The 72,089-nt window shown below is 34.6% G+C and overlaps 2 protein-coding genes across 2 annotated transcripts; one reads left to right on the plus strand and one right to left on the minus strand.

The window, feature by feature from the left end:
* The first annotated feature begins 9,908 nt into the window (after positions 1-9,908).
* LOC127836096 (epithelial-stromal interaction protein 1-like) lies at positions 9,909-25,122 on the plus strand. The gene is made up of 8 exons (XM_052362552.1): positions 9,909-10,183; positions 13,651-13,709; positions 19,265-19,345; positions 20,781-20,854; positions 22,260-22,343; positions 23,519-23,592; positions 24,084-24,139; positions 24,508-25,122. The coding sequence occupies exons 1-8, from the start codon at positions 9,969-9,971 to the stop codon at positions 24,786-24,788; spliced, it is 924 nt and encodes a 307-aa protein (XP_052218512.1). The 5' UTR covers positions 9,909-9,968; the 3' UTR covers positions 24,789-25,122.
* Positions 25,123-43,039: 17,917 nt separating this feature from the next.
* LOC127835953 (uncharacterized) lies at positions 43,040-43,570 on the minus strand. Its single transcript, XM_052362373.1, has one exon. The coding sequence runs from the start codon at positions 43,568-43,570 to the stop codon at positions 43,040-43,042; it is 531 nt and encodes a 176-aa protein (XP_052218333.1).
* Between the last annotated feature and the right edge of the window lie 28,519 nt (positions 43,571-72,089).

A 72,089-nucleotide genomic window follows, 5' to 3' on the forward strand; every position in this document is an offset into this window, starting at 1 on the left:
CGTTTAAACAATTGATATCACCTTTATGTGTATGAGTTTCATTATTATGATTCGTTCAAGTGAGCAAAAAGGTTCTGAATACAGTACACTATCTCTTAAACAGTGGCTTCAGTGGTTTTATATATCCGAGTCACTCTATACAATCTGAAATGACCAAACCAAGAGCAATGAGAAAATTACTACGGGGTCCTTCACGTAGCCTGTGTACATATGCATTGTTAAAACGCTATTATAAACTTGAGTAATACTGCATCATGTGAAACAACTTAAGCGTCAGTGTTATTGTAGGTGACATTATTTTTGTTGGTAAAGCATTTTATTTACGGATTATTATATACGCATTAAATGAATTTGTCATTGTTTTCCATTTGTTGACATCAAATCCATGCATGTTTAATGCTAGATATAACCTTTAAAAAAAATACATGTTCTCTTAATTTATAAACAGTGCACGCTTAGCTTATTTTGTGTACAAATGTACATATGTATTTTTTATTATTATTGTCTTACTACAGGTATGTACATAGTGTGCGCTATAATAGTTGATCAGTTAAAATATGCTATTATAACGTGACAAGAAACAAGAAAATACAATATATCGTAATTAATCATTGCCAATAAGAAGTTATTTTACAATTACGTAGTTCCCATTCAAATTGTATAACATGGTAACAGTTCATCATGGATTGAAGCTTATTTTATGTTTTGCATGTAAATATAGTTTCAGCAAATGGTATTTGTAATTGTAAAATAAACCATGCTGCTATACTAGCCGAAAGTTTATCTGACGTGGCTGTTTATATTTAGTAAATATCAGCTGGTGTTTTTATTGTACATAACTCATTTAGTTTTAATATTGTATGTGTAAATAATATTTCGATTTTTATGACAATTACGTTATTAATTGCTTAATACCCGATGTCGATGTATTTAATGTGCAATTGACTTAGAAAAGTCAGCGGACGAGTTTGCTTTATTTGTAGTAAGCTTATGCTACATTGATAGATATTAACCATGCGAATCGTTTCGTATTTAAGAATTCAAATACATGTGCATGGGTTTTTGTGAGTATTATACCCCTTTTGTATAAATTAGTAATCTTAATATGTACTATCTTTTTTCAAGTATGTGCGTGTATATATCATTAACCCATATATAACTGAAACTTTTACATTGTGAAATAAAATCTGTATTCAAATGTCTAAGTGTACAATAATACATTCGTTTGCTGTCGTATGTTACCGTTAAAATACTAATCTGTATTTAACTTTTCAATATCGTTAGTGTAGTGTATTGCTGGAAGCTAGGTTGCATGTACATACAAGAATATTCTTATGCACGAGATTGTTCTGACTATTAATAAATGCATAAACATTTCACGTTCTTTTGATCAGATGAAAGTGTGGTCAATAATAAAAGTTATCAATTCGCAAAAATCAAAAGATAAATTACAAATATATATTTTAGTAATTTAAATTTGTTGTTAAACCACATCATAGCGTATATTGTATGTAAGTGTGTTGACTAGGGAAAGAAAGACAGGAACAGATGTGGTCTACAAAGATAACATGCATCTAATAGTAGTGTATTTCTCCGTCTTCAGTAAGTTTAGGTTTATGAGGGTTATTTATAGAACACACAGTGAATTCAAAAGGTGTACACATACGTTTCTCCACATACAAACCTGTATATCCAAATGTTAGTTTAGCCCCTGACGGATGTTCGTGTTGAAATCTCGTTTATATTTTAACATACCCTTGTATGTGCGCTATGTTAAACTGTTTCAGTATTGTATTGTTATGATGTGTTACTATGTAATGTTCGTCATTTGTGCTATGTATATATATATTATTTGTTTGCGTACCATGTGTATCGTTAGAATTTTATAACATCGCGATTTTACAGTCAATGTGCCTACAAAGTAATACCATATTATTAAAGCGCTGTTTAATAGAAGTATTTACTACCTTAAAAGGCAAATGCTATGTAGTAATGTAGAAATATCTACCAACTATGTCTTGCGTACACAATATTTATGTGCATATGAATGAAATTTGTGAATGCATGTTCCAGATAAAAAGAATGATGATTTATACTTTGAAATATCTGAGAGTCCTGCCGAATTGGTTAGTATATTTTCTAAAACTAAGATTTAAGGTGCAGAACACCATACCACAAATGCCTCAGTCACAAATAATCCGGTCGCCGGCCGATGTGTCCGATCTCCAGGCATCGGGAAGACTGGACACGTCGGAGCCGTCCGCCGTCCGATGAGTGACAAAGTTTAAAACCTCAGTCACAAATAGACACCGATCACCGTCCGATCAGCGGCCGACGTTTTTTTCCGCTCATCGGGCTGGCCCCGGCAGATGATCGCACGCACATCGGGTCATTTTGTAGCATCGGGCGGCGTCCGGATTATTTTTTTATATCACAGTTTGTTTTACCCGACATGGAGCCCAGGAAGGAATCAAGTTGAGATCGAAAAAAGATCGGACGATCAACGAACGGTTATCTCCCGGCATGCGCCCGGCATTGGATTCATTGTACGTGTATCATAACGAGCATCGTCCGGCGTCCGTCGGGAATCGTGCGGAGGCCCTCTGGCAATCAGACGGTCGCCGGCCGATGTATATGCCTCTGGGAAATACCTTTACTTTTCCCGATACACATTCAATGAATCCGATGTCGGGCGATACCCGTGCGTTGATCGTCCGATCTTGTTTCGATCTCAACTCGATTCCTTCCCGTCCCGACGTCGGGTAGAATTTTAAGTAAGACTTAAAATTAATCCGGACGCCGCCCGATGCTACAAATTGGCCCGGTTGCCGTGCGATCATCGGCCGGTCGCCAGCCCGATAAGCGGAAAAATACGTCGGCCGCTTATCGGACGGTGATCGGAGTCTATTTGTGACTGAGGTATTAAGATTTATGCGTAGCAAGAAAGACATGTTCAAAATGTCGTATTAACGTTTTAATACCATAACACACACACACATACATTTGTAGAATTGGTTCAATATTAAGTACATACTGTCTTGGTTTATCCTTGTTTTAATTTTATATTTACGTTTTAAAATACTTTGTGTAGTTGTTAAGTTGTGTACTGTTTTATTTTCATTTAACTTTCTTTGAACAAAACAGTCTAATTGCCATATGCATCTGTTCATCATTATTTGTTAGAAAACAAAAGAACACTTTATAGTTATTTTAATCCATCATTATTGCTGTTGTTTATCAGTTTTATTTTAGGCTTGTATTAGTTTATTTATGACTCAATGCTTTGTCAGGGTAATGCCGTAAATTGAATCTTTGACATGCGCTCATGATGTTTTGCATGGTAAAGTTGAAATTTTATATGATGTTTTACTATGGAATACTTATCAAGGAATACAATAATTCTATAAACGAAATATAAATGTGTCATTTGTCAGTCGACCATGTTCTTATCCTTCAGGTCAAAACATTGTCGTAAATCCTCCAACAGAATTGTTAGGGCGCATTTCCTAATCGTTTTATACAACGATGTTAACAATTCATATATTGCTAGCCTTTTTTGTTCCACTGAAAAGGACCGGTTCAACTATAGACAAATTTATAATGTTCTCATGTATTTATTGCTATGATAGTGATAACATTAATCCATAGAATAGTATATGACCAAAATAAACTACAAGTTTCCCAATAATATGTTTTTATCTCGAGAAACATATACTCAAATATAACAATTCAAAAGTTCCTGTTTCGAGATACTACCTAATACATTCGACGGGCCGCACAGGAAGTTTATATAACCACATACGCAGCGTTTAAGACGCGTTCAAGTTTCTATCAAGACGTGTTTAGTGGTCAATATAAAATTTAATGTATCAGTTTTTATATTGGGATGTTGATTTATTCAGTGGTAATAATCCGTTAAAAGTTTCCCTTGATATAAATACAGTTATTAGCATGAATTTATTTGTTTCTTTCACCAAACACTTTTTGGTTTAATCGAGTTGCCATGTCTCGTATAACAGAAAAATACAAATGGACTGTGCTCTGTGGAAAGGGGGTTTAATTCATGTGCGTAAAGTGTCGTCCGAGATTAGCCAGTGCAGTCCGCACAGGCTTATCATGGACGACACTTTAAGCCTAAACTAGATTTTTGCTAAGAACGAAAAATATCATAAAAGCGGAATGTGTCGTCCCTGATTAGCCTGTGCGGACTTCACAGGCCAATCTGGGACGACACTTTACGCACATTCATTAAACCCCTTTTTTCACAGAGCGCGGTCCAAATAAATAAGAGTAAATACGTGTTTATCACAAGATACTTAGTAGTTAAGATAAGGAATACGGTCCCTAGTATTCGATTCACATCGCTTCAATAAAGTGAATACGCATATATCACATGATGCTCAGTGGTAAATACGAGCAAATTAATACCGTTTATGGCTCGTATTATCAGAATTAAACAATTTGAGATGCTATATATTATTTTTCTGTTGATTACCGCACTGCAATAATAATTGGCGCTAATTGAGCACGCGTCCGCACGCCTAAATTACGTACTTGAAGTATGCGCAAATACAATTGTACGAATCATTTACGCACAATTTTCGATCTAACCATGATTTTTAGTTTAGTTTATTTAAGTCTCATCAGCATAATATACAATCACAACATACAATAAAACATAAGCATAGCAAGATAAGTATTGATGCAAAGCATCAAAGGGCGTCGGGAATTTCAGTGTAAAAGGCACTCAATGTAGTTACATGGAACGATTTTTTTTCTACTGTAAATATTAATATATTGGCCGATTATTTTAAACAAAATGGAAAAAGATACTTGTATTACCATTATCTATGATTTTGTGTCATAACCCCTAAATAACCATTATCTATGATTTGTGTTGTAACCCCCGAATATTACATAGTTCATTTTATTTACATTGGTTTCCTTTTTTTACTGGCATCCGTGTGCAGTTTTCATTAATGGAACAGAACTGTGTAGGTTTTAAAAAATCTGCTTCATCTTGTAAGCGTAATTTCATATTTTTCTCAACTTCAAGGGGAGATAATTCTGAACTTATTCTTACGTTGCTCATTTACGATAGGGGTTGAGTACTCATTGATATGAAAACACTGTAAAAGTTTTAATGTGTTTACGAACCTCCCCACCCTCTTACACATATATTTCATGGGCATAATAAAAACAAAAAATGGTTACAATAAAACAGCATATTTATTTAAACTAAAATGTCTACATCAAAACAAAAAGTTAACATACAACACAAATAAAATAATTTTATTCTACTGGGGCTCGAACCTAGGGCCTCTTACATGTGAAGCGAGCGTGTAACCACTACACTACGGAACCGCTTGAAAAAAACACCTTATAACTAAGATATTAATAAGTGACTGTAGTGTAACGGTTATCAATAAAGCAATTAACCGCGTAATCAATGTCGTCTTGTAAAATTGAAAAAAAATACGCGTTAACCAAAACTCGAACAGCAAAAGTCTGCGCTATTGTTAGAAAAACCACAAAATAAATATATTTTGATTATGTTTTGTTTTTATACAAAAACCAGATGGTTTCACCGGTTCGCGTATTTGCCCAGTCCCTGTGATCTTTTATTATTGCCCAGTCCCTGTGATCAGTTATTAATTAAAATAATAAGCTTTGCATTATTAGCAATACATGTTGTAGTAAATGTAACAGGCACAAATGCGGTACTTATTTACACTAATTTACAAAAAAAAATCACCACAATGCAAGATATTCTGACAACAAAAATGTATACATTGATCTGTAAAATAACTTCTCCTCAATAAGCGAAAAAAAGACGTATTACATACGAGTCGCCGCACTTCAGTGCGACGCCAATAATAAAATGCTGCCATTCGAAGGTATCGAGTTATAAGATACTAGAATATTATATCAACATAAGAATCATCATACACTTATAGTGAAATGAAAGGGAGCTAACCCATGAATTCAAATTACAGAAACTGTAACAAGAGCTACAAAGTTACCTCTCTTCCAAATACCATAAAGTTATATAATCTCCAATAAAGTCTGGAAATCAGTTAAACAGCTTTGTACAATCCTATAGTTATGAGACTAAGTCACATACAAGCACAGACAATACAGTTAAAGACTCTATTACATAATAAAAGTTTGATTGACCACTCTGACCTCTCCTAAAACGTGCCATAAGAAATAAACCATAAAATACTGAAAGCGAAAATAAAGTACTATTGAGCATAGTAAAAAAAGTCTTACAAAATCATATATCGCCTATGGTCAGACCATCTACGAACTGGTCAGTGGTGACACTCAAACACAGGGATAAAACAATAATTATCAAATTAAAAAGGTAATGTTAAGTCATTTATACAATAAAATTCTTAAGTATTAAAACAGTTTTAATTCTAGGTCGCAAATGACAAACACACCATTTTATTAATACTATTTGAATGATGGTTCAGTACATATGTATAAAAGATAGCATAACAAAAAAATCTAAACAGGGAATTGGTGGATAGAAACAAGACTTAAAATTAAAGAGTGATTGAGTCAACTTGAAAGGTGTGTACTCATCTTCCACCTAGAACATTAATGTACATTAAAGCACACTAAAAGAAATACTAAGGTATGCAGGTGCCATTTATACAGAATATTATAGCGAAGTTGAAGAATAATTTTAACAGGTTTTTGCTGTAAGTTTAACAGTATTATTGTTGGAGAGAATATATATAAGCTTATCCTCATCACATAGATTCACAAATTCTGACATAAGACTACTACCATGTTAAATTAGATTCTTCAACAATCGAAACATCTTTCAAAGTCTCGTCTGCATTAATTATAACATAAAAGCAATCTTTCATCCAAAAGTGCCCCTTTAAAAACGAAAAATACCAGCTCGATGTTTTATTACTTGTTATTTCCTTAGGTATGCAAAGATAAGATCACATGGACGTTTATTCAAGCAAATATTGGCAAATTGCAACACATTTGAAATCAACCAATGTGCATTAATTTTAGATCATGCTAATTTTGTCCTCACGACTTTACCTCAAAACTTCTTAATCTTAATCTACATGGCCGCTCCGTAGATTGAGTAGAGCACAGCTGAAAAAATCACAATATTCCATCGGTCATTCACCAACATAGAACACGTTTCAGAACATATACGGTTCTAATGCTATACATGTTGGAATTGTTTACCCTTAGCAAGTTTACACATGTAAATGCCTGCACGTGTACTTACTTTAAGAAATTAGAAGTTTGACTTTTAAGTGTGTCCGGTTAGCGCAGTGGTCGGTACATGGGCGTTTCGCCCAGGCGACCCGGGTTCAAACCCCGCTTCCGCCTGTTCGTCACTTTACCGGGCAGATGGGATTTCTCCCGAGTACTTTGCCTTCCCACACAGCACAAGTACAAACCAAAGTTGGAAGCCTGGAAATTGCAGCAATAATTCAAACCTTTCCAGACTTTCGTAAATCTGGTTAGATAATCAGGTGGGAATGCTGGAACACACTGCGGATCATCTCATAATGCATCATTAGGCCCGTAAGGACCGAATAAACAAAACATACCAGGCCCGTACCCAAGCCCTGGGCCCCGAGACATCCCCAAGCTGGCTGTGGAGTTAAGAATTTAAATAATAGGCCTACTGTAAATTGTTCTCTCATGAAATGGCCCACAGTACACTTTCCAAATATACAAAAGAGCAGATGTGCTTAATGAACAAGATTAACAAGAGGATCAACGCTCGCCAGTGGAGATAAGCCCTTAGGCAAGGTTTTCATATCACATTGAACACGCATCCCCGATCAGTCAATTTCCCCTGGTGATCCTATATGCTTCATCTATCGATCATTGGTTAAAGGGGCCTTTTCACAGATTTTGGCATTTTTTTAACTTATTCATTAAATGCTTTATATTGATATATGTAAACATTGGATCGTAAAAGCTCCAGTAAAAAATCAAGAATAAAATTTAAAAAAGGAAAAGAACATTGCCCGGAGCTGGTTTCGAACCAGTGACCCCTGGAGTCCTGCCAGAATCCTGAAGTAAAAACGATTTAGTCTACTGAGCTATTCCGCCGAGTACACGTACTTGACGTATTTTATACCTTATATAATTAATCTTCGTAGTTGCACACAATTTAACGACAAAAACAGAACTCTCCAAATTATTCAATCGTTTCGCGTTGCAACGCTTTATAATTTTTAGGTTTTAAAATCGTCAAAAGATGCATATAATGGCTATATTAGAGCATGGTAAATGTTCAGTATTACTGTTTCCTCACTTATATCATAACTAAAACGAAAATTTGCGAATCTGAAACAACTTTTTTCAATTTTGTCAATTTACCAAAGCGTGAAAAGATCCCTTTAATGTAACACATCTTCTGATTGGCAAAGAAAAAATAAGCTGCGAATGGAAGTAACTGATACAGGAGGTGGAAGGTCTGAACATTGCTGACGTTAATAATTTGTGAAAAACAAATAATGTTGGAAGCAATTAGAGAGGTTAAATTGATAATCGGCATTAATTTAGCCGTTAAGTTTCTTTGTCTAAGTCATGCAAAGGCCAGTAACTTCGCCAAACATCAAAGGACCGGAACGACACGCATACTTCATCTGTATGTCATGTAGGTTCCCTTACACGACAAATATCATATCAATATCTTCAAGCGTCATCAAAATAAGTTGGAAACATTAAACTGCTATATGCCACTCTACCGGGGGCATCAAAATAAGCCCACTATCTGCAAGAGCTGCGTAAAAAAACTCATATGGGTAGACTCGTATACCAAAAAAAATCAGCTCAAGGTGTTAAAGTGCTGCGTAAAAATCCTTCCAGAAAACGGTTATTATAGAGAACATTTCTAAGTCCTATCTAATTCGGAGTTGTAGACGATTGTGATGGTTTATTTGTGTTGATAATGGTGAAAGTACAAATTTGTAGTAGATGAGGAACATTTTAGTAGAAATTTAAATTAACACTGTTGAGGAGGTTTGAATTCAAATCTGATTTACGTGTAAAATCCCATACATTTATATCACAAAATACGCTTTTGAAGCATAAAAATTCACGATGAAAAGTGCCGAATTCGACAAATTTAACATTTGAGAGGCAGGACCTCTCCCACGCCCTCTCCGGCTGCTCCCTCCCCCTCCAGGTCCAAAATTTCTGCATATGGCCCTTTTTTGTTAAAATAAAAAGGTTTATTGAATAAATAGTGGGATAAATAGAATAATAGATTAGTGTTGATAATAGATCAGGTTAATCATGCTCGGTAAGGCTTGCGCTTATGTTTTCTAAGCCTCGCATGATAAACCTTATCTATAATCAACACTAACCTATTATTCTCTATGAAGAATATTGCAACTATGTGGTGGTGTAGTGTAGGTCGCGGTGGTGTAGTGGATGAGGTGTCCGCCTAGCGAACGGGATTTCGTGGGTACGATCCCTACTCGGGGAGCGTTCTCATTATCTCCTCCACAGACACCAAGTAGTGGTTCTTCCCAGGAAACGGACTCGACAGTGTCCATTTCTGCCTATAATAGGCCTTCCTGTAATAGTCAGCAATTTACTGTAGGAAGAACGAAGTAGAACTAGGATCTCTGCACACATTCCATATATTTAAGAACAAATATACACACGAAACCAACCTAAATACTGGCAGGGATGTATTCTATTATGCATCCCTGATACTGGCAATATTTTATATAACTTTTAATGTAAATTGTACGAAATTGTAAAATACTGAAACATAGTATATAATTAACAAACAATATTGCTTTTGCAAGCTCAGATAAAATGTTACGTGTTTTTCGAATAGATCCTTGGAATACACCTTCCAGCTAAATTACCGGCTTTTACACAAACTTTGTTTACTAGAAACGAAAGTGAAAGTGGAGCAAAGTTTCGATTAGATAAGATGAAACGTAAATAATAATAAGATGAGTAAAACATTCACATCGCGACCTGCTGTTAGCCGCGGACGAGGCAGAGGTAACCAATTGAACGCACAGCCCGTGAATCGACCTTTGGGTCGAGCCAGACCCCCCGGGACATTGGAGGGAATGGAGAATTCACAAGTGGGTGGGGCAACTGGAAATTCCAACGATTTGCCACCTGGAGTTCAGGCAACCCCTGCTGAACGCAGATTAACATAGTAATAGTTTTTTCTACACACCGTATTTTAAAGGGGCCTTTTCACAGATTTTGGCATGTTTTGAAGTTTGTCATGAAAGTCTTTATATTGATAAATGTAAACATTGGATCTTAAATTCTCCAGTAAAAATCTAGTTATATTTATAAGACGCGCAAAGAATTTAGAGATACTTTTTATATGGGCTAAATTCTTTGCTCCAAATATTACCAATATAAAAAGAAGCTTAATATTTTAGAGCGTCAAAATTTGGACTAGTAAAAAATCAAGAATAAAATTTAAAAAAGCAAAAAAAGGAAACCCTCCGCAGGGCTCGAACCACAGACCCCTGGAGTCCTGGAGTAAAAAGTCTCCCAATTAAACCTCTCGACCATCGTTCCTTATACAATGTCGGATGCATTCTTCGTATTCTTTTATAATAATGGCTATGTTCAATACTGATACATTATGGCATTTTATACTTTATATAACCAATCCTCGTATAGTTTCACAGAATATAACGACAACAACAGAACTCTCCAAATTATAAATTCGTTTCGCGTTGCAACGCTTTATAATTTTCAGGTTTTTAAGTCGTTAAAAGATGCATATAATGGCTATTTTTGAGCATGGTAAATGTTCAGTATTACTGTTTCCTCACAAATATCATAACTAAAACGAAAATTTGCGAATCTGAAACAACTTTTTTCAATTTTTGTCAATTTACCCAAACGTGAAAAGGCCCCATTAATGACCGATATTGTAGTATTATCCAATGTGCATTTAGTGCGGCAATAGCACAAGAAAATATTATCTTCGGATATTGGTACTGCATTGGGAAAGTAGGCATATGTATAATAATCAAACCCAGTTAACTCACGGGTTGGGTTGACTCGCGGTATTTCATTAGCGCCCTCTGGATTTTGTTTTTAAACAAACCTTCGTGACTTGCTTGTCAAATCTCACAGAAGTCATCTCTGACTACAGGTTCGAATAGATTTTTGATAATTAAATGTTGTAAACCTCAGATTTGAACAATATTTGATTTTTTATAGTTCAGTTAATTGTCGTATCGAAAAAATATGATAGTGCTTTAAAATAACTGTGCTATATATTTTATTTGATGTCTAATACTCCATAAATTTAATTTTTTTCATAAATTATTGATCGCTACTTTGAAAGATATGTCAGAGCTTTGGTTATTCATGTTTAATTTAATATTGGTGCTGTTTAACCTATTTACCGCGAATTTGCCGGCCGAAAAAATAAACAACAATGGCGGACAGTGGTTTTGGATTTGTTTCTACGGCAGTTAATATTGAAGGATTTTCATCATAAAAAGGCAATTGTCCAATAAAGCTAAGTAAAATATGATTGTCCTTTAAATGATTTATCTGATATATGAAGATGGTTTCTTGACGCAAGTAAATATTCCTCAAGTACCGAGAGTCAGTATAAGTGCATAAAAGTTAAATGTCAACTCTATGTCATAACCTTTGTAAAAGTTGATGAAATCGAAAGAAGACGTATAAAACATGATGTTGATATGTTTAAATTATTAAGTATTGTCTTTAAATAGAAATTAGTGTCCAAATAATGAGATGAAAGTGAAGATAATAGTGTCAAAAAAAATTAAAAGCAAGAAGAAAACCACATGAAGATTACACAAATCAATATTAAAGGGACTGTCCAACAGATATTGGCATGTATTAAAGCTTGTCATTAACTGCTTTAAATGCTTTATATTGATGAATTTAAACATTTGAACTAAACATCTCCAGTAAAAAATAAGAATACAATTTTAAAAAAGAAGAAAAAACGTTAATCTCCACAGGGATCGAACCACTGACCCCTAGAGTCATGGAGTTTTGGAGTAAAATGTCTCCCGACTTTACCACTCGACCATCCACGCTCACGTCAAGTCCGGAGGTATTTTTAGCTATATAAGCAATTCTCGTAGTTAGCCAAAATATCGATTCGCGGCGAATGACGCTTTTGACTGTTGGACAGTCCCTATTAAGTACTAGTTACCAATGTAGGCATCATTTATTGGTGTTAATTATCCTGGTTAAAGTTGGATGTATGTTCTAAGATACTGTATTTGATTTAATAAAGTGTGAATAGGAAATCAGATGCACTTAAAAATTTCAAACCAAATCAAACATTCTGAAAAGTATTTGTTTACATATGTCTTTTTGTAAACTCTGTGTTGTTGTTGATGATACTGGTAAAACCAGTCCAAATAATAAGAGACTTAACTTACAGATGTTTATAGACCTCTTACATTTAGGAGTATTGATAATAGCAACTGTTAATGGTTCATAAACCAAAAAGAGAAATTTTGTTTACTGCTTATATTAAGTAAAATGCCATATGTTATTCAATGAATTGAAGCTTATAGAAAATACTGATGCTATGGCATAATTTTCACTTACAAAGTTTAAACATATTTATTTTAGGTTGGTGGCATCGAAAAGCTTAACTGTTGTTTTATTTATGAATGCAGGGCTCATGGCAATCGCCAATGGATTTTTTCCCCAAATAGTACTTAAAAATTCCCGATTGAAGATTTCCCAAATAGTATTTTTTGTAGATCTCAACATTTAGTTTCCCATCTCCCATCCAGCTCTATATGATCTCAACATTTAGTTTCCCATGTCCCATCCAGCTCTATAAGTTGAACCTTAGTTAATACAATATTAAAACTATTTTATTCCCAATCTTGAAACATTTGGTAATAAATCATTAACAACACTAATTTCCCAAACATAGTAAAAATGCCACATTTGTTTGCAATCTAAAGGGACACCCCCCCATTCCCAAAATGGTGAGAAAAAAAAGCTGTCTTGTTGAAATGCTCTTTAGTCTGAGACCTGGATAGAACCGGTACTTGAAGCTTTTTGGGTTTAATCTATAGAACGCTCCAACTGTGGGGATCAAATCCAGCCCTCCCGGTTGATAAGGCAGACCACTTTACTGTTTTTTATTTTAATCTGAATAAGATAGTTATTAACTGTATCCAAATTTTATTCTAAGATAAAACAGAACATTATTTTTTTACTGTCTGCCACTTTTTTACTGTTGAAGGTTCCAATACAGTGTAGAGTTAATTACAACTCTCTCATACAGTAACTGCTTTCAAATGTAAAACATATTACATGTTGCATTCATAGCTAATATCAACATCAAGTGAACTGAGGAAAAAACTTGGTGGTCGATAAAACATATTTTGCAAAATAATGATTGGCAATTATTTGAAATTTTAAAATAATTAAGTTAACATGGATTTTAAGTTTCTATTACAATAAATACTAATGTTCGACTGATTTTGTTTTTGAATTATGGCAGCAATCAAAAGTATTCCGTTAGTTAATAGATATTTTTATATCAAGGGAGAGTACTCCCAAGCACTGTTTTTAATGATATCAAAGCTGTTTATGTCCCTTTGACTTGATCTTGTATAGTTAATTTATATTTTTTTACTTTTCCAGTCAAGGTGGTTATTCGGTGATACCACCAAATGAAAAGAAGAGACAGCAGATTATACAGAGTAAGTTGTCACTTATAGTTAACCTTTACCACTTAGATACATATTTTTACACGCATTTGTAATCCAATAGAAAGTTTAATTTAGTACAATACCTTTATTATTAAATTCAAGTTTTAAAGGCTTCATTTCCAACCCTTAGATACTGATGAGCAGCAAACAGCATAAAGCCTGAACAGACTGCGAGTTACTCGCAGGCTGTTCTGGTTTGATGCTGGTTGCAAAAGCCATTTTTACGTTGCTTCTATTGGGTGGGGGGGAAGGGTTAAACACATTTGTTGATAATAAATACATAACTTCTAATGCATATAATAACTTGTGTAACTGATATTTTGTGATTTGTTTAGTAAACTTTTCCGAAATACATTAAGAGCACTCACGTTATATTTTGCATTCAAAATCTTTCAGTGTTGAAATCAACTGTTAACTGCTCCTTTCTTAATTGTTTTTATTGTTTTAAACTTGGTGTTTTATGTTGTTTTTCAACTTGTATTATATTACTAAGCAGAACATTTGAATACTGGAAAACCAATTTATTGTTGAAATAAAACAGTGTTATGCTTCTCCTGAAAATTAAAAAAAATGTCGGTGACACTCTGTTTTACATTCAGAAGACAACATGTGTTCACTCATATTTGGAAAGTTTTGTAGAAACAAAAGGTCATCCTAATATTTAAATAGTTGATATAAGTTTCCTAAAAAAAACATAATGGAAAACAAACAAATGTATACAAATGTCAGTTACATGACTTTTCATATTCAGTAGACGATAAGTCTTAAAGAAAATATATAAGCAGTGCGCGGGGAAAATGGGGTTTAATGCATGCGGGTAAAGTGTGCAGTATCCACAGGTTAATCAGGGACGACACTTTCTGCCTCGATTGTTGTTTATAAGAGACTTCTTTTTAACAAATAAATGAAATAAAAGTGGATATCTATCTTGGAAAACACTTGACACTTATGCATTAAGCCCCATTTTCCCAGATCACAGCTAATGATCAGTTTGCATCTTTGATGGTGTGTTAAATGTATTTTGTTAAGATTATGTAGTTTCTTTTGAGGAATACATACTAACCTAGCCTGACAGTAACAAAGGAGAATTAATGTACATGTTTAAATATTTAAATTCCTCTAATTTTTAGTGGCATAATAGTCCAAATTGTTAAAACTTTTAACTTGTCACTGATAATTACACTTAGTTTACACACTGGGTTCTCATTTTATGTAGCTACATGTAGCTTGGGTCAGACAAGAGTGATTTGAACTTCTAAATACAACAACATAGTCAGTTACAGAATTGGTAAGCTTAAAAAGTACGGTTGAAAATGACAATGTATTAGAAAACCTTTTTAACTGAAATTGACTGCGGTGGAAATAGACCAGGACTATATCAAGTGGAAACCTATGAGCCCATAGTTCTTCACATTTATACTGCGACCTTAGATTTAAAGAGTACTGTACAACTTCTGTGCCTACTTAGTACTACGACTTGCAGAAATAAAATATGTGCAAAACATTGCTTAAAATGTTAGTTAAAAAAATATATGTTTAAAAGCAAAGGTTAAATGACACCAGTGTTCTCCGAAAGCACCAGCAGCTTGCTATTTTACCGGTTGCATTCATTGTAGATGCCGGTTACTTTTCACAAAAGTATCAAATAAAATGGTGCAAAGACACCTGTTTTATTGCTTAGTCGCCGGCTACTTTGAAAATATAAATGGCCACTCAGATTTTCCTGATTAACACTGATGACAACCCTATGATTTGCTTGGACAAACTGCCCTAGACAAATGAACAAATGCAGCATCTATTAGCATGATCATGTTAGCATAATTTGATAGATCTTCTTTTATTATATATGTTTTGATTTCATAGTGTTCTTTAATACATACTGTTATATAACTTTGGCTACACTACCCTGTTTTGGTGGGTAATATCTGTACTCAACCTTTTTCCATACAATAGTTGCCTGCTTCTTAAATTCAAGTGCTCCTTCTATAGGGACAATATCTCAATTTGTTAAGTCAGAATTTAAATTTTAATTTTTTGCATTATGGTGCACGTGATAACTTTAACAGCTAATTTGTTCCACAGTTTTCATTTAACAATTATATTTTTACACTGACATTGGTTGCACATTACTGGATGTTGTGTACATGTATGTACATTAAACATATTCACAGTGATTCAAAATGACCATTTCATCATGAATACTGAGTTGTGAATATGCTTATTATCAGGGATCATATTTGCAGAATAATTGGGATTTATTGTAATCATATTTCAAATTTAAATAAAACAAGTGTTTTAACGGTCATAAATAGAAAGTAATTTTTAATTGTGAAATATATTTCTGAAATACATCAATGATATCATCTACAGCACAACAAGTCTAAATAAGGCTCAGGGCCATATGTTTATCATCATTATATAGTACATGATATTGTCAACATGGGACAGGCATTCAATTTTTATGCCCCACATCGAAGAAGAGGGGGTATATTGCTTTGCACATGTCGGTCGTTTGGTCGGTCGGTCGGTCGGTCTGTTGGTCGGTCCACCAGGTGGTTTCCGGATGATAACTCAAGAACGCTTGGGCCTAGGATCATGAAACTTCATATGTACATGTACATTGACCATGACTCGCAGATGACCCTTATTTATTTTGAGGTCACTAGGTCAAAGGTCAAGGTCACGGTGACCCAAAATAGTAAAATGGTTTCCGGATGATAACTCAAGAACGCATATGCCTAGGATCATGAAACTTCATAGGTAGATTGATTATGACTCGCAGATGACCCCTATTGATTTTGAGGTCACTAGGTCAAAGGTCAAGGTCACGGTGACCCGAAATAGTAAAATGGTTTTCAAATGATATTTCAAGAACGCATACGCCTAGGATCATGAAACTTCATCGTTAGATAGATCATGACTCGCAGATGACCCCTATTGATTTTGAGGTCACTAGGTCAAAGGTCAAGGTGACCCGAAATAGTAACCAAGAACGCATATGCCTAGCCGATCATGAAATTTCATAGGTAGATTGATCATGACTCGCAGATGACCCCTATTGATTTTGAGGTCACTAGGTCAAAGGTCAAGGTCACGGTGACCCGAAATAGTAAAATGGTTTCCAAATGATATCTCAAAAACGCATACGCCTAGGATCATGAAACTTCATCGTTAGATAGATCATGACTCGCAGATGACCCCTATTGATTTTGAGGTCGTTAGGTCAAAGGTCAAGGTCACGGTGACCCGAAATAGTAACCAAGAACGCATATTCCTAGGATCATGAAACTTCATAGGTAGATTGATCATGCCTCGCAGATGACCCCTATTGATTTTGAGGTCACAAGGTCTAAGGTCAAGGTCATGGTGACCCAAAATAGTAAAATGATTTTCGGATGATAAATAGAGAACGCATACTCCTAGGATTATGAAACTTCATATGTAGATTGATCATGACTCGTAGATGACCCCTATTGATTTTGTGGTCACTAGGTCAAAGGTCAAGGTTACGGTGACCCGAAATAGTAAAATGGTTTTCGGATGATAACTCAAGAACGCATATGCCTAGGATCATGAAACTTCATGGGTAGACTGATCATGACTCGCAGATGACCCCTATTGATTTTGAGGTCACTAGGTCAAAGGTTAAGGTCACTGTGACCCGAAATAGTAAAATGGTTTTCGAATGATAACTCAAGAACGCATATGCCTAGGATCATGAAACTTCATGGGTAGATTGATCATGACTCTCAAATGACCCCTATTGATGTTGAGGTCACAAGGTCAAAGGTCAAGGTCACAGCGGGTGACCCGAGATAGTTAAATGGTTTCCGGATGATAACTCAAGAACGCTTATGCCTAGGATCATGAAACTTCATACGCACATTGATCATGACTCATTATTTTGTTAAATTTTAACAGAATACTTAACATTTGCAGATTATGCCTCTTTATACTGGTGACTGTGAAATTAAAATTCTAAAAACATGAACAAGCAGTCATATGGCACATGAAACTGCATCTTAATTTCAAGACAACCAAACATGCAGCTTATATTATCAATGTTTGAATAATTCATTATTTGCAAAAATACACTCAGTCAGAAAATATCCACGCTCTCTGCTTTAGTAATTCATTTTAACTGCAATGGGGAAAATCTGCTTTTTTTGTGAAAGATGTCTGTTTGAAGACGATACAGGATTACTAATTTCCATATTGAACAGTGCATTAATTTCTTTCAAGGCATTTACAAAAATCAGCTCTTTTGATGAATGTTTGTTTTTGACGTAATACTTTTTGCATGTCCATTTTGATGCATTCAATATGAAAATAGTTTAATAAGTGTTTTCAAATAAAATATTGTGTATAACCATACACTGTTAGGGCATTTAAGTAAACTTCTTGTGAACTATGTCTTATTTTAGGAAAATTATTGCATTTAATACAATATATGAGCAATCCTCTGTGTAAAGGGGGCTTAATGCATTTGCGCCAAGTGTCGTCCCAGATTAGCCTGTGCTAATGATATTTTTCATTAACAGAGAGTCTCTTCTTAGCAAAAATCCAGGTAAGGCCAAAAGTGGCATCCCTGATAAGCCTGTGCACACATGCATTAAAACCCCCTTTTCACAGAGCACGGCTCATATGCACTATTTGGCAAACACAATTTACATGCATATGAAATGGTTAATACACTTAAAAATGTATTAGCCATAAGGCCACGAAGCTTATATATATATGAAATATTATTACATGTGTAGGATATTAATTAAATTAATTTCCTAGAAAAATAACATAAAACGCCCATATGGCGTACCTTTTCATTTATATGCAGTGTAAAAACTATCAGTTGTATATATTTCTCATATTAATAAAGTTGAAATAAGATTGAAAACAAAGAAAATGTAAGTCCAATTTTGTGTCAGCTTTACTTCTAGGTTGAAGTTTTTTAGTAATCTATTTCCTCTTGGATAGTTCAAGGGATTTCATTTTAACTTAAAATATTTTCCCAATATCAAAATTAATTCATGGGGTCATTTATGGTTAATCAGCTTCTTTGACCATACAGCAGTTTGGTTTATAAATAATGTCAAGGAACTCGGACAAAAGCAATAATGTCAAGGAACTCGGACAAAAGCAATTTAAGTCAAGTTTGCTGTTGTCCAACAGCTCTCTAGAACGCAAAGTGGTTGAGGTGACATTTTGTGGTAAGTCTATATCTGATGTGTGTCTTGTGTCATCAGCTATTAGCTTTTAAAATTCTTTTAACCACATTTTTACTCAACTGGATCCAACTTGGTAGTCTTTATATGTTAATAATATATACTGGTCCAGTTAATGCATATGCGTTCAATGTAACACTTTCTGTTTTTATGATAATTTTTGTTTACAGAAAGTCTCTTCTTAGCAAAAAATCAAGTTTATGCGGAAAGTGTCGGACTGCACAGGCTTATCTGGGACGATACTTTACGCACATGCATTAAACCCCCTTTTAACAGAGTGGTGCTCATGTTGGACATTTTCAAATCTTGTGTTGGACATTTCAGATGCTCAAAAGGAGGAGAAAGCTCTCCAGGAACACAGACAAAGGAACACCCAGACTTCATTTAACTATGTGGGAACTGTTGGTAAGTAATTGCTATGTAGTCATTTTCAAATTTTGTATATTAGCATCCCAATACAGAGCATTTCTACCTTTCTTGTACCAAAAGGTGTCCCTTTTTTACATTGTTTAGTCTTACATTAACTACAGCCTTTAAGAAAAAGAAATATGAACTGCAATTTGATAAACTTTTTATGAAAATCGAAGTTGACATAAAGATTCATATTCAATTCCACTAATGTTATGGTATTTACATCATAAAGCAAATGTGTGGGGCTAATCAGTTGTTACCTTCAAGCAAAATAATAAATTGCTTTGAACTCATTGACCTACCATGTGTAATCGTAAAAACTCACCTGATACTTGACATGACCTTTTAGAAGAATCATTGGGACTTAATGTTTTGTGCTGAAATAAATTTAATTCTCATGTTTCTCATAAGAGATCTGAGATAAACATGAGGTTTTTGTGAACATGTTAGATTACTGAACTTTTAACAGTAATAGTGGGCAATCATTAACACATATATGTGGGCACTTTTTTCTTTCTTGGAACAGTCAATGGCACCATAAGGTCATTTTATGTGGTAACAATCGCCAGCTTTTAATAAAGTATTGCAATGAAACTGTTCATATGTTCATTGACTGCGTTTTACAATAGAAGGTGTCGCAAAAACCTCATTCAAAGAATCTTACTGAAATATTTTAACATTATTATATTGAGTAATTATGTAGTAGCTAGTGGAAATGGGTCCTTTAGTCATATTTTTGTGACTTAATACATTCCTATTAAAATGTGCAGTATTTTTAAGATGACTCATTGACAGTTAAATGATAATAAATTACAAAATGTAATATTCATAAAGGGAACAGATTGGTTTAAAATAGAGTAGACAAATTGATTATATGAATTATTTCATTATACATATGCCCTATTCCAGTATTAAACAATTATAATTCGCTGTAAAGACGTTGTTGATAAAAGCCAACTCCAACATATTTTTTATGACTGCATGTTGCCCATAGTGTAACTGTTCGTTGCATTTGCATCATGTAATAAACACACAACATTTGATTATGCTCCACTGGATTTTGAAATAAATGTAAAAATATGATATAAAATGCTTAAATGTGGATTTTGGTAATTAATACAGGTTTGTCATTGGAGGGCTCACATGAGCCTTGCTGTGGGTAAAAGGGACTTTATGCATGTGCGTTGAATATAGTACCATATTAGCCTGTGCAGTCTGCACAGGCTTATCAGGGACGTCAATTTTACTTTCATCATTGTATGTTATTTGAAGGAGGTCTCTTCATAGCAAAAACAACAGTCAATGATGAAAGCTTTGTCATAGATAAGCCTGTGTGGGCTGCACATGCTTATCTGGGACGACTCTTAACACACATGCATCATGTCCAGTTTCCACAGAGTCAGGCTTATATGTTTTGGTTGTTTTGCAGGTGGAGGCCAAGTGAGTCAGCAAGAGTCTCGCAGTCATCTTGTGCAGAGCTCACCAAATAAAGTACAGCGCCAGGTATAGTACCATATTTTGTTGGTTTATTTTCTCCGGTCATCACGTGCAGAGCTCGCAATAAAAGTACAGGGCCAGGTATTGTAACGTATTTGGTTGGTTTATTTTCTCTGCTCATCTCTTGCCATATTTTGTGGGTTCATTTCTTACATTTAAGTCTCGCCGTGGGAAAAAATAATTGATGTAAAACGTTGTTCCAGATAAGCCTGTGCAGTCCACACAGGCTGAAAGGAGACGTCACTTGTTTGCCTGAACTAGATTTTTGGTTAGACAATGCTTCCTTTAAAGGCTCTATAAAGGTCACAAATCCAATTATTATGCATATCAACTGGTCCAATTTTTACCGGATTTCAGTTACTCTTTCATAAAAACTGCTAATAACACAGCTTAGGTACAACGTTGTCAAGAATTATGTTAGATAAACCCGTTTCATAATTGGAAGAAATGTTTACATTTTTGCAACTAACGTGATGTGTAGCCTCAGAGCGTTGATATATGCTAAAAATAGCCGAAAGAAAATTCTATTTTAATTCTATTTTAACAACTTTTTACCAGCAGAAAGTAACTTATTAGATCACTACAGACGTTTTAACCATTTTGAAGAGACCTACTTTGTGAGCAACACCGGAAAACATAAAAAGTCATCGTTATATTTTTGGTGACCTGAGTCACTTTCACTTTCTCTTTCGTGAGTAAACAGCGATGTAAATAAACTGATTGTTTGTTAACACAATTGACATGGAGGACACTTTATTTTGAGCTCAAAACAAGTTGTATTGCTCATTGTTTTATTATTATGACCAATAGCATATATATATATATATATATATATATATATATATATATATATATATATATATATATATATATATATATATATATATATATATATATTGTTTTTTTGATAACCTTTATAAATAAAATATGAAAAAAATATTTAAAAATCTGTGAATAATTACGTATCTTCACCTTTATAGAGTCTTTAAAGGACAAGTACCCTAAAATCAGAAAGTGTCTTCCCTGGTTCCCATTTTTGGAATGAACAGACATATTTGGGACAAAACTTTACGCACATGCAATAAGCCCCGTTTTCCCAGAGACTGGTTTGATTCATCATTTCATTGATAAAGGCTCACAAATAAGTTTTTAAAAATGCTATTTCATTAATGTTAACTCAAGTAATTTTCCAATCTCTTAAAAGTTATGTTGTCTATGCTGTAATAAGTAATGTTATTAGTTAGGTAAGCAGTATTTTGTTAAGTGGTGCCTTGTCTTTTACTTTAAGCTTCATCTTATATAATTATATTCTTGTTTTCTTTCAAAATAAATTTGAGGCATTATATTTATGTAATTCTTTAAAGAGAGTGCCTTACAAAATGTATCATATATTGTTGTATATTGCTTGTAGCTACAACAGCAGCAACGAAAATCCTTTGTAAAGCAAAAAGAAGAAGAAGACATTGTAAAACATAAAGCCAAACAGAGAGCTGTGGTATGTTTGCTTATCAGGGATGTATTTTGCAGTTGTTTGAAAATGTGTCTTTTCTAAAATTGTTCATGTCTTGATAATTTATTGCTATATATCAGTTAATGAAGCCTTCCTTTTCCTTCAAATTCTTGGCAACTCAAATCAGATTGACTTAAATTTAGTAAGTTGTGTTTTTTTAAAACAAAAGTGAAGCAGTGTTGTGCAAAAACTATGCAGTAAAATTATGATTTATGTAAGGTTATTCAGTATTTTAAAAGATACTGAATACAAACATTTGTTAATTTTATGTACAAAAAATAATGCATTAGTACATTAACACAGACATACATATGTGTATGTATTGCATTTGCTGCTTTTATTACTTAGTTTTCCCTCAGACTGTTTGTCTTTTAATCTATCTCTCAACAACTGAATCCATCAGTAAATTAGTAAGTGAACATATCTGGATTAAAATTGCTTTAAACATTAACTTTAAGTCATGGAAATGTAACCCCTTTGCGCTTAAGGTAAAGATAGTTACAGTCACTGTAAAACCTTAATATCTTTTACATACCTTAATATGATCATGAAAATATGTACACATTTGAGCTGCAAGATCTTCCCATTGATGCCCATCAATCCATCTCATTATGGCCCATTCTTATGTCCATATGTAGATACTGAAATCACGCGAAGACACCATAATATTGGCCACGCCATGCAAAAATGGGGTTTATTCCATATACAACCAGCATAGCTCTAGACTAGCCTGCAAGGTCTGATTTTGATCTATTCTGTCCATTGTAAAGTCACGCTCTGTTTGGAAATCACATAAGGGGACAAGGTATCGGATACGCAGGCTTGGCTGGAGCTACGCTGGCTGCATATAGCATAAGATCCATTTTAGCACTTTGCTTGGTATACATGTCAGGAGATGAAAGGAGTGTGCAGGGCTTTATTTTTCTAGAGATCAAAGGTTAGGTGACTGTTACCAGTACTTAAACTGGAATAACACTAATTACTGCAATTACTCTGACATTAGAACATTAGCTATACAAATTACAAACTTAGTTTAAACATGAAGGACAATTTTATTATGTTTTACCAAACCTATCATGACTGTCATTTAAATTCCTCTATGACTTATTATTACCAGTCACACTTGTAAACAGAGATCTTTTAAAACATGACTTTTGCAGGCGGAGACAAATGAGAGGCGAAAACAAGAGGAAGCAGCATCGCAACAACAACGATGGGATGAACAGAAACGAAGGTATGTCTTGTGAGGGAAGGTATGTCTTGTGAGGGATGCTGGGCATCCAGTTCAGTTTAAAATTATTTGATGTTCAGTAAATTGACAGTGTGCAATACATCCAATGTTTTAAAGGAATTTTTCTTTCAAAGGATTATTAATTCCGTTAATGGTAATTCACATCGACTTTTCTTGTTAAAAGTTTTTGTTACATTCTCAATTTTAATAAATTTTCCTTTATACTTTCAACCTTCAAGGCTAAGTCTGAGATATGGCGTCTGTATTATATTAATAGTATAAAATGCGATTAAGTGCTAACTTCTCCAAGGCACCGTCCCAAGTTTTATTCATTAGTGTTCGCGTATGTTGTGTGCTGTTGTTGAATTTTGGGGCAGTAGGTCCATTCCACCAATAACGGACATTGTGGTTCATATACAATAATCTCTTGCTGATGCAACTGTTTATTTTACTTTGTTTATATTAAGATCTAGACATGTTTCTTTCCTTTTAAGGACTAATGATGCATTCTTGCGTCGACTGGAAAATAAAGGAAAGAAGCAAGGTGCAGGTAGGTATACCACGACGAAAATGTCAGCACCTTTTTTATCATAGCCCCAAGAGTTCGACAATGTATTAAATGTTTGCGTTTATAATAACTATAAACATTGGCTACGTTTTCCATTATCATTGGTTACGTTTTGTCAAATATTTTAAAATACATTTTTGGAACACAAGCTACAAATATTATCACGAAAGTTAACAAATACTTACATAATAACAATTGTTTATTACAAAAATGAAATAATAATTTTGAAAAATTATATAAAATTACTTAATTTGCCTAAGTTCAATAACACTTGTGGACAGCGTTAGTATTTTTAAAGCTCAAAACTTGTAGTCATCTTTAGTTCCATTAAAGTATTAAATGATTCTTAGTGAACAGTCAAGGGCCGCCACAAACAGTTCAGACATGGGAGACACAGGAGAATGAGGAAAGAGAGGAGAATGATGATGAATTTGTTCAAAGAATGGGGGAAGCCAGTATGGCCGATGCTGAGGAAAACAGTGCAGATTACGCCGGGCTTTTAGTGGAGCAGAGGAGAGGACTAACAACCCTTCATTTCATGTTCCCCCAGTATCCTGTGGATTTCATTCGTGGTATTTTAGAGCAGACAAACTTTTCACTTGATGCAGCTGCGACAGTGCTCGGTGAATAACTGTGATTAACTGTGATCTGAAACAAAAGCATGCTTACTACTCTTTATGATTATGAATGTGTTCCTAAGAGGGCATTGTATGAAAACATGTTTTGATAAGTAAAATCTCGTACAAAGGTGTCAGTAAATTCTGTAGAAAACGTGTGTCCTCTGCATAAAAATCAAATCATTTGCTTCTTCTGTAACTTGTATTTATGTTCATATTTATTATATTGTTGTTATGTGTTATGTTTGTTATACGCTTATAATAAAAAACATGTGTATTTTGGCAACACCTGCGGCGGGCTGCTTACTGTCGGTCTGGCTGTGTCTGTTAAATTAAACTTAAAACTTGCTTGGGATTTCACTTTGGTCCTGTCTTGCCAAGGTCAATGTCACTGATTCTCAAAAAAGAAAAAAAGTTCCAATAATTAATCTTAGTTCGGAACAAGGCATGAAAATTGTAATTTTAAGCATCTAATTTTAGTCCACACATGAAATTGTATTTTTGGGCAATTCAAATTGTTTCCGCTCGATGACTAAAGTTTGGATGGAGGTGTTGCACGGAATTTGTTTGAGTATAATGCTTACATATATAACTAGCTTGTGATGTCTTACGTGTCAGCCAGATAAAAATGGAGGTCACTTTTGATAAAAAACAAAGCATGCAGTCTCTGCTAAATAACGTGGGTTTGAATGTACATATATACATATAAACCTAGCATTGGAATTCTTTTGGAGAAGAACGACACAAGGTCAGTGTAACTATGAATAACGATTTTTACTTAATAATTTTATAATTTTAGTTTAAATGCAGAATTGTCTTGAAATTATGTAACTTGGTTGCTTACAAAAGGCAGACCTAGCTTGGAATAGCTTTTTTGTGGGGGGGGGGCGGTCGGATCAAGGTCATGGTCACTTAGATTTTTTTTCTTTAAACGCAAACAATAACTCTGCTCAAAAGCTTAAAGTTGGATGGAGGAACTGCGGACATTGTGTATGTAGGTAGCTTAAGTGCCTGCAGAGCTTACTTAAGATTTGCACAATTCCTTGAATTAAATGAGATAAAAACGATACAAAGTTGAAGACCTGGTTCAACAACAAAGTTATACATCCTTCACAGATAAATGTTTCATAGATCAACAAAGACGCATTTGTTTTGTTACAAGTTGACAATCTTGCCGATTGAATATATTTTACGGTGTGTCGAATTTAATTACTAAATAAATAATTATACTTAACACTTATACATGTATTTGAATCAAACTAGTTAATCGAGTGCATTGTGCTAACTTTTGTATGCAAATAAACATACATTTAAGAGACTGCTTGATGTTTGCTCTTAAACAGGCGATTGATTTTGTTATATATACTTAACGCTGTTCGATTAGAACTCCATCACTTGTGTAGCTCATTCTCAGAATTATATTACCACAATACAAAGTTATCGTGTCTTTATATTCTATTATTGTGTAGTTGTTTAATGTTAATACATATAACCATTGAAATGAGTTTTATGGGCGTAAGTGACTCAAATTAACCGAATACGGACAATAAATGTTGCAATAATTGAAAACAAAACTTTGAATCCTGCAATTACCCAATAAATAAGTAAGCTAGTTTGATGAAACTTAATTTGTGTGTAGAGGCCTGTATGGGGAATATGCAGGCTATGCCCATCTTTTCCAATATTGTCTGCCTGTCCGTCTGTCTGTTCTTATTAACAAATCTTGATCCTGCGGTAACTAAACAAGTAATAAAGTCATTTTCATGAGTATGACGTTGTATGTCCAAAAAAATCTGTATCCTGCGATAACTCAAGAAGTACATCAGCTACTGCTAGTTTGATGAAACTTAGTATGTGGGTAGATGGTCATATGCATTATATGCACGGTATGTTAGTATTAGTGTAGTGTTGTGTTAAGTAATGTGTTTGCTATGGTTACATAAATAAGTGAACATTAAATTCTGCATCCGGACATAAATAACAAGTACAGAAGCTAGGTTTGTAAAATTTATGAAGATCATGAGTCGCGTTCTGAGAAAACTGGACATAATGCATGTGCGTAAAGTGTCGTCCCAGATTAGCCTGTACAGTCCGCACAGGCTAATCAGGGCCATCAGTTTCCGCGTGTATGACATTTTTCGTTTAAATGAAGTCTCTTCTTAGCAAAAATTCAATTTAGGCGAAAAGTGTCGTCCCTGATTAGCCTGTGCGGACTACACAGGCTAATCTGAAACTCTACGCACATGCATTATGCCCAGTTTTCTCAGAACGCGACTCATCATGATGATAGTCCGACAACATTTACCCGGTAGGAGACTGCTGTTTTATTCAGGCCAGAGCTGTTGTTGCACTAAGCAAATATTAAGAAGTACCAATATAAACAATGTCAAACTTCAGTCTCAGCAGGGTCCGTGTATATACCGTCGTTTCCTTATTTGTTTTGAATTCGACACAATGAAACATGAAAATTAACGCCTTTTAATTCATATTCCGATTTTATAATAACCGAAACAAAAACAAAGTACGAAAACAAAATTAACTTCTTTATATCGTTTTTCGTTGTTCTATTTATAAAAAAAATACGAAACGTATTTCCCTCTTCAAATTTCGTTTCAATCTTCATTTAACGAAAATCAATGTTTTTACAAATAATGTATTTTTCAAAAGTGAAATTATCACAATATGATATCTAAATGTTTCCCAACGTACCGGTATTTCATGTCGATCCAACCAAATTGATAGGGCTATTATAAGCATCTAATGACACGTCTTGTTCTTTGCCCCTATACTATGCAAATTCAGTACTAATTTTACAAAACAAACTCGTTTTAGTCCGATAATCAGGGGGGGGGGGGGTTCTTACATTTAAAGAGCTGTAATACCCCTTCCCCTGTGTCCTGTATTCCAATTATTATTACCCCTTATACCCAAATGATGGTTTAAGAAGCACAATAATCGGCGTCGGCTGCTAAAATGTCCCCTATGTTTTACTTTTAACATCACCTTACATAATATAATGATAAAGTTGTATTAGTACTGCCAATATTGAAAGAAAAGACATGACAAAAGGAGAATAAATAAAAAAATGTTTGAATCTTATGAAATGGTTAAGCGCAAGGTGTCTAATATATAATTTCCAAAATTCGTTTAAGTACAAATACATGTTACATTTCACAACTGAACGGTGATATGTCTACTGATTTTAGCTCTGAAAGTGTTATAACCAAACACCTTTTATGAAACCGTTTTGCGCTTGAATTTTTTTTTCATAATATAATTAATAAATGTGCCTATTTAATAACTAATTAAACAACATATTTAATGTTCCGGAAAGAGCGCTCAAGATTAAGTCAATGATAACAAAATACTTACCTTCCAATGATTTTATAACGCCGCTAAAGAAATTTGACTTTAAACGTTACGTTTCATAAAGAAGGCGAATAGCATGCGTAACGCCTATAGAAACTACTTGAACGCGTTGCAACGTTCCTTTTTAGACCTTGGTTGCCTCCTAAAATCAAACTCGAACACCTTTATAGAAAAGCGTGTATATCTGAAACTATACGTGTATGATTTGCAGAGTCTATGATATTCACTTCAACACCGTTATTTCGAACACCGATAATCCGAAGTCACCGTTATTTCGAAGTATTTTTCGGGTCCCGATTTTGGTTCTTCTTTGTTTAATGTAAAATGTCATTGTTAATCCGAACTTCGTTAAACCGAAGAAATCGTTAATTCGAAGTGATTCTGTCGGTCCCAACAATAAAATTCGCACCTAATTATTAATCTTTAATCCGAAGTCAAAACTGCAAAACACTAAGCGAAAGTTCACACCTTTGTCTAAAGCCGATTGTAGGACATAAGCCCCCCAGGACAACCCCCCCCCCCCCCCCCAATGAAAAAATGAACATTTGGACAATTGCCCCCCAGTAGAAATGACGGTTAGGATATAAGCCCCCCAGTGCTTATTTTGCATCTGGATATTTGCCCCCCAATGCTTATTTTACAAGTGGACATTAGCCCCCCAGTGCTAATATCATATGTTGTTTCCATTAGACTAGTATATCTCTGTATTTGGATTCAGTATTATTTCATCTCCTAAATATATAATCATAGAAACTTGGATCATTATAATTCGAAATAAAAAAGGTCAAGAAACTCACTTCAATTGCCTAATCTTAGGTAAAACAAACATCTTAAAGAATTTGAATTGTTTTTTAATTAATCAATCAAAAGGATTATCAGCTTGTTAAAGGTGTGACATGTGGCTTTGAAAATATACTTGTCAATGAAAATTAAAGGCTTCTGTATTTAATCAATAAAAAGGATTAAAAGGTGGTGATAATTGGACATGAGTCGAGTAATGTCATTTAGAATTAGGCACTGGGGGGCAAATGTCCACGTCTAAAATAAGCACTTGGGGGCAAATGTCCAGATGCAAAATAAGCACTGGGGGGCTTATATTCTATCTGTCATTTCTACTGGGGGGCAATTGTCCAAATGTTCATTTTTATATTGGGGGGGGGGGGGGGGTTTGTCCTGGGGGGCTTATGTCTGGATCCCGATAATTACACTTTGTCGTCTGCGCGTAGCAAATAGCAGATAATTTGGTGTTCCGGCAAACACACTGTCAACATGGCTCTAACAAGGTTCTGATACTTTGTGCTATTGATTTTATTTTATATGTTCTGTAATTAGAGGAAAATAAAAAAGAAGAAAAATAATCGTTTTATTCCTCCGTTAGGAGCAATCTATTGCTATCTGACTAGTTTACGTTTTTAAGTAAAACAATTATTAATAGTAGCGTGTAACCGAACCATGCGAAGTCCATAGCGTTTTATTTTTAGAGAATCAAAGAAGTCTTCTGTCAAATGTTTATTTCGAATTATCATTATTCCGAAGTTTTTTTAACGGTCCCGATGACTTCGAAATATCGGTGTTGAAGTGTACATGTATATGAGTTTCAGAGCTTATTTTATTGATTAGTTCTTCAAGGTGGTGGTGGCCGTGAGCAGGGAAGAGGAACGCGCCTTCAAGCAAGCGTTGGCTTGCGTGATATGTTAAAGTACATGCAATAGTCGTAAAATGTATTATTGTATTCTTTTTATATACATCCAGTTCATTTAAAAAGTCATTTGAAAAGAGGAAAAAACGTACCAAAAAAAAAAGTAAAAACACGTTATTCATGAAATTAATTATTTGTAACAATGTAATAGCTTTACTGATATGGTGTTTTAACTAACGGATTTTATTTAGCGTTGCTTTTTTCATTATTATTATCATGTAATTGTATTGCAAAGAGTTTCACACACTTGTATTACTGTTATAAGCACATTTTCTTTATCATATAAAGGAAGCACCACAGATAATCAGTCTGAAACACTTTTAAAAGAACACAGTTCGTGAACACATTGCGTAAGGCATTAAAACATATGCTCTGAACTTTATAGCACTACTTAGAATGATATTCAGGACCAGTGTCGCACCCTATATTTGCAACTTGTTATTGCAACAAATCACTGGTTAGATGCAAGACCTTCGTGGTACGAGAGTCCACCAGGACGGCACACGACGTGCAGTTACAGGGCTTCACGAGGTACTATGCTCTCAGCGGAATTGTTCCCCATACTAATTGAATTTATATGTTCAGCAAAAAAATGTGGGCTTTTGTCATTGCTTAAAGAGATATAAATACAATGTAGTAAATAATTCAATTGTTTTAATTACTTTAAGAAAAAAGCAATCCTTAAAAACAATGTTTAGTGTTCCATTATAAGCGAAATGCATGTTATACGTGAACTCAAATACAATGATTTTAAACAAAAGCAGACATGTACACTTGTATCATAGTTTAATGTTACTAGATCTATTTGTTTTTCCATTAGAGTAGCCAACAATAGCTGTCCCAAGACTCGGCTATTCTACTTCTATAATTGTCGACATTTATGTATTTAAAAATAATAAGATCTAAGGGAGAAAACTGCGCAAAAAGATCAATCACGACTAATCTCCCCAAATCAGAGGAGCGCCATTCGTTTTCCGTATACCGTTTTATCAATTCAAGAACGGTAAATGGAAACAGGCATTGTGTTTCACTTCTCATATATTGATTTTTGTAGAATTAAAATTGAAACGAAATATGAATAGGGAAATAAGATTTGTGTTTTAGTTTGTTATTAGTTTACCGAAAAACGATACAAAGAACTCAACTTTGTTTTTTGTTTTTTTGTTCCGGTTATAAGAAAATCGGAATACCCCGGAATGAACTTATATACGTGTATTCTTGTTTTTCGCTGCGTCGAATACAAAATGAAAATGGAAAAGACGGTAAATACACGGACCCAGCAGCCGGAAAGAACTTTGTTGATCTATGCGTATGGCAATGAACCGTTTGCCAAAGAATGATACACCTATAATACCAAAAGACGTTACTTAGCCTCTCAAGACTGGCGTTATTGGAACAATTGAAATATAAATACAAACCCATGAATTCTCAGCAAAAATCGTTTTGTTGTAATAAAAACAATGTACAGTTTTCTGCACTTACAGATGGCTATATATAACGTATTGTCCGATATACGAGAAAACCTAATCACATTTTACATTAAATATCCCCTAAATGTTTATAATTTACGAAATTAACAAATACACGACTTTTCCCAATGCGATTGTTCCTCTCGATTGGGTATCTTTGTTATAATGTTGAAACGTATAATACCATTATAATATGTTAATCAACACACAAAAAAACGCTTCGTATTACATGCCACTCTTCGAAATAATTATACATATCAGTATGGTTTTTGCATGATTCTACTAGGTCAATATCGAATTATTGCGACGGAAATCATCCACGAGCTATTTTGCAACGTAAGGGGAGTTGTTTTATGTTTGGGTAAAATGTTCTGGAAATATTTAAATATTCTGTTCGCTAGTACACGTACTCCAATGCGCTATATACACGTGTGGCAAACAGTATTTCTGAATAATTGATTATGAGGCCTGGGGCAATATAACAATATCTGTTCTAAGTTTACTCAAGCGTCTACTTAACAACGGTTTTAATATAAGCTCGAATAAGCACGCTAATCTTGAAAAAGTTATAATGGACAGTTACCACTTCCACGGAAATGTAACTAATTTAAATGGACAGAAACCTCCCACACGCAAAAGTTACGCTTGAGTTATATTGATCAATGATCAACACAGTATACAGGGTGCAAGATCACGCGACATTGAGGGGGTTCGCAAACGGATGTTAATAGATGTTAACACCGGTAACTGGTGTTTTTAAAAAATAATATTTTACAACAAGTTTTCTTAACAATTTCAGTTAGTGCATAAAATACATATTTTTATGCGGCTTAGGGTAAAGTGATAAGTGAAGTGAATGTTCTCTCGTTACTGAGGTCACTGTGTACTGATCACAATGCGATTTACGTGTTTGAATAACCGTACTGAAGACTCCGATACAAGCAGAGTTGTAAAGGCAATAGGAACAGACAGACTATATATCACATTCAGGAAAACAATCTTTACATTGTACGGGTATGACATGTACTGACGCTATGTTGAAGTTGGTCTTTCTTGCAAGATTGAGTTTGTTTAGTACGAGATACAAATCAGTTTTCAACTTAACACTTGTACAATTATGGAAAACATAAATTAAGTAATGGAAATTCTGTGTTAAATACGTATCAATAAGGCATTTTCTGCTTTATTAAGCAAACAGATGCGAAACAAACATCGTTTCAGTTTTCTAGAAAACAGTATCTAGTTTTAAACCAGACGTACCCTGTGGTTTTAAAAGCTTTCGAAGACTATCGCATTATTCTTGCTAAAACTACCGTGACTGTGTTAACGCCAAAAAAGCATTTGAATCGATATAAATATTTCCGGGATTCATTACTAGCCAGCAGGTTCCTCTTCAAAAATTGCGTTCATGTATCGTTAAATATAAAACGCTCCAATAGTTAATAAAACAGTGCGTCAGCGGAAATAAACTCATTAAAGATTAAGTCAAAAGCAATCTGGAACCCGATCCCTTCTTACTTACGCTACAGTGTTAACCCATGTGGCCACACTATGTTATACTTTAAAAGGATAGTTTAAGCGAGTAAACAAAGTAAATTGTTCTGGAAAGTTTACATTAGTTAGAAAGTCAAGTCTTCTGGTCATGTTACCGCCATGAGTTTACCGTGATGTATTTAAGCATTAATTTATGTGTGATGGTTAACATAGTACTGTCACACGATAATCACTTAAATATGGTAAAAGACATACACTTCAACACCGATATTTCGAAGTCATCGGGACCGTTAAAAAAACTTCGGATTAATGATAATTCGAAATAAACATTTGACAGAAGACTTCTGTGATTCTCTAAAAATAAAACGCTATGGACTTCGCATGGTTCGGTTACACGCTACTATTAATAATTGTTTTACTTAAAAACGTAAACTAGTCAGATAGCAATAGATTGCTCCTAACGGAGGAATAAAACGATTATTTTTCTTCTTTTTTATTTTCCTCTAATTACAGAACACATAAAATAAAATCAATATCACAAAGTATCAGAACTTTGTTAGAACCATGTTGACAGTGTGTTTGCCGGAACACCAAATTATCTGCTATTTGCTACGCGCAGACGACAAAGTGTAATTATCGGGATCCAGACATAAGCCCACCAGGACAAAACCCCCCCAAAGAAAAAATGAACATTTGGACAATTGCCCCCCAGTAGAAATGACAGATAGAATATAAGCCCCCCAGTGCTTATTGTGCATCTGGACATTTGCCCCCCAGTGCTTATTTTAGACGTGGACATTTGCCCCCCAGTGCTTATTTTAGACGTGGACATTTGCCCCCCAGTGCCTAATTCTAAATGACACTACTCGATTGAGCAGATAATCATGTCCAATTATCACCACCTTTTAATCCTTTTTATTGATTAAATACAGAAGCCTTTAATTTTCATTGACAAGTATATTTTCAAAGCTACATGTCACACCTTTAACAAGCTGATAATCCTTTTGATTGATTAATTAAAACACAATTCAAATTATTTAAGATGTTTGTTTTACCTAAGATTAGGCAATTGAAGTGAGTTTCTTGACCTTTTTTATTTCGAATTATAATGATCCAAGTTTCTATGATTATATATTTAGGAGATATGAAATAATACTGAATCCAAATACAGAGATATACTAGTCTAAGTATTTAATTTGCGCTTTTATGCTATTTAATAGAAGGAAATAGCCAACATATATTGCACTGGCTATATAAGGCAGCAACATGTATAATGAAACATGTCTGTTACACATTTATAGAGATACATTTTTAGTTCCGAACAAAAAATGTTAACAATAGAGTTTCTAAAAAATATAAATAACATAAAGCTATACATAGGTATTGAGCATTATGCTTATTATATAAGAAGTATTTGTGCAGATTTGATATAAAATATTATATACATACCATTTAACAAATTATTGCACAAACAAACATACAATAGAACCGGCGGATATTGGCACTCAGTTGGTTGTATTTGTATTCTGAACAATATTCAATATGGACTTTCTGATCAACAGTGCTTCTTTAACAAAAACAGATAATTTAATAGCTTCTTCTTTTTTACACAGTCTCATAAGGCTTAGAAATTTATACACTGATGGTCGCTTGAAAAAATAAGGTTTTATGTATTTTTTCCTGATATCGTTATAACAAGGGCATATTAAAATAAAATGATATTCGTCCTCTATATCACGTGAGTTACAACAAATGCAATATCTTTCTTCCCTAGCAATTCGATTAGTACTAAACCTACCCGTTTGGATTTTTTTTCTTAGTGGGTGACTAGACATTCGTAATCTACAGAAGTAAAATCTGAGACTTTTAGGTAAAACATCTAGGTATTTTTCATATTCAAACGTTAATTTAAATTCTTTGTACAACATTAAAACAGGACTTTCAAGCGAGCGTAACCAATCTTGTTTAAAACAATCTATGACTCGGCATTTAAATTCAGCCAAGAAAGCGTTTTTGTTAATATACTGATAATTTTCGAACACGTATGCGAACCCATAATCATTTAGGAGATGTTTTACATTTGTTACCCAATTTCTTTTCCCGTTAATACAATCTTTGAGAGCCTCGTTATAAACAACATTTAATATAATATTATCACTGTCTTTGATATTAAACCAATATTTAATTATTCTAATGTATCTATGGATATAGAGTGGATATCTGCCCAGCTCACCATAAACTGCAGCAGAACACGTATTGCTGTTTACTCTTAATAGTTGTTTACAAAATTTAAGGTGAATTCTTTCTATTTCCTTTGATTTGGTATAACCCCAAAGTTCACAAGAATAGTTAAGTATGGGTGTTACAAATGCATCGAATAGTTGGCAAAATATTTTGGGCGAAAGGTAAAAGTCGTTCGGATTAACAATGACATTTTACATTAAACAAAGAAGAACCAAAATCGGGACCCGAAAAATACTTCGAAATAACGGTGACTTCGGATTATCGGTGTTCGAAATAACGGTGTTGAAGTGTATCGAGCTTTTCTTTCTCGATGAAGTGAAATATGTTTTATAGCCCCTAACTTTAAGAATGGATGTGGTGGAGCAGGGGGCCGTTCAATATATATTTCAAGCTATTCCGTCCGTTTTTTTCCAACGGAAGGATTTGGGTGTGTTTCTGTTACTTAATTAAGAACACATGTTCACTTTACCAGTGTGTGAGTGTGTGAACTGCGAAAAGACATATACACTCCGCAATGAAGTGATTGACGTAAGACTTCATAAAAAAGCAAAAGCAATCTGTAACAATATGTTTTATAAAGCACTTCATTTCTCTGCTTAAGCAAGTTAAGCTCGCTTGCAGTGACAGCCACAAATATATATAGATAGAGAAACAATGAAACTTTTTTGTTATTACGCTAGGACCCACACAGTCTTTCAGACATCATGACTTCACAGATCATGGCGCAGCTATTTTGCATTTAATGCTACCAAAAGCACGAGCTAATTGTGTTCGAGAACTGCATTTATGAGTAATAAAACGTTGAGGATCTTTCCAAATCATTTCCAAATATATATGAGCCCAATTTAAGTAGTAAACGTATTAATGGACGGTTTGTTTTCTAAGAATACGGCTTTCTTCGTCACTATAGACTTTCTTCGGAACTACACTTATAAGAAGGTAAAAACAAAGTTTAATTGTTGAATGCACTTCTAAAACATGTATACTCACATAGTGACAAAAGATTCATAACCCATGGTATTCGGATTCTTGGATTTGTTCATCATGCAAATTAGCGGACAAATCTGTGGCCACCAAGTTCCGAATAACAACTATTGCAAGCCTAATTGGTTGGCGCTTTAACATTTTACTGTTTTGTAAACATGTATATATTGAGTGCTGATTTGTATTTATTTAATTATGTTCAACCAGATATGCCAATACGAAACAAGAGAGTGTCAGTGTCGCGAATAGCGAATACGTTAGTTTGTTTACTTGCTGACGGAGTTTAAGCTCCGTCGGAACTCCGCCAGAGCTCCGCCGGAGCAGTCATGCTTATCTCAACATTCTTGATTCCAACGATTTTATGACGTTTTCTTTGTTTTGAACTCGTATATAATCAAGTTGTTAATAAGTTTTGAGGTTCAGATTCAGTAAAGTTTAACAGTTCATACAAGTGGATTGTTAAAATACTAAAGTAAAATAAATGTGAAATTACCTAAGTTGAATAATATTAAAATGTTTGGATTTAATTGAGAATATTAAGAAGTGGAAATAAATAGAATTGTTTATTTGTGTTTGAAAATGGGTTTAAACTAAAGTAAATTACAATATGGCAGTGAAACTTGTGATATTCTACAGTCCGCCGTTCAAACAATAAACTAAACAATGAATTGTTCGCAATAGTCAGAAACACAATTCCCCCTTATGCGCCGCTTTGAATGTTTTTTGTTTTTTACCTTTGACCTTGAAAGATGACCTTGACCTTTAACCTCTCAAAATGTGCAGCTCCCTGAGATACACATTCATGTAAAATATCCAGTTGCTATCATCAATATTGCAAAAGTTATGACCAAGGTTAAAATTTTGTGACACATACACTGACAGACATACAGACACATACAATGACAGACAGACAGACAGACAGACAGACAGACGGACGGACGGACGGACGGACGGACGGACGGACAGACAGACAGACAGACAGACAGACAGACAGACAGACAGACAGACAGACAGACAGACAGACAGACAGACAGACAGACAGACAGACAGACAGACAGACAGACAGACAGACAGACAGACAGACAGACAGACAGACACACAGACAGACAGACAGACACACAGACAGACCAAAAACAATAAACACCCAATCATTCGATCCGGGGGCATAAACATAAACATGCTTTTGTCTAAATACTTGCTGCAACGGGGAAATAGTTGATAATCATAAAACAATATATTATCCTGATTATTTTTTTTATTTTCATCTTATTGCATGAAGCATGAATTAATATTTTGGGAGACGGCGTTCATTAAACTTATGATATGGGCACGGGTTTTGTATGCTATTTTGTCATAAAAAATAATATTTTAAATTATATGATATTTGACAAAGTGGTCATCAATTGCGTACTTCTCCATATGGATAAAGTCAGAGCAATTAGAATTTGTGGAAAATCAAATAAATAAAGAACTGGCTCATCCAGCCGATATGATCCTGTTATTAATCACGCCGCAATTTCGTTATAAATGCGATTTTATATGCCATTTGTAATCAAACACGTTTTTCCATTTAATCACAAAAGATGCTTGATTAGCATTCAAAAACAAACCGTGATCACTAATTTCTAAAGAAATGTTTTACAAGGGATGCTTCAAGGGGCCTTTTTACGTTTTGGTTACTTGACAAAATTAACAAAAGTTTTTTTCAGATTCGCAAATTTTCGTTTTAGTTATGATATTTGTGAGGAAACAGTAATACTGAACATGTACCATTCTCTAAAATAGCCGTTATATGCATCTTTTGACGATTTAATAACCTGAATATTATAAAGCGTTTCAACACGAAAAATAAATAAACATATAATATGCAGAAGAGCAATGCACGAAATAAAACAAATGGTTATACAGTGGCTTTTATTAACCGGTGTTAACGATGATAATCATTGCATATCTAATCAAAGCGCTGAAGGCGCTGAAGTTATTCGCTATTACATAATTTAAGACGCAGCTCATTTTTAAAATTAATCGCAAGTTTGAAATGAACACACGCCATTCAAATTTATAAAGAGTGTGTCATAACGCACGGGTCGAGATTTGTGTGCACTTTTTATCATCTTATTTATTTTATAGAGATAACTTAGTCAAAATAACAACTGAAAGCATAGAAAGTATGATGAAAATGGTAATGAGAACTGGATATAAAGAAAATTTGCAATCATCATAATATTACATGAATATTGTTGGAATATCGAATACCTATCACACCAAGAATATAATTTCATTACGGAAAGTCCCTGTACAAAACTTTTTATTAATGACACCATGAACAAATTCAAAATATACAATAAGATAATTGATAAAAATAAATAAAAAACAAATCTGCGAGCAATACTTTTTACTCACGAATAAGGTAGCCATAAAGACAGCCCTGTTGATGCGGACTTTGTTTTTATGCATTACTTGTTACCCTAGCAGTTCACACGGTTTCAACAAAAAAACAAAAAAGATACAAAAACAGAAATTGTGTTTTCCGCCCCCCCCCCCAAAAAAAAAAAACAGAAAGGAAAACAGAAATTGTGTTTTCCTGTCTTGTTTTGAGCGGAAAACACAATCGCTATATTGTGCGCACAAGATAATCGGCCAATCACAGACGCGTATCGTATTGAGGTAACAAGATACTATATTTCACCTCAAATTAATTAGCCAATGAAAACGTCCTAAAGGCGAGGCTCTGACATTCTACTATTAGTACTACTACAACAACTGATACTACTACTACTACTACTACTACTACTACTACTACTACTACTACTACTACTACTACTACTACTACTACTTCTACTACTACAACTACTACTACTACTACTACTACTACTACTACTACTACTACTACTACTACTACTACTACTACTACTACTACTACTACTACTACTACTACTACTACTACTACTTACACTACTACTACTACTACTACTACTACTACTACTACTACTACTACTACTACTACTACTACTACTACTACTACTACTACTACTACTACTACTACTACAACTACCACTACTACTACTATTACTACTACTACTACTACAACAACTACTACTACTACTACTACTACTACTACTGCTACTACTACTACTACTACTACTACTATTACTACTACTGATGCTGTTGTTGCTGTTGCTGCTTCGACTACTACTACTACTCCTACTACTACTACTTCTACTACTAAAATGTGCCATTTACAATTCGCAATGAGATTTTTAATAACCCTCGTCATGCGAAAATGGGTGTTATTCCATATGCGTCCATCACATATATATAGCCCACTGAGCCTGCGAATCTCTCAGTCAGGCCAAAAGATACATGATGTGACCATAACACATTGAGTGATTTTACAGCGAACAGCATCGCCTCAGACTAGACTGCGAAAATACATAGGTTGGGCTTAAGATGGGCTGGCCAAAACGCATAAGACCTATTTTCGCATGACGCGGCTATGAAAGCGTGATTTGAATGTGGCGAAAGAAAACTGCGTGTAAATCAAATATTAACATATGATATATTTCGATGGTGAAAAAAATACACTCATAATAAGGCATGTGAGGACACATGATGTGCACTCCCGTATTATATTTGTTAAATACTTACTGTGGTTTGACTCAAATAATTACGTTAATAATTTATTAATAATGCATAAATGCTAATTTGATTCGAATACTAAGCGAATCAGAAGGGAATGTAGTTAGTCACAAATAACATTATCACTGATTTTGTAGCGTCCCATAAAAGAGGATGACTATGAAAGCTATAAGTAAGATAACTAGGTTGTTTGTCGCTACCATCTAGGAAACCTCTTAAAGGGGCCTTTTCACATTTTTGCAAATTGAAAATAATTAAAAAAAGGGGTATTAGATTCACAAATTTTCGTATTAGTTTTGATATGTGTGAGGAAACAGTTATACTGAACATTTACCATGCAATTATATGCATCTTTTGACGATTTAAACACTGAAAGGTATAAAGCGTTGCAACGCGAAACGATTGGACAAGTTGGAAACTTCTGTTGTTGTGGTTATATTTTTTGAAACTACGAGAATTGCTTATATAAACTATAAAATAAAATAAAACTTTATTGTATGAGCATGGATGGCTTAGTGGTTTAAGTGGTAATCTTTTACTACAGGACTCCATGGGTCAGTGGTTACAGCCCTGTTGAGGGTTACTTTGTTTTCTTATTTCAAATTACCGGATCTAAAATAGATCCAATGTTTTCATTTATCAATTGAACAGATTTAATTTACAAACTTCAATACATGGCAAAATAACTGAAAAGGCCCCTTTAAGGGGTGTTGCGCCAGATTTATAAATCGAGGATATTTCAACTCTATCGACGGTAGTATGCTATTATGCGGATACATGTATTGTGATGCTTAACTTTTCACGAAGTCTATTTTGAAGACGGTATTCGTTCATGGGCGGGATCAATGTAACGCATGCGGGATTGCCGGCGCCAAATCGCTATTTTGAAAGAACGTGGCTTATCTCTTTGCTTTCAGTTACATTCCGGAACGTATATATGCAGATTTATTTTGAAAGAAATATAATTTATGTCAAAATATGTTGTATAATGTTTCACCTTTTCCGCTGTAATTGTGATATGGTTATTCAAAACAACATAGAAAACATTGAATGTTGTTAACACGAACACAAACATTAGTAAATACTATTTCGGGTGTGTAGGACTATCCGGATTTTTGTTATAAATCCACTTATTATTTAATTCTAATCGTTAAGTTTTATTGTTGTTAATTTGTGAAAAGCAACGCAAAGAGATATAATGACATGGCCGGACTAGCAATATATGTAAAACAGGGTATACCTTTCACTAAATAGACATTTATCAAGAGCATTTATCTTCTTAAAGGGGCCTTTTCACAGATTTTGGCAGATTTTGAAGTTTGTCATTAAATGCTTTCTATTGGTAAATGTGAACATTGGATCTAAAAAGCTCCAGTAAAAAAAAACAAGCATATAATTAAAAAAAAGAAAAAAGATAACCCTCAACTGGGCTCGAACCACTGACCCCTGGAGTAAAAGTCAAACGCTTAGACCACACGGCCTGGTAAAATCGTATATATTGATCCGTAATAGGCTTATTCTGCTTAATATTGACTTCTGTTTTAATTTAGCCTTCAATAAATAAAGCAGGGGTTAATGTTTTAATGAGTATGTTGCAATTTTTTTTAATACTTTTGAATGTTTGTACGATAGTTCATGTGAATAGCTCTGAAAATGATGCCGTTTGTGAGCGAACACGAAGTAATGCGCCTCTTGAACGCCGTGGTATTAATAAATTGATGTTTACAATCGAAGGTGCCCTTAATTGGCAGGTTATCTTATGCAAATATAAATGAACCGTGCTCTGTGAAAAAGGGGTTAAATGCATGTGCGTAAAGTGTCGTCCAAGATTTGCCTGCGCAGTCTGCACAGGCTAATTAGGGATGACACTTTCCAATTTTAAGATATTTTTTATTTAAAGGAACTCTCTTCTTTGCAAAACTCCACTTAAGGCGCTAAATGCCTTCCTTGATTAGCCTGTGCGGACTAAACAGGCTAATCTGGCACGACACTTTACGCACATGCATTAAATCCCCTTTTCACATAGCACGGCTCCATGAGATATTTACTTACTACAAAAATGGCGTATGCGCATAACACGGTGACGCTTTTGTAGCATCGGAACAGTGAGCGGCCTCATATGCCACAGTGAATCCCCGCAACATTTATTTACATTAAGCTGATCGTATATTTATAATAAAAAAAATGTTTCGATATTGAAATAATAGCCGGTTTAATACTAAACATTCTCAGACAGTGTTTCTTATGAAATCGTCTGTATTTATCCAGACCAACAAAACATCCCGTTTTTATTGCTGATCGTGATGGTGTTGAGGATTGAATGCAATAGTGGAAATGGGCGTCAGCACTAAGTTAATATAGGGGCTAATCTGTGACGTCACTCTACGCACATGTGCGTTAAGCCCAGTTTTCTCTTAACGAGGTCCTCATAGAAAATGATATAGAGGACATTTGTTGGATTTGATAAAATGTCGATTTTAATAAACGAGGGATCATATAAATAATATGTTCAGTAGTTGCGCGACCACGAACGAAAAAAAATGATTTCGGGTCAATTAAAATCGATATTCCAACGAAACAAACAAATTTGCTTTTTATTGTATGCTTGCAAATGATTGTTTTTGTATTTAATCTGGGAAATTATGCGTAAATAATGACGTTATGACATACAAAACAACGTCATTTTACAGTTAAAAAGTAAAAATTATCAATAATTTTTACTGTTAATTTTCACTGTTTGAAACAGTGCATTATCAGTTTGAATTCACTGATATTTCTCTATAAACCCCCAAAAGCATTAAATAAATTGTATTACAAATTATTATTATCCAACAATTTGTAATGTGACTGCTCATAGTTTGAATGTCATAGAGTTTAATTTAGCTGACTTGAATGTAACAAGAGTGGATCCCAAATATGAGTCACTCTTGAAAAACGGGGCTTAATGCATGTGCGAAAATATCGTCCTAGATAAGCCTGTGAAAGTTTTCGTGTGAAGGAAGTCTCTTTTAAACGAAAATCCAATTAAGGTGGAACCGTTCGTCAATAATTAACCTGTGCGCACTGCACAGGCTAATCTGAAACGACACTTTACGCACTTGCAATACGCCCCATAGTACCATAGGCCTTGCATAATTATAGTAGGCCTGGATATGTACAACACAGCGTCACCTTAATTTCAAAATCACTCATATAGTAATGGTGTAGAATAATTCCAATATGTATTACCAATATCCAAAATCAGATCCAGCATATGTGATAAATATTATTAAATACATGCATGCAATTATGTCTTATATTGTTAATGATAACGATTTTCGTCGGCATCTTGCTGCTGTTGGTATAAAGATTTTGTCTGCATCGGCCCCTAGCTCCCAAACAGGCTGGTGCTTTGTTTTGCCCTACAGCAAAGCAGGCTCCTCAATTCTGCGCGGAACTTTAAGCCGCTGAACACGTAGATGGCAAAGCTGAAGGTGGCGTTGAAGAAGCTGACCAGAATAGCAACATCGAAAATAAACCGAATGTACGTTGAATCGTTCGATGCCGTGTAAGGATCAACTAACGCGAGCGCAAAGAGCTTCTCCCTTTGGTAGGGGAGGTACACCAGACCGACTGACAACGGTGTAGTCGTGAGGAGGAACAGCAAGCATAGGTCAAACATGAGCATCAACACTGGATGCGTGTTGCGCGCCTGACCGGAAATATTCATCCGCTGACGTCTTGAACGGGACCGCGCGAGCTGCGCTACCATGATGACGTTGCCAATGAGAAGCAGCGGGAACGGCAAGCCGAAAATTAACGTGAAGTTGACCCAGTGGTAAACGTTGTCATATAGGTCGTAGTATTCCTTTGTGGACGGAGCGCACTTCACGCCCTTGTATCCATTCAAATCATACATAACGAGTAGTACTATATTAATTCCGAACACGGCTAGCACAATCGTGACGATGATCAACCCAGCGTTTCGTGGGGTACAGCCGAGTCTCACTTTATGCGGAAAGAGCACGCAAGCTGTTCTCTCGAGCGTGACAGCCACGATCAGCCACGAGGAGAGCTGGAGGCTGCAGTAGGCAAGGTAGACTCTCGCTTAACACCCGGGGTTACTCAGCCACGCGATGCTAACGCCCCAGATATTGCGCATCCATTTTGGCAGGAGTCCGCTGAACAAGATGAGTGTGTCTGAAAGCGCCAGGGCAAACAGGAACACCGCCGTTGACGTCATATTCTTCTAACGAAGCAGCACGTAAATAGTTACAGCGTTTCCGATCGTTCCAATGGAAATAAGAATCAGCAAGATCACCCTCCAGAGCAGCGCACTTGTATCTCCATAGTAACCGACCGGCGGAAACTTCAATACTGAAACGTTTAATGACGTCGCGTTAAACGTTTCCTGTTCTGTAACATTTATCGAAGTAACATTACTAGCACACTTTGTAACTGCATCCATAGTTTCCTAAGGTTCGATTGCTGTTTTATTCGTTCAAAAATATTTTGATTTAACAAGTGTTATACATTTATTTGTATTGCGCCAATTATCATGTCGGTCAGGCACCTATGTCATTCTCGTTCTCTGATCTGAGATTTCTCTTCTATGAAAGTACTGGACAGGTAAGTTTTTATAAATTATAAGCAAATAGCGAATCTGGTTCGGCCAAGATAATTATTTTAGATTAAATTTGCCTGATGGCTGTGGCATTAATGTTGAAGTTATTTATTTATGTTTAGTGAGGGGGAAGATTAATCATCTGCAGTGGTGCCAGAACTGAGGCGGCAGAAGCGGCGGCCGCCGCCCCAATATTTTCGGCAAAAATGAAGTTTCGACAAAACCTTTTTTTCATTTTTTTGTTCATTTCAATACCCGTATATTTTAAAATATCTTTACTACGAAGCAAGGTAATCACGCTTTCGCGGTGATGACACGTGTATTGTTGATTGTCATCACCCACCCGCGGTATTGTACGTGTCAATTAAGTTGTTAATTGATCGGCCTTTTTTTATAACGATAACCACTTTATTCTTGAAAAGTTTAACCTGGGAATCTTTAATTGTTTGTATGATCTAAGCCTTTGCTTCTTTTTATTAATATAAAGGAAAGTATGACATGAAACAAATTTGCCGATATCCAATTTTAAGTGTGATGACCTTGTGGTACCTGTATGGTTGCCGGCCAATGTTCAGTATTCAATGTAAACATGATGTATAGTAGCCGGTCAGTGTGAAAATTAAAAAAAACAACTATATAGACAAATAACCATAATTGATTGCGATAGCGTTCACATTTGATTGTCCTGTGATATAATAGTTGTATGTTTCATGCGATATAGTAATATTGTTACTGTACATACTTGTATACATATACATCCAATACAACTTAATACTAGCATCTTAATTTGACTATAAGCATATGTTTAATCAGTATTGACGTTACATGATCCCTATTGTCGTGTCGCCTGCTATAAAGTAGCTGCGACATATAGAGATCACTTCTCCATCGTCTGTCTGTCTTTCAGGACTTTTGTCATTCAGAATATGCCTGCAATAGACGTGTCAGGTATCAGGCATAAAAACGCACCAGAATGCGCCATTTGATGCTAAAATTTGATTTTTTTCAGGGGAGGTCCCCACCAACGGGAGGGGGATACCCCCTCCCATACCCAACCCCTCCGCCGACCCAATACCAATGTGCTTTCGACGCCCATGATCTCATACTGTTAAGTTTGTATTCAAAATGTTCAAGCATTACATTAGAAATAATAACGTGAGCAAGTGATTAATAATGCAGGAATGATAATTGGATGTGAATCAGAAGCGAATCAGAAGGGAATGTTGTTTGTCACAAATAAACACTTATCATTAATTTTAAAGCGGCCCATAAAATAGGGTGATTATGATTATGGAGGCTATCGGTAAATTACTAGGTTGTTTGTCACCGCCATCAAGGAAACCTCGTATCAATGAGAACTACGTAGTGCTGTCGAAGCTGCCTAAGCCAATCTCGCGTTCGATCGTTAATATTTGGATATCGTAGCCGGAAATGCACATGGCAGATATTGAGACACCCCCCCCCCAAAAAAAAACACAAAAAAAACCCACAAAACAACCTCAACACCCGAGCATTTGGTATCGCGTTCAATCTTTGTCAGAAAATAAAAATAAAATGTGATGGCAGAGATTGTATGTGACGCATGTAACGCTAATTCTGAGTGGAGAGAGCATGTAACGCCAATTCTGCGTGGAGATTGAAAGGTCATTGTGCAGACTTTCATACCCGAGAATTATGAGAAATAGTAACAGTATTTGGTATATTATTGTCAAGAAACAGCAGTGGCTTGGTCTACGTAAATGTGGCACAAACTTATGTTGAACATTCAAATATTCTGTACTCGTGTTCTTATACATGTAACTTACATTTACAGAGTAATAGAAGACAAAATATACAATCTCAAAAGAAAAAAGAATTGTCGCTAATGAAATCAAGATCTGGTCTTAACGAATGTCTCCGTGGAACATAGCGTTACTTATATAATATATTATATTGAAACCATTTAGATTAATCTGCACTACTTAACTAAAGGCTTTACCTAGTTAAGGTCCTACGGCCGGATCCACAAAACAGAGCCTATCATTGATATCAGTATAACGACATTTCAGAAATCTACATCCTATGTATACGACGTTTCTATAAATCAAAGCTACCTCAATACAATTGTACGATGATCGAAACATTTAATTATATGGATTTACATAAATGTACTTGGCAATTTTAAACATCACATACCACATCAGGTATTGAACCGATGCAGATATGAGATCCGGACTGTACGACGCCTCTACAAATAAAAGTGTACCCGAAACGATCTTCTATCATTATACTTATGAGTCGTGTTTTGAGAAAACTGGGCATAATGCATGTGCGTAAAGTTTCGTCCCAGATTAGCCTGTGCAATCCGCACAGGCTAATCACGGACGACACTTTCCGCTTTTATAATATTTTTCGTTTAAATGAAGTCTCTTCTTAGCAAAAATCCCCTTTAGGCGGGCTGCACAGGCTAATCTGGGACGACACTTCACGCACATGCATTATGCCAACTTTTCTCAGAACGCGACTCTTATCTTATCTATGTTGTATCGTCACTGTCTTAGTCAAAGTCGATAGATATCCAGGATTCTGAATCGTCACTGTCTGATTAAGAGCTTGACAAGTTGGCCGCCTCATTCTCTCTCGAGCTGATATCCCACCGGGAAGTACTTGTCTCTGGACTTAATGTCTCCTCATTGCCGGACTGTGTGAATGTACGTTCCTTGTCCCGTCGGTTGTAGCGTCGCGTTTGCCGGCGGTGTTTGGCCGTTAAATCACATCCTTCGACATCAGAGAGTTCATGAACGGACACCATAATCTTCTTATGGCAGACTGAAGAATTGTCCACAAAGCAGTATAAGTAACTAAAGTGCTCAGAATTCCAGAGGGTACGTCAGTATCCGATGATCATGTCTCGCTGGAGGAATCGTTGTTGTTGTGTGCGAGACGTGGACAGACGGACTTCATAGGCGATATTCTACAGATCGGACAGGCTTGCACTGTGCATGTAGACATTAACGGTAAAGGTATGGCATATCTCACATGTGTATACAGTATTTGGTATAGTTAAAACCCTGCAATATAGTACAATAGAGGCAGGTGTATCATTATGCTGGACTCACCATGGACGCGTCGGTCTGTATTTCCATCCGTCCATCTGCCTGTCCGTCATTTTTGTCTGTCTGCGTTTGGATTCGAACTTATTTATCGAGGAACTCTTTCTCATCTTATGGTCCAATAATTGTAAATAGTTCAATATGTGCATGTATTGTCCCAAATGATATGAAGTTATGCAAGTGCATTTTATTATCTAAATTTAAATTGCTAAGGTTATGCCTGTTTTCAGCTTATCTGATCACAATGTGCGTCATGTGAAATTTTTGTAATCTCTTTTGTCCGTCGTTCGTCGTGCATCATCAACATTTGCCTTGTTAACAGTTTAGTTAAACTTATGATTTTAATTTTGTTTGTTACATCACCCTGCATACAGACATTAACTGTTAAAGTTAAAGTAATTACAAATGGATTCAGGTGAAATTAAATTTCAGACCAGTATTCGGCAAAATAATTTGAGAAGCAATCAAAATGTTGTTTGAGGTAAATTAAGCGTCATTTTGGGGAAACTGGGCTTAATGCATAGTTGTAAAGTTTAATCCTAGATAAGCCTGTGCAGTTCGGTCTGTCTGTCAAACTGTCTGTCTTACTGCCTGTCTCTGTCCGTAAAATATGCCTGTCATACTGTCTGTCACACCTGTCTGTCTGTCATATTTGTATTTCATATCTGTATGTCTGTCATATATGTCCGTCTGTCATGTATGTCTGTCTTTCTGTCTGTCAAATGTATCTGTCTTTCTGTCTGTCATATCTGTCTGTCTGTCAAATATGTCTGTATGTCTGTCTGTCATATATGTCTATATGTCTGTATGTCATATATATATGTCTGTATGTCATATATGTTTGTCATATCTGTCTGTCTGTCCTATATGCCTGTCATATATGTATGTGTGTCATATATGTATGTTTGTCTCTAATACGTGTCTGTCGTTATGTCTGTCTGCCTGTCCGTCATATCTGTCTGTCTGTTTGTCATATCTATCTGTCATATCTGTCTGTCTGTCTGTCATATATGTCTGTAATATCTATGTGCATGTTATATATATATTAATTCAAGGAATCTGTCAAACCCATGACATCAATGAAAAGTAATGTCCTACAAATAATAATGATTTAACAATACTATTTTTATCATATGAAGCTTTTTTTGCAGAATGATTGTTTGTTGTTTTGCAGTTTAGTTGTTTTGAGTATAGTTGTTTGAGTTTTGAAGTATAACTGCTGTTTTTTGCGCAGTAACTTTGTTTGTTGTTATGCACTTTGGGTGGATATTTTTTGTAGTATGTTTGGTTGTTGTTGTGCTCTTTGGTTGCTTGTTGTTTTGAAGTGTGATTGTTTGTTGTTTTGCAGTATGGTTGTTTGTTGTTTTGAAGTATGTTTTCTTGTCTTTTTTGTATGGTAGCTAGTTCTTGTGCAGTATGGATTTTTGTTGTTTTGCAGTATGGTTGTTTGGCGTTTTGAAGTGTGGCTGTTTGAGTTTATTGCGAACGGTTGTTTGTTGTTTTGCAGTATGATGCTACCGGGATTGAAGTTAACAACACTGGGGAAACAGTCGTACACAAAACTGCCCACACCGACCGATTAGTGAGCTTCTGCAGATTCTTAGAGGGACCTTTTCAAAGATTTCGGCATGTATTGAAGTTCGTCATTAAATGCTTTGTATTGATATATGTAAACATTGGATCTAACACGCGCCAGTAAAAAACTAAAATAAAGGTAAAATGGAGAAACAAGTAGCCCTCAACTGGGTGCAAACCACTGACCCCTGAAGTAAAAGTCTAACGCTTAGACCTGTTGGACATCTGTGCTCATACAATCAGTGATGTATTTTATTCTTTATATAAGCAATCCTCGCAGTGCCACAAAATATAACGACAACAACAGAACTCTCAAAAATGCTTGCGTGTGCAACCAAGAGCGTTAATCGTTTTTGTAGTCGGTCTATCGAATTCTCCTCAATCCCCGTCTTACAATCAAAAATAGCTCACACACACTTAATTATGCAATGTTATCATAATTAAACATTTTTAAATGTTGGAGTTGTTCGCCAAAATGGCTGCAACAATTTTGGAATGGGCAATTTTGTGAATTTTATCAACTCGATTCAGAAAACTGACATCGAATTTTGATATAATAACAATTATCACCTACTTTGCAAACAAATTCATATGTTTGCGATGCCTTTCGACAACATACACAAAAAGAAAACAAGATTAAGTCTTTATCGTTATTTGTGTGAACAAGAAATCAATACTTAATTCTTAAAAATAAAGTAGATTCAATATAGTACTTCTAAAAACATCGCTTTATTATGACTATCGATTGAAGATGCACTATAACTGTTTTTCTTTAAAATGTGAACGACCTTTTTGAAACACGTTAAATGTACTATTGTCAAGGTTTTAAATGCTGTCATAATGATCTGAATAGTAAATAAACACAGCTCATTTAAGCCGTTTTCGCTTTCAATTCGTCTTCCAGATGGATTGGTTGCCCTACTTTATGGATTTGTATTTAACAGATATCACGCAAGATGTTATATGCAGACATTTGTCATTAAGAGATATATCAAGTGCCTTGTTATTAGTCATTAATGTAAAGCTCCTATGTTGCTCAACGAAATATTTTGCAAAAAAAAACACATTATTTTATGGTTTGAAATGTACTTTAGCATACTGACAAGAAGAAATAAAAATGTATAGTTAAACCAAAATGACTTGAACGATGTTCAGCGAAACCGTGCTTTGCAACTCTAACAGTGTTTCAAACGAAAATGTAAACGCTGAGAAATAATATTTAGAAAGAGTATTCACCATATTTGCTACGAGCTATACCAGTAACAATTGGTATTTTATACATGTGAAAACAGTTACACATGTTAAAAAAAGAATTGTGAATAACTCAATAATGTAATAGATGTTTATGTGCATATTTACTAATGCGAAAGAAATCATTATACATATTACTGAAATTAATTTTATTTTTCCAAATACGTATTTGATTTATTCGTTGTACATAGGTTAGTATATTTAGGTGTACAATTGCACAAAGAACATTGTGTCGATGAAGCACTGGAGTGGGTTTGAACACCGAGATAAATTAAGTAAAGATCGTGGATGAGTTTGTTTCCTCCTTCCAATAAGTAACGTTAGAATGGGTTCAATTTATTGTGGCACGTTTTATATCTTTTAAAAAACGCATAAATAGGAATGTCAATTTCGGATGCTGCATTTATTCTTTGTTTATTATGGTAAATGTTATAATGTTTCTTATGTAATCTTCTTTGCCGAAAGATATATGTTGTCGTGGTTTTGTCGAAACATTCGATAAACAGAATCAGTATAGCACATATTTGCTATGACTTAAATTAATGGCAAGTCTGGTAAAAACTAATCTCTAACTGATGGAGTGTTGCGACAATATTTCATTAGCATTTTAATTTGTTATATATTTTGTGTTTAACAGACAACATACACTTACTAATAAGACTTCTAAAATGAGGGTGTTTGTCTTTCACCATACCAGTTATTTTGTTAACCTTGTTACCCGTCACATTACTTGCGTCTGGGCCAAATTAGACCATAGGCTTATTAGGAGACACAAACAAGAATCTGCAAAAAACTGAGAATCATCGATATAAACACAGTGGAACTTTTGTCTCAGTAGCCGGAGAGAACTTTTTTAAACTATACTCATGGCAAGAAACCATTTGTCAAACAATGAGACGCCTATAATACCAGAAGACGTCACTCAGCCTCTTAAGACTGGAACTAATGGAGCATTTGTAATATTAACGGCTTACAAACCATTGAAGTCTAGTAGCAACAGTGATTTGTTGTCATAAAATCAATGTACAGTTTTCCGCACTTACAGATTGCTATATTTAACGTATAATCATGTAAACTAGTAGTTCTGTCAAAGGTTAACCTTATCAATATTTACATTAAATATCCCATAACATATATTTATCATTGCCGAATTAAACAAATTCACGAATTATTTCCAATGCAATTGTTTATCTCGATTCGGTATTTGGCTAACTAGTAGGTCAGGCGAGTTGTGTATCTTGTTTTTTTTTAATTTGACCATTCATTTGTAAAGAAAATTGCAAGATATGTATATTTCCAGAATGTAAATTCATTTTTGCGTAAACATAATACTAAGTTCATGGAAATCGCTGCACAACACATGAACTAATGGCTGTTCAAAGCGATGCTCTCTGTTTACGGGTCATTTTGAGCTCCATACCTTGTTATATATACATGTATATATATATATATATATATATATATATATATATATATATATATATATATAGAGAGAGAGAGAGAGAAGAGAGAGAGCTCTCTCTCGACGATCACTCTCGCTCTCTTCTCTCTGCTCTCGCTCTCTCTCTCTCTCTGCTCTCTCTCTCTCGCTCTCTCATCTCTCTCTCTCTCTCCTCTCTCGCTCTCTCTCTCTCTCTCTCTCGTCGAGCTAGCTCGCTGAGAGAGATTTGATCACAATGCGCTCGAATTACCGTACTACAGACATATAAATGCAAATTTCAAAAGACGATAGGAACAGACAGACCATATCACACTCAATAAAGCAATTTATACCTTGTACGGGCATATTATTTGTACTGGAGTTTTGTTGAAGTTGGCCTTTCTTTACCTGTGGAGTATGTTAAGTACGAGATATGCCATCGCTAGCCATCAGCGTTCTCTTCATTTGTGTTCGTGTAAAGTGCACCAATTATTTGTAAAACCGGACGTCGGCAAGATATAAACTAATTAAAGTTTAAATAAAAGGATTTGTGGTACCCGATAAATATTTTACGTTACAGTGTGAAATCATGATGGCCACTTAACGTCATACTGTATAAGGATAGTTCAAGCGAGTAAAGAAATTATATTCTTTTGGAAAGTTAACAAGTGGTTGAGAGTCAAGTCTTCTGGTCATATTACCAAGCATGACGCAATCATTCTAAAGGTCATTAATTTGTGGCACGGTAATGTAAAACCATGCTTATTTCCTATAATCAGTTTGATACGGAGCTTCTTGTAACAAAAACGTTTGCTTCGGGTTTTATATAACACCGTATTTTCACTTGAAGAATTCCCAACACGAGTTACATGGGATTGTGAATACTACATTATTTTGTGTGTTTTATAACCAGTAAACCATATTTCATTACAAACAAAAATTACTTAAACTTAATATCCAAATAGCGTGTGAAAAAAAGAGGATTTGAGCAAAACATGGCTTTACGGTTGCTTCTTTTCTATGCTCAATATTGTTACTTACAGAAATATAACAGCATCTCAAGCTATTTTAGATAAGATATATGCAATATTCACATGTGTTGGTTCTATGCCGTGTCTATGTTTTGTTAACTATAAATCAAAGATTGTTCTCCTGTAAGAACAATACTTACGTTTCACCAGTTTATTTCGGTCTTCTGCTTATTCATAACTTGCATGAAACAATATTATTATCTCTTTTCATCGATTTTCTTTTCATCTTATTGCAAAAACCATATGAGCGTGAATAAATATATTGGGAGACGACGTTTATTAACCATATGATATGGACACGTGTTTTGAGCGTTATCTTTTTATCAAAAATTAACATTTGAAATAATAAAATATTTGACAAAGTGTTCACCAATCGCGTAGCACTTGTTATGCATAAAGTCACAACAATTAGACTTGGTGGACAATACGATTCAGTTCTAAATCACGTTTCAATTAATATATGAATATAATGCTACATACCATAAGTAATCTTACACTAACCTCAAGGCCACGACTTTTATATTTCTTGGTTTACAAAACCGCCGACCCTAATTTTTGGAAAATGGGAAAAAAAATAAAATCGGAAAATCGTCTTTTTTTTAAATATTTTATTCCCGACCGCACTGCAAAACGAGCGAAACGAGAAAAAAAACGATCCGGTTTGAGTACGGTTGCGAATAAAATCGGGTAAGTACAATCAACGATTGGTTCACCTATATTGCAGAGATCGGGATATTTTTCAATGTGACACATTATGTACCAGTCCTTTTATGGGCACTTCTCAAAATTTATTTCGGGTAAAAATTACAGACAATAAGAAAATCAGCGTCAGTAAAATGTCGACCCCATCAAAATTTATTTCCGAGTCTGTGACGCAACTATATTGTTTAACATGTTAATTATATTAAACAAACCCGATATTATAGTAGATAAAAAAGTATTTGATAATTAGTATAAATAATCCAATAAAACAATGCCATTATTTACGATATATGTGTTTAGGAATTTTGTAAACACGTCCGCCATAGTTTATAGGAACTGTACAGAAAGTTTGGAAATCGGAACAAATCGGTATATCTCGGAAAATCATTGATAAATGTATTTGTCTTTTCAATGCTTAGGGCCGAGTAATTTCGGCAAATCGGAACTCAACGTGCGTAAAACACTAGCTCAATTAACCGTTAAACTCCGCCTCCGTTCTCTGCAAAAGATTCGAAGGCGGAGCTATGCACGTGCTTTTATTAAATTGGAGGATTGCAATTGAGAAACAAACACACGATTGGTTCGGCATGTTGATTGCTAGACAAAGGAAGCCATTTTTTTCGGCGCGAAATTTGTCGCTTTATTGCTTCCGACAGAAAGCGGCTTTCCTTTGATGACGTCAAACTGTCAATTCACACAGACTGCACATTTTCGGAAGACTTTAACTGACTCCTTGTTTACAATTCCAGTAAAAAAAAACACTTGCTAACATTAAACTTTGGATTAAATTATCAAAATAAAGCAAAAGCGAAGTTGACAAATATGATTAAATTAATTCGCGTCAGTTCAAATAAGACGTTTTGCGTTGTAAATCAACGAGTTTTCATGACAACAACAACTTTGACAAACATTACCGCGACGACGCATGGATCGATCTACCTGGATTTTTTTTTCATGTACGATCTCATAAGTCGAGTAAGAGCAAACACATACCGGGTAATTTGTGTATGAGTAGTTTATCTTATATAAGATTTATGCAACGGGCATCGCATTGTTGCGTAATGGTGCGCATCGAATTATGGAAACGAAACGCAGTTTTTCGTTTTAATGGGAGAAGAACGCATGTCATGTAATGGAGTGTTTAAAATTGCATGATGTTACAAAAGGTGCTTTTAGGACTCATTTCATTTGAAGATATAGATGTGTTTCATTGCATAATTTGATTTTTTGTCTCTGTGTTAAGATTATAAAAGATATGTTGTCTTTGTTCTGATGTTATTAGTATTAACTTTTTTTTCCAATAAATTTTTTTTTTTTTTTTTTTTTTCGACCGCCCGATGGACCATTTTCAAAATAATTTTTGTAAACCAATAAAAAAAAAAGTCGTGGCCCAATCGTATCACAATAAATGCTTGATGAGCCTTCACAAACAAACCGTTCTAACTAATGTATGTTCCCAACTGAATTATCTGACGAAATGTTTAATATAAGATGCTTTAGTAATTTGTTGTGTTATATGTAAAGAAGTTCAATAGCCACACGTTCTGAATAAATACCTTTACACAACTATAACCGTTATACAATATTTGTAAACGAAGTCCTTGCTATTCAATTGATGTATGTCAAATATAGTTGCTAGTGACAGGTTTCGTCTCTTTTTGAACGTACATTTACTTGACATGATGTGTCTATGTTGATTGCGCCATAAGTTAGTAATGTTGAATAATATTAAATGGAATCATTGATAAATTGCGAAGCCATTTCGCACATACAAGAGTCGATTAATGCCAAGTTTGACTTATGTTATGAATTATTCTTGGCTAAATATGTTGTTGCGTTCCAACCGGTGAAAACGCTTAATTCTTTACACCTTTCGTTTAAACGTATCGACCATAGGTTTAATAATGGTTTTGTAGTTTTGTTTTGTATGTATTATTCTGTATTGTTTGGTAAAATCTTTCGAATACCAAAAAATACAATACATGCCGATGGTGACAAGAAAATCTCTGCTAATAATGTGTCTTGGATTTCATGATTCTTTTTCTTGTATGCAGGTTTCTTCACATAGTTTGAAGCATACTTCAATTGTAGCAATAGTACGAAATTATTCAACTAAAATTGACTGCGGCTTTAAGTCAGCCTTAAACCTCAAGATTGGGTTTATATATCTTGTATGTACTCAGTTGCAGCATATAGTGTTTGTGATTTTTTTAATGTATAATGTAAAACGCCGAAAGCATTCAACATGCAGAAGAGCAGTGCACAAAACAAAACACATGACTTTACAGTGGCTTTTATTAACCGGTGTTAACGATGATAATCATTGCATATCTAATACAACTCACGTCATGAATTGCATATCATAAAATACAGTTTCCCCTTAGATAAACCGCACGCAAGTTTTAATGATAACGTGTCATTATTTGAGAAAAAATAACATCAATGCATTTTAAATGTATAATTCCATTATTACATACTTCATCTTTATAAATAAACATGATAACGTTTTTATACAAAGAGGAATGCTCCTAATTTGAGATAATATAACAATGAACATGGCCATGGTTTATATATACTAAAACATATTTAACTCAACTGATAACCTTGATGCGTAATATGTATAATGTGTTTTAACCTTTTCAAAAATATTCCTTCCGAATATCTTAAACATTGAGAAAATTGTTTGAAATGAATGTTTGACTATTTATCTCAAAAGATTGATAAATTGGTCAACATGTTCCTTGTTAATATTTTGTAAACGGTTTTTGGCCTGGGGAGAAGCCCTTAGGCCATAGTAATGATAAAAATTTCTGAGACAGTCAGAATTGGCTGCCTGCCAAAACAACCACGAATGAATCAATTCCTAAAAGTCCGATTTACCACTTGGCAGTCATTCATGCGCAATCAAAGAAAAGGGACCTATACAAACAAATTGGTCCCTGCAAAGATGTTCTCAATAACCCGCATTGTAAATACAGAACATCACTATATAACATGACAGTGTCATAAAACGTGTAAAACAATGTTATTGGAGAAAAATTGCTAAGCATAGGGCACGACATAGTTTTTATTATTGTTTGCATATTCATGCGAGAATAAGTTCCTCACTTGACGGTCTAGGCCGAAAATATACGAGTGTCTACGGAGACAGTAAGAAGATTTTTTTCTGATACATTTTTTAAGGTATTAGCACTCTAATAAACCTCGTGAAATATCGCCTTCTTTCGTACATATCCGTCATTCCGAACGTTATCCGGGAATGTGCGGAAAACTACGAATATTCTATAAATACGCTATGAAATACTAAATGTAGGATCCGCTAAATACAATGACAACAAATATGGCTGACATTGTACCTGACAGATCGGGTCGTTTAAAGAAAAAGCAATTTGCTATATTGAAAGAGAGAGATTAATATAAGTGTTATTATTGTTCATATTAATGTGATTGGAGTTAATGATAAACGTCAACTAATGCATGGCAGTGTTGATATAGACCAATTCACGCGTGACGTCACGCGCACCTGCGTGTCTTTATCCGTGCTACTCTGGTAGGCAAAAGAAAGACACGATCAAAGGGGAGATATCGAGCACGATATTTATTGTCACGCTCTACATCTATATTAAATACATTATTTAATATATTTTGATATGTATACGATCATTTTTAGATTTTATATTTAAACATCCCAAAAGTTGTTGTACTGTACTCAAACAAATAAGAATAAAAACAAACAATAAATAGATCGATTCCATGCACACAGCATATATTAACCTACCACTATGATAATCCATAATCCATCTGTTATTAAGTATGTACAATTGCTGCAACTAAAGAACAGGGTCTGAACTAATAACACTTTGTTTATGTGTTAAGGAATCTTTGAGTATCAGATCAAATTTGTTAAATCGTATAACGTAATTTACCCATTGTTCATCTTATGTACCCCAATATACATTTGATTTATTCATACTCGTGTTTGGTGAAATATGTTTTCTGGCGCGTATCAATATCAACCACATGACTGTGATGTTGACGAGGTACATTGTGCAAGTCAAGTAAAAAAAGTCTTCCAAAACATTGAACTAAATTTTACAATTATATCATTCTGTAATCTGACCATAGCTGATTACATCAATGCACACATTATAAACTCGGTAGTATTATTGGCAAAATATTTTATTTTTAAATGCAAACAGGCAAACGGGAAAAAAACAACACCATAAATAGATTTTTTTGTGTCCTTTTAATAATATAATTTAACATCAGGAATTAATCGCGACTTTACAAAATAAATTACATATATTGTATATTCGTTGTGCGCTTTTTATGCTCAATGGGTACACCTACCCTAAAAAAAATGTAAATATACTTTGTTACATAATTTCACCTACCTTAAAGCAACATATATGTATTTTTATTGTTATATACAAAATATATTATGTTGACGATGGGAGTAAAAAGGAAATTACTAAAAAAAGTATTGTCTGTCTGTCTAGGAAAACTAACACTTTGACACATTAAATTAATTTAATTTAATTGGTTTGATTTGATTGTTTGCATCAATCTTAAAATCGTGTTAGCCTTTGTATTCCGGGGTTTAATTGCCACCTTTGTTCGGCACAAGCCGATTATCTCGTTTTGATCAGATATTGTCCCTACTTAACTAACAGCAAAGTGTCATAAACTACAGCAGGGACCTATACAAACAATAGGTCTCTGACCACAGGTGGTATATGAAAGTCTGGTCATTAAACACAATTGATGGTACCACCATGTCTTCTCTTTCTAGTAGTATTGAGCAGTTATTTGGGGTTGAGTAATATACCGCCAAAGTTCAACTGTTCAATTAGATCTGCTACATATCGTAAAAAAATATAAAATAATTTGTCCAGTATATATTAACAGAAAATGTACGCTTTGAAGATACTAGCCTGTTTGCCGGTAATTTATAACAAAACGTATTTAATAAATGGTAAATGTACATATAATCATTAAACGTATTTAGCGGGTACCGGTTAATTAAAACTACGTCATTCCGTTTGAAGATTGAATGTTAGGCCATGCACAAACGACATCATGATAACAAGAAATTACGTATGACTACCGGGGTAAATAATATTTACGAAAAATAAAAAACAATGTAGATATATATATTATAAAATGTAAGATATTTGTCACTCATATACACTTGTAAAGGAATTTCAATATACATGAATTCACAGGTTAATTTGCATCATGTGAAGTTGTGTTTTTCAGTTGTATGTAACGATTCATCTATAGTGTTATTCACCTTAAAAACAAATCATCCAATTTAAAAGAAAATGATCATAACATTTAAATACTGTCATGCACTTCGCTTTTAATAGGGCTTTGTTGTACCGGTATGTCCGATTTTAATGCACCCCTTTTCTTTCACTCATTTTTTTTTTACCACACTTTCGTACTCATACAATTGATAATTATAATTATATAATGGGATGCTTTATTATTTTTTGTAATTTTTGAAGTCCTTCTGCAAGAAATACATCGGCTAATGCATAGCTTTGTTTTGTGAAATTGTCGGTGTTTAGTCTTCAGACCACCTTTACCTTGATGCTAATGACTAACGAGTATATATTTTTTTATAGATAAGAATACATGTATTAATTAAACAATATTGACATTAAAAATGCAATATCTTTAATAGTATTTAGGTGTTATGATGTTGTTGTTAATGTTTTCGATATATTGACTAAACACGTGCCATTATCATTTTGACATAGTGTTTATCGTAACTGTACCCAGTGCTTTTGCCTACCAGGGCATCGCGCATGCGCGAAAATTCGGAATCAAAACAATAACAATGAATTGGTCTATTTATGAAGAAAACGATTCCTGGAAATACGAATGTCAAACGCTTGAATTTTTTTTTGACCACTGTGAAAAATAACGTTTAGAACCCGTGTCACTTACAAAATGGAATATTGTTGGTGAGCAGTAAAAGGGGATAAAGTGGATTTATGCTTGTGTGATGACTGTAGCCATGTGAACGGGTTATCGTACGGCAAAACCCATCATGTAAAGAAGAGTCTTCAACTTTCAAGAAAGGAATGCCTTGTTTTGCTATCAACACAAAGCTCGGAACAGGAAGGTACATGGATTATGCATTTTTTTTTCAAGTATAACAGTTTCATTATTCATAATTGGAGTAAAGTAGATTTTGTAGGAAAAGTGCACCCTGTCAGTGATTTTTACCACATAATCAGGCTCATATTTGCTTTCATTTTGAAAAAGAAAATATGCCATGTCAGAAAAAAGTTGTGTTGTAAATGCATGCAAATCAAGGAGAGCATACTTGAATTTTATGACCAAGTAATGATGTTTTCCTCAAACAAACAACAAAAAGTATATTATGTCCCAAATACTAAAATTACTATTCTGAAAAAGATATGCCAATGACTGCTACTTGTGTGATCAACGTAATTATGTATTATGGTTATTCAAATTAAAATGCTGCATATTTATTATCTTTTCAGCAATGATCAACAACATTGGTGGTCCAGGAACGATTATTTACTTTTTGTCAACACTGTATGTTCCAATGATCAATTGAACTTAAAGAAAATGGAAAAACATGCGGGAAGGACGTACATTCATCAAGTTTCAACTATCTCATTTATAGCAGACAGGCTTATAAGATGGAAACGAAGTAGGTATTTTACTGATTTATGTGATTTATGTAGAACCAATGTTTTAAGTTATAAATAAAATGTAACGCTAATAGTCAGTTTCATATCCAGTAAGGATAATACATATATTTGGTATTAACATTTGGATGAAGAATGTATATATGTGGTGTTTACACTTACTTATTAATCCAGTTTAAAAGGGTGTATCATAACAAATACAAGTAATGACATGCTATGTCGTGAATGTCTGAATAAATAAAAACGATGACGCATATCATTATGGATTATGTCACACTTCTCATGAAACACTAATGTCAGTTCTTACTCCTATACAAGTGCTTGTGTATTTGACATCTGTATATGATTGTGTTGTTAAATAACATGAAGAAAATGTTGTCAATTTATAGAAACAACTTTGAGAAGTCAAATATCAACTTCAAAGGAACAATTATGTTATCTTTTCAGTGCTACATTGTATGCTGATAACCTGTGCAGGAGGAAAATGAAACCAGACATATTATGGACTCAAATTCAACCCGTAAAAAGCTAGGAACTTGCCGTCACTGAGTGTTCTTGTTTACAGTCATGTGTTCAATGCTTCAACAACATAAATATTATAGCTGGCTCTGGACTCAACCTTATGCATCTTAAAATGATCTTTGAACGCGATGGTGTCAAGAACATTTTTATAATGAATAACGCTGACGGTCAGCCCAGGGTCACCAATGCCAAGCGTCTTTTGGAGACACTTATTCCAACCTGTCGAAGTTCTTCAAAAAACTACCATGACAATCATGTTTTTGTTTTGTTTGTCATAATAAGTTTAATGTTTAATATCACTTGTATCACTAGTCATTGATAAATTGATAAATCTGTTTTCCTTTAAACGTGTTTGATTGAATGATTAAATGTGCATTGTTACTTAATTAGTAATGTTCTTATTCTGTAACATTTTCAAGTCTTATTTAAAGAAGAGTGCATTTCACGTGCAATTTCAAACTAGGTTAGCAAATCTTACTTCACTGAGTAGGTTCCATCTCACACATGATATATGAGATGTATGTATGTTTATGAGTTTATTATAGGCTTTTACTTTTTTTTTACCTATTTATAATAATTTTTTAACATTTAGCTCATCTTTATGCTCACAAATAAAAATCTCAAATTCAATATGGCGTCTCTGAAAAAGGGGAGTAACTTTGATTGTAAAGCGGGAACTTTTCGTTTTCACTGGTGACCCCCACTTTTAGCTTATTATTATAAAGCCTATTATATATGAACTATATATAGTGGAGCTATCCTACTCACCCCGGCGTCGGCGTGAGCGTGAGCGTGTAAATGTTAACGTTTGCGTACCACCCCAAATATTTCCTATGTCCCTTGACATATTGCTTTAATATTTTGCATTCTTCTTTACCAACATGACCCCAACCTTTAAACACGAGCAGATAACTGTATCAAGCATTTCGTATGAATTATGGCCTTTTTTCACTTAGAATATGCATATCATTAATGTTAAAGTTTGCGTACCCCCCCCCCCAATATTTATTATGTCCCTTGACATATTGCTTTAATATTTTGCATACTTCTTTACCAACATGACCCCAAACTTTAAACAAGAGCAGACAACTGTATCAAGCATTTTTTAACAATTATGGCCCTTTTTTCATTTAGAATATGCATATTATTGATAAAACTATGTAACAGTTTGCGTACCACCTCAAATAATTTCAATATCCTTTGACCTATTGCTTTCATATTTTGCAAATTTCTTTACCAACATAACCCCTATCTATAAACAAGAGCAGACAACTGTATCAAGCATTATGTACGAATTATGGCCCTTTTTCCATTTAGAATATGCATATTATTGATAAATATCCCATGACATATTGCTTTCATATTTTGGAAACTTTTTGCCATTATGACCCCAATCTATAAACAAGAGCAGACAACTGTATCAAGCATTTTGTAAGAATTATGGCCCTTTTTGTCTAAGTAACTGAATATTTTCTTAAATTTTGTGTTTATATCCACTTGACTTCTAAAGTATCAAAGCTATTGCTTTCAAACTTCAAATATTTTCTTACTACCATGAGGGTACTTTACCTGGAAAGTTAAATTTTACCTTGACCTTTGAATGACATTGACTATCAAGGTCACACAAATTTTAGTTAAATTGCCATAACTTCTATATGTATGATAAGATTTTATTCATAATTTGGCAATATAACACTTACCACAATGGACTCCACCCAAACAAAGCAATACCCCACGCCCCAACCCAGAATCCCTGCACCCCCCAAAAAAAGATTTTGTTTCCTTTTATATTTTTGAAAGATTGTCTGAATGTATTTACTTTATTTTTGAAAGACCATCCAAACATCCCACCCAAGCTATTGCTATCAGACTTGAAAAAAACTCTTATACGTTTGTTTTATGTCTTAACAAATGTTCAATAGATTGTTGAAAATATACCTGAACTATTACCTTGACCTTATTGAATAATTTGAACAATTTTCCCATGATGGCTTATGTTATACTGTCAAGCACTCGAATAGTCGAGCGCGCAGTTCTCTGACAGCTCTTGTTTTCTTTATTTTTCATTCAAGCATACATTGTAGATGATTTATTTGTTCGAAGATTGTAATTTCCTTTTGCCATGTTTTTTATTGCCCCCTTTCGAAGAAAAGGGGGCATATAGTGATCGGACTGTCCGTCTGCCCAACTGTCCATCTGTCCGTCTTTCCGTCACACTTTGCGTTTAGGTTTCCAAAAATTCTCATATCTTCTATGTCCCTTGAGATAAAGCCTTCATATTTGGTATGCATGCGTATATTTGGCAAGGCATTTCCATACGCACACACATTTTGACCCCTGTGACCTTTACCTTGAACTTAGGGTCTGCGTTTAGGTTTCATAATCTGCGTTTAGGTTTCGAGAAATGCTCATAACTTCTATGTCCCTTGAGATATAACCTTCATATTTTGTATGCATGTTTATATGGACATGGCCTTTTGATACGCAGACACATTTTGACTCCTGCGACCTTGACCTTCAACTTAGGGTCCGCGTTTAGGTTTCGAAATCTGCGTTTAGGTTTCGAAAAATGCTATAACTTCTATCAAAGCGTTTATATGGGGCATATGTCATCCTATGGTGACAGCTCTTGTTTGACAAGTTATTTTAAAAAAGACTCGTGACTAGATATTGTAATTGTTCTCGTTTTCGAAGGATGATGACATCACTTGTTTGTTAATTTGTATGCCCCCTTCGAAGAAGAGGGGGTATATTGTTTTGCACATGTCGGTCGGTTCGTCGGTCGGTCCGTCCATCAGAGTGTTTCCGGATGATAACTCAAGAACGCTTAGGCCTAGGATCATGAAACTTGATAGGTACATTGATCATTACTGGCAGATGACCCCTATTGATTTTCAGGTCACTAGGTTAAAGATCAAGGTCACAGTGACTTGAAATAGTAAAATGGTTTCCGGATGATAACCCAAGAATGCTTAGGCCTAGGATTATGAAACTTCATAGGAATAGTGACTCGAAACAGTAAAATGGTTTCCAGATGATAGATGATAACTCAAGAATGCTTAGGCCTAGAATCATGAAACTTCATAGGTACATTGATCATGACTGGCAGATGAACCCTTTTTATTTTCAGGTCACTAGGTTAATGGTCAAGGTCACAGTGACAAAAAACGTATTCACACATTGGCTGCCACTACAACTTACAGCCCATATGGGGAGCATGCATGTTTTACAAACAGCCCTTGTTTCTTTATTCCTTTTGTCACATGTTATAAACTATCATATTTGTATATATTATGCATTTATCTATTATTACATACTTAAAAAATGTTGTTTGTTCAACATTTGGATGAATGAGAGTAAATTTTGTAAATAAATGGTTCACAAAAGATGGAGAAAAAAATTTGGGGGGTTCAAATCTGAAAATGTAAAAAAAAAATATTGTACGGTGAATTGTATTTAAACTTAAATGATCAATGCAAAATACCACAATACTTAAAAATATGCGAAGAAAGTAGAGAAAATAAACATGCCAACACCCACAATCTGCGCTTAAAGCGTTAACTTTTTCATACAATTTTCTTTTGTTTCATTTTAATGAATGCCGCTAGAGTGCCGGTATAGCTACGGTACATAAGAAAACCGGCGCTCTGCCGGAAGGCTACCGGCATTCATCGGGGCTCCGCCGGGGCATTACCGGCGACGACCGGGGTGAAACCGGGGCGTTGCCGTAGCTTTGCCGGGGCCGGTATAGACACGGTTGGTGCCGGCGGTGTTACGGTATACCGGGGCTCTGTCGGGACGCTACCGGCTTTCACCGCGGCACTACCGGCGACAACCGGGGCTATGCCGGGACGCTGCCGGCTTTCACCGGGGCACTACCGGCGACAACCGGGGCTTGACCGGGATAAACCGTAGCCAGTCCAGGTTTACCGGGACTCTGCCGGGCTGTTGACCGGCTTCAACCGGGGCGACACCGGGAAATAGTGTGACTGCGTTGAAAGGTGTCTACGCTACGAATCATCCCGGTCATCGCCGGTCGACCGGCGTTAGCAAACCGGGATGGACAGGGGCTCTACCGGCAAAAGTGAGACTTGGGCTTAAGTGGATTTTCTTTTGTATACACATTTCAAAGGAAGTATGAGTGTTTTCCTGATCTGTTAATTATGTAATAGAAAACCATTTTAGGCTATTGAAAGGTATTTATTTGACGCCAACAATAATTGTTTTTTGCGGCCATGTGGTTGTTGTATATGTTCACCGCCTATGTAGACGAACCTCTACCAGATCTGTAGAGTTGAACAAAAGGTTGTCGTTACCACAACCAGTATCGTGTTGTCCTCCACCGTCTATGTACACTGTAGTATATACACAACTTTTGTCTTTTCTAGCAGTCTCTGAGCTTCTGCACTCAACCACTAGGGTCAATCCGTATAAACTCGGACAAAGCGAGATATTCGGACAAAACATCCTTAATGCATTTTACGTCACACTAAACCTAGCCCCAGGCCTTCAGCGCCTACAGCGCTTTTGATTTTATTTGGTGCATCAAAAAGTCACACAATCTTACAACCAAGCACAGATACTTATGAATACGAACGTTATCCGAGAAGCACTTCGATAGAAATGCGCTCATAAGAAACACTGTAACATCGTTATAAAGGGACTATGGCATTGCGGTAAATCAATCACATTCTAAAATTGAAGGACACATGTGTGCGACAATTTTGAGACACACGGATTTTTCTTTGAATACAATTTCGGTCTGAGACTCAATGCTAAATGAGTCTGTATAAAATATGAAATGTTTTTTACCAATATTACAAGTGTCGCAATACATGCTTCTACACCATGAACTATAAACAGCGTTCAGAGATTTTTGTTTATAAATGCATGATTCGCGTTCACTCCCTTGTATGTAAAACCCTAAAAAAAATAGTCGGTATTGTAGTAAAATCACACACCCCCGTTCTGTCTTACAAACAAAAAATATCACACAAAAGTTTTTGCATCAAATTATTGTATACCATGATGTAAATGAAAAAAATACAAAACAAGAAAACAAGATAAAGTCTTAATTATGTATGTAATGTTTGAACACAATCAATCTCATATTCTACAAATTGAAGTAGATTCAATATAATAATTGCCCATCCATCGCTTTGTTATGATTGCGATTGAAGATAAAATATAATTGGTTGATTACAAAAGGTAAATGACCGCTTTGAAACACATTACAGTTACGTTTTTCAAAGTTTTCCATGATGTTATAATCATCTGAATAGTTCATAAACAAAGGACATTCAACTCCTTTTCGCTTTCAATTCGTTTTCCAGGAGGTTTGGATGTCTTACGTTAAGTACTTTCATTTAACAGTAATCAGTTGATATATGAAGACAATTGTCATTCAGAAATACATAAAGTGCCTTTTTTTAGCCATTAATTTAACGCTCATATGTTGCTCAAAGAAGTATATTGAAATGAAGCACATGTCTTTATGGTTTATAATGTTCAATAATAAATATTCTACCACAGCACGTGATTTTTTTTCTATATACAAAGAAGGGAAACTACCGTTTGTTAATACCCCGATATACCAACGGTTGTTTAAAGTGACATCACGTTTATGAATGAAGACGACGTCCTTTGATTTTCATTGTTGTGGTGACGTCACGTTTTCGCGGAAAAGCGGAGGACGTTCGGTTAATATAATTCTCATTTATAACCTTTAAATCGCGGATAACTTAACGATTTCAAACGTATTCCCGGATGTATTCTTTCATTTTATTTTATATACCACATTAATATAGCGCCCTTTTTCATACTCGAGATGTGCGTTCAAAGGTCATCCTACATCCTCGTGGTTTAATTCCTACGCATCGGAACTCCATACCGTTGGTTATTACCGCAATAACCAACGGTTACCCGTCGATTATTCCTTAAATAACTAATAGTTAAACCAAAATAGCGTGTACGGCAAAACCGTGCTTTACAACATAAACAGTTTTTTAAACGAAAGTATGAACGCTGAGAAATAATATTAAGAAAGATTATTATACATTGTTGCAAGAAACTATACGAGTAACATATGGCATTTTATACCTGTGAATACGATTACAAATGTTCATTATATCATTGAGAATAACGCAATAATTTACAAGACATTTTGTACATATTAACTAATGCGACTGAAATCATTAAAAATATCACTGAAATTAATGTCATCTTTATAAAGACGTTTTTGCTGTATTTGGTTTTCATAGGTCAGTAATTTTAGGGTTAAGATGATCACAAGAACATTGTGTAGATGAAGCACTGGGGTAGCATTGATTAATTAAAGATCGTGAATCACACGTGGGTTTATTTCGTTGTTCCCATAACAAAGTTCAGAATCAACGGAGTTTCAGGGGTTGAAACAGGGGCTGGACAGATGTAATCACACCGGTAATAAATTTAATTGTGCAAATATCCCAAGTTATTGAAATAACTTTGCAAAAACCTTAAGTGCATAATTTTTGTTTTCTTGCAGTTTGTACCGATGTCCTGCGGTATAAGAAGCAGTGGGAGCAGTGGTCTAATGGTAGGACGCTGGCTTAGGGATTGAGAGGTCCCGGGTTCGAATCCCGCCCTGACCACTGGAATTTCCTTGAGAAAGAATTTTATACCACATCTGCTCTATCCACCCAGGTGTATACATGGGTACCTGTGAGGGAAATAAGCCAATGTGCCGTGGCTGCATACTGCGCCAAGATGTTAACGGACAACTTATGACCCAGTGATAAGGGCAAAAAGGTAAAGCGCCTTTGAACGCACATCTCGAGTATGAAAAAAGGCGCTATATTAATGTGGTATATAAAATAAAATGAAAGAATACATCCGGGAATACGTTTGAAATCGTTGACACAATTTTAGGTTGCGTGAAGCATAACCGTGTAGTACAAATTGAATTTTGAATAAACACACATGCGTTTTACCTAAAGTAACTTTGATGTATTTCACATTGCAAAAAGCAGCATAAAAAATCTGTTTTTATGCACTAGTTGAAATTCTTAAGAAAACATGTTCTTGAAAGTTCTTTTAAATAGAGCACCACATACCGTCGTGTTTACGTCCATTTAATTAAAAAGGGGGAACCCCACAAAGTCAATTCATTCTGCACCCCTGAAAAGTAACGTTAGAAATAAGTTTAATTTATTGTGGCACGTTTATATTTGTTGTAAAACACATACTTTTGAAGTTCAATTTAGGATCATGCTAGTATTTTATGGTTATTATTGTCAATATAATAATGTTGTTTTAATTAATCTTCTTTGCCAAAAGATAGCTGTTTAGCAGTTTAGCATTTATTACCTAAAACAAACATACATATGTGTTCTCCATATACGGGTGTTTTTATGACGTAAATTAATGGCAAGTCTGGTAAAATTGAATCACTCACTAATTGAGTGGCGCGAAAATATGTGATCAGCGTGTTAAGTTGTTATCTATTTTGTCTTTAAGGGGTGTTGCTGCAGTTTTGCTGTTGTTTTTTTCCATCTAACAGATTTTGTCCAAAATTTATATTTAAGATATATATACAAATACTATATGAAAAATGAAATAAAAACATAGGGTTACCGGCCTTGTTTTGATTTTATTCACCATTATATAACATGTACTTTTTCAATTAAACTGAAAAATCTCAAATTCCGTAAAAATAATTAATAACCTTTGAAATTGGCAACATGTAGATATTATATAAGCTAAGATACATCATATACCCTTTAATTAAACCATACACTACCAATGAAATTGAGTACAAAAGTTAAATTTTAAGAAATTTATTTTTTATCATTTTTATGTCACCCAAAAAAACGTCATTACAGAGATTTTTTTGTCTTAACTATCCCTACCGTCTACGTCAAATCTAATAAAATACAGCAATTAGGCAAATCCAAGTACCGGTACATATATTGTTAGAAATATGCATAAACATTAGAAATTGTTTATAATCTTAACTGGGATCACAACAGCTTACCAAAAGACATTAATAAAAAAATATTTAATCACAAACATATTACCATACAGTATCAAACTCGACCTTAATCATTAATAACTTACATGTACTTGTTCACATATTTAGGCATGTTTTGAAGTTTGTGTTTAAATGCTTTAAATTGATTTATGTAAACAACAGGTGTAAAGAGCGACAGTCAAAAAACAAGAATAAAATTAAAGAAAGAAAAAAAAATAACCCCACATGGGATCGAACCACTGACAATTGTATTATGAACCAACTCGGTCATTTCTGATGATACTGATAACAAAATTATTGAGTTGTGATCATAGCATCATCGGTGTTGCTATAAATATACCCTCGGTTAAATAAACTGCCGCAACACCCCTTAAAAGAAAACATACACTAACTAATTATATTTCTCAGTTGCGGGTGTTTGTCAATCACCATACCAGTTATTTTGTTTACCTTGTAACTCCTTCTTATAGTTCAGTCTTAAAATATAGTAAGGACCAAATGCCCAATGATCGCTTTTTGACGGTTTTCGAATATAGACACGATACAAGTGTATAGCTACAAAATGTAATAGACCACTTAAAAAATAGCTTTCATGTTTTTTCAAGGTTTTCCCTGACGTCATAATGGTCTGAATATCAAATAAGTTATTTATTTAACACAGTTCATTTCACTCGTGTTTTTGGTTATTATTTCAAATGCAATAATGTTTCATACGTCATGTTCTTTGCCGAAAGATAGCTGTTGTTATGTTTTTCTTGAAGCATCCGATACCAAGATTCAGTAAAGCATCCATTAACTAAAACATACATATGTGTTTTCCAAATACGGGTTTACAAGACGCATATTGACGGCAAGTATTTGTTTAGCATTTTTATTTTGTTTTAAAGAAAACATAATAAACTTAAAAGACTTTTAAAGTGCGGGTATTTTTCAATTACCATGCCAGTTATTATGTTTACCTTGTTACTCATTGTTATAGTTCAATCTTAAAATATAGCAAAGATCAAATGCACAATGATTGCAGTTTGACGGTTGTCGAATAAAGACAACATATACGTGTTTATCTACAAAATGTATAAGACCACATTTAAAAGAATTAGCGTTCAGGTTTTTCTAAGGTTTCCCTGACGTCATAATGGTCTGAATATGAAATAAGTTAGTTATTTAGCGTAGTTTATTGCACTCGTGTTTTTTTGGTTATCATTTCCAATGTAATAATGTTTCTTACGTCATGATCTTTTCCGAACGATAGCTGTTATCGTGTTTTTCTCGAATCATTCGATACAAAAAATCAGTATAGCATGTATTACCTAATACAAAAATATATATGTGTTTTGCAAATGCGGGTTTCCATGACGTCAATTAATGGCAAGTCTGGTAAAAACTAATATCTTATTAATTGAGTGTTGCGACAATATTTTATTGGCATTTTAAGTTGTTATCTATTTTATGTTTAACAGAAAACATACACTAACTAATACGACTTCTAAAATGAAGGTGTTTGTCTATCACCATACCAGTTATAATTGTGTTAACCTTGTTACCCCTCGAATTACTTGCGTCTGGACCAAAATAGACCAAATGCTCATTAGGAGACACAGAAATAATGATGCTATAAGAAAACGAAACATAGTTAGTTAGACATACGCTCATTCTTTGCGAGAACTCATTTCATAGCCAAACATTCATGCATACGTTTTTCATACGTTAAGCATGGGATGCAGACAATCGCATTTTGGGAATTATTCGATATAAAGGTAACATTAATTGATAGGAAAAAATAATAGCAAGATTTTAAAAAAATGATTATATACATGTATACATTATATGTATTATATTGAATAAAAAAAGATTAAAAAAACGATGAAAAGAAAAAAATATAAACATAAATAAACTGTTAAGTAGAAGTTCAAAATACATTGATCAAGTAGAAGTTTAAACTACTTTTGACCGGGGCACTTGTCTTCCACTGATTTAACTATCGCGATTATGTGAAATTAAACTTAAACTATATTATATATAAAACTTAGTTGAGCACAAGTAAATACATGTAAATAGTAATTATCATATTTATTATCCAAATTACAGTCATTCATCGAATACTGCCGCAGCTGCGTGAAGTAAAAATTCCGCCTGCTCAAAAAATGAGGATAAAATCAAAAGGGAACTGTCATAAAAAGTGAGTCTACTCATGCGTTCTACACACACCTCAACCTAATTGGCCTTAATGTGTTGATCATCGGCAATATAAATTGCTCGTAATATATGAAAACATTCGTAGGTTTGCTTTTCGTATTTTTTTCAGGCTCTTGTTCCGGTTCAGGTATAACTTTTCGCGGCAGCGCTTGAGTGCTTCCTGATACCGAAGTAAAATATTCCTTCGTGGCACGATTCTCATTTCCAGTTTCCTGCGATTAAAGCTATTCAGAGATTTTTCGTGGTAGTTTTTGCATGAGCGTTTGAATGTTCCGTTGCTTAATGTTAATATAATAGAAGTAAGTTGTATACACTAACGGAAGTTATATTAACAAGTTTCATAAAAAATGCTGTATATTAACAGCTATCGTTGTTTTTATGTATTCATTCATCCAGAGAGGTAACTTGTTTCAGGGTTAGTCGCTCTTATAATACATTACAAGTAATATGTTTTGTATTGCTGTATTTAATATATTGCATTATACGAGTTTTAAGAGACAATTGAATTTTTATGAGCAGTTGCAATTAAATATCCCACAAGCGATATGTTTTATTTTCTTATGTAATGCTTTTTTACCGTTTGCTTGTTTAAGAAAGAGCTTTATCAAAAATAACTAAAGCATACTTTTGATTTGAAATAACCTTCGTTGTACATACTGCCAATAGTGAGGTTGAGCTCTCTAAAACCGGTTCACCAATGCTTTGCACTGACCGTTCCAATGCGGTGACCCCAGCTTTATTCTTCTATGTGTGATTTCGTATTGTGCTGTTTCGTACTGTTTTGGCATTGGCCAATTGCTTTAAATGAAGGACCAACTAATTGCATATAACAAAAATGCAATATTGCTCCAGCAGCTGGATGTTTACTTCTTTATATGATCTAAACAGCTCTAGTAAAACAAGAAGTAAATTAAACAAAAAAAAAGAAACCCTTAACTGGGCTCAAACCACTGACCCCAGGGGAAAACTTTAGCTCTTAGACCACTCGGTCAACCGTCTTGATACTATGCTTGTTGTATTTTATACTTTCTAAAAGCAATCCTCGCAGTGTCACAAAATTTAACGACTCAACAAAACTCTCCAAATTATAAAACCGTTTTGCGTTGCAACGCTTTATACTTTTAGGGTTTTAAATCGTCAAAAGATGCATTTAAAGGAGTTTTAAGAGCATGGAAAATGTTCAGTATTACTGTTTTCCTTCAAATTACAACGAAAATTTGCGAATCTGAAACATTTTTTTAAATATTTTTGTCAATTTGCCAAAACGTAAAAAGATCCCTTTAGATGATTGCATACATAATTGAAAACAAAACCCTGAATACTGC

This window comes from Dreissena polymorpha, chromosome 6 (genome assembly GCF_020536995.1).
Source record: "Dreissena polymorpha isolate Duluth1 chromosome 6, UMN_Dpol_1.0, whole genome shotgun sequence".
In the NCBI taxonomy this organism is placed as follows: Eukaryota; Metazoa; Mollusca; class Bivalvia; order Myida; family Dreissenidae; genus Dreissena; species Dreissena polymorpha.

Bases quoted from the DNA above. Each gene is read 5' to 3' on its own strand.
- LOC127836096 (XM_052362552.1), top strand. From the start codon at position 9,969: ATGAGTAAAACATTCACATCGCGACCTGCTGTTAGCCGCGGACGAGGC. The intron at 19,346-20,780 runs GTAAGTAATTGC...GTTGTTTTGCAG, and splicing joins TAACTATGTGGGAACTGTTG to GTGGAGGCCAAGTGAGTCAG. The intron at 20,855-22,259 runs GTATAGTACCAT...TATTGCTTGTAG, and splicing joins CAAATAAAGTACAGCGCCAG to CTACAACAGCAGCAACGAAA.
- LOC127835953 (XM_052362373.1), bottom strand. From the start codon at position 43,570: ATGTATGATTTGAATGGATACAAGGGCGTGAAGTGCGCTCCGTCCACA.